At 48.9% G+C, this 71,324-nt stretch overlaps 1 protein-coding gene across 1 annotated transcript; it reads right to left on the reverse strand.

The window, feature by feature from the left end:
• Nucleotides 1-13,416: 13,416 nt before the first annotated feature.
• On the reverse strand, nt 13,417-47,156 carry FAIM2 (Fas apoptotic inhibitory molecule 2). Its single transcript, XM_077753342.1, has 12 exons — nt 47,018-47,156; nt 43,308-43,503; nt 40,499-40,599; nt 39,978-40,042; nt 39,501-39,554; nt 33,540-33,590; nt 33,168-33,207; nt 32,596-32,633; nt 32,037-32,124; nt 31,663-31,758; nt 29,949-30,002; nt 13,417-17,014 (listed from the first exon to the last, which is right to left on the reverse strand). Exons 1-12 carry the CDS (start codon nt 47,030-47,032, stop codon nt 16,865-16,867), a joined length of 948 nt encoding a protein of 315 aa, XP_077609468.1. The 5' UTR covers nt 47,033-47,156; the 3' UTR covers nt 13,417-16,864.
• Nucleotides 47,157-71,324: the final 24,168 nt, after the last annotated feature.

Here is a 71,324-nt window from a genome sequence, read left to right on the forward strand (position 1 = left end):
TCTTTATACCCAACATGGGGCTTGAACTCATAACCCTGAGATCAAGAATCACATGCTTCACCGACTGAGCCAGCCGGGCACCACATTATTTCATTTAATCTGGTCTAGATTGCAGATTCTTCTTTTTCCTAAATGGAAGGTAAATTGAAAACAAGAATATTTCTTGTTTTTCAAGTTTATTTCTTTTGAGAAAGAAAAAGAGCGGGTGATGGAAGAGCAGAGACAGAGGGAGAGAGAGAATCCCCAGCAGGCTCTGAACTGTCAGCTCAGAGCCCGGTTCTGGACTCAGTCTCACAAACCGTGAGATCATGACCTGAGCCTAAATCAGGAGTCAGATGCTCAACCAACTGAGCCGCCCAGGTGCCCCAGGAATATTTCTCATCCTCCATCTGCGACACATCTTAAACCCCAAAGGGCTTATAAGCCAAAAATCTGTTGCCACTAATTACTAAGAAGATAGAGAATGTATATGAAGGTCTTTTGGACAGAGTTTCTCTAGTTTACCCTCCACAATCTAAACCATTTTCTGGTTGCTTTGAAATTCTATGGGCCCTGAAGGTGATTAACAGCTAATCTCTTCATCTATCTTCAGAATCCTTCCTTTTTTCCACCCTGAAATAAGTCATTTTCATTGTATTAATCAAGATTCTTGGTTAGAAGCTACAGAAACTGGTCCTGGTTGACAAACAGGAAAGGAAGTTATTGTAAGAATATATATAACAATTCATATTACTCTTAGATTATAAATCTTTCATATATTGTAAAAGGAAAACAGAAGAACTAGGCTTTAAAAATACTTAAGAGACTTCCAGTTAAGGGTGGTGGATTGGACATACACACATGCACACAGTAACTCCATTAAAATTTTTTTGATGTTTATTTATTTTTGTGAGAGAGAGAGTGTGTGTGTGTGTGTAAGTGGGGGAGGGACAGAGAGAGAGAGAGAGACACACACACAGAATCTGAAGCAGGCTCCAGGCTCTGAGCTGTTAGCACAGAGCCTGACACAGGGCTTGAAACCATGAACCACCTGAGGTGAAGTTGGATGTTTAACCGCTGGACCACCCAGGTGCCCCTAAAATTTCATTAAAATGATAGTAAAAGCCACAAACCTTCAAGGACAAATAAAATGGGAGAAAGCACAATAACAACAAATTGGGGGACACTGGAAAGTGAATGGCAAATGGTAACCAATTGAACTAACCAGGAGAGCTCACTTCTAAGGCATTAGGAAAAGAAAGTCAAGAAGAAACACAATAAATGCTATGGAATCCCCTAAAATTTCAGGAATTGATGGCAACAAACACTTCTGATACATGACGAGTAGATGTGTTTTGAAGGAGCACATACACCCCAGTGTTTATAGCACCACTATCAACAATAGCCAAAGTATGGAAAGAGCCCAAATGTCTATCGACGGATGAATGGATAAAGAAGATGTGGTGTATATGTACCATGGAGTATTACTCGGTTCGAGCTCCCTCATCGGGCTCTGTGCTGAGAGTGTGAGGAGCCTTCTTCAGATCCTGTGTTCTTATCTTTCTACCCCTCCTGTGTGCCTGTGATCTCTCTCTCTCAAAAAGAATGAAATCATGCCATTTGCAACTTTGTGGATGGAACTGGAGGGTATTATGCTAAGCGAAATTAGTCAGAGAAAAACAAATATCATATGACTTCACTCATATGAGGACTTTAAGACACAGAACAGATGAACATAAGGGAAGGGAAGCAAAAATAATATAAAATCAGGGAGGGGGACAAAACATAAGAGACTCTTAAATTTGGAGAACAAACAGAGGGTTACTGGAGGGGTTGTGGGAGGGGGGAGGGGGTAAATGGGTAAGGGGCATTAAGGAATCTACTCCTGAAATCATTGTTGCACTATATGCTAACTAACTTGGATGTAAATTAAAAAATAAAGTTAGACATAGAGTTATGATATGACCCAGAAATTCCACTCCTAGTATATATCCAAAGTAAATGAAAACACACAATTACACAAAAGCTTATACACAAAAGTTCAGCTGCATTAGTCATAGTAGCCAAAAAGTAGAAACAACCCAACGTCCTTCAACTGATGAATTGCTAAATTAAATATGTTATAATGTGGTAGACTTATATTATTTGGCACTAAAGCTATGAAGCACTAATAAACTATGGATGACCTTTGAAAATATGCTAAGTGAAAGAAGCCAGGTGCAAAAGACCACATTTTATATGATACCATATACAAAATGACCAGAATAGACAAAATTGTAGAATCAGAAAATAGTTAACGGTTACTTAGGAATGGGGCAGTGATGTGTGGAAAGGAGGAGTAAGGACTGACTGTTGATGGATACAGGGTTTCTTTTAAGGGGACAAAAGTTTTCTAAAATTAGACTATGGTTGGGGTGCCTGGGTGGCTCAGTTGGTGAAGTGTCTGACCCTTGATTTCAGCTCCTCTCGGTTCATGGGATTGAGCCCAGATTTGGGCTCCACGCTCAGCACAGAGCCTGCTTGAGATTCTCTCTCCCCTTCTCTCTTTGCCCCTCCCCTCATTCTCTTTCTCTCTCAAAAAATAAACAAACGTTAAAAAAATTCGATTGTGGTGATGATATATTCACATCCTTTAAATATACTAAAAATAGTCTACAGCCATACCACCCTGAATGCGCCCGATCTCATCTAAATATACTAAAAATATTAAATTATATACTTTAAATGGGTGAACTCTGCGTTGTGTAAATTATATCTTAATAAATCTGTTTAGAAAAGAAAAAAATTGAACATGCACTTACCATATGACCCAAGCAATCATACTCCTGGGCATTTATACTAGAGAAGAGAAAACTTATATTCACACCTTTACATGAATGTTCATAGGGCTTTATTTGTAATAGTCAACAACGATTGGAAACAACCAAAATGTCCTTTGTTAGGTGAATGGTTAAATGATAAAATGTCACAGAACTAGATCCACACATACTAATGTTAATTTCCCAGTCTGGGTAGTGCACTATAATATAAGATGTAATCATTGAGGGAAACGGGGTGAAAGGCTTATGGGACCTCACTGAACTATCTTGGGACTTTCTGTGCACATATAATTATTTCAAAATAAACAGTTTTTAAAAATAAGAGGAATTACTAGAGAATCAATATAAGAAATTATACCCCTACCCTCATAACCTCCCGGTGCAGGCATCTGACTGCTCCTCACCCATCCCAGCAGAAAGTGGAAAAGGTAAAATAAAAGATCTTCAGTCTGAGAAACACCACCCTCCTGGGAGCAAGGGTAACCCTTTGGCAAGCTTAAGTAAAATTTCATACATTGAATGTTGAAAACCTCAGATTTCTTGACCTACCACTTTCTAGATAACCGACAGCCAGGATTATACCCTTCGAGTAGGAGGTTTGGAGAGGCTTCTTGGAGTGGTTCTCTAGGGAAAGGGCACAGCCAGAACACCAGCCAGTGACACCCACAGAGACAAGCCCCACCTCCAGCTCAGAGCTTCTGATCAGCTTCTTAGTGCCCCACTCATTTTTTTTTAATGGAAAATTTCAAAATATATGAAAGTAGAGAAAATGGTATGATAATCTCCATGTACCTGCTACCCAGCTCCAACAATTATTAACAGAGAGCCAATCTTCTTTCTTTCATACCTCTACTCACTGTGCTTCCACCCTAAGTCTTGAAGCAAATCCTAGACATCATATTTTACCTGTAAATACTTTCACAGATCTTTCTAAAGGTAAGGACTCTTTTTAGTAGCCATATATTACCTACAACACTTTAATAATAATTTCTTGGGGCTCCTGGGTGGCTCAGTTGGTTAAGTGTTGACTTCAGCTCAGGTCATGATCTCACGGTTCATGGGTTCAAGCCCCACATCAGACTCTGTGCTGATAGCTCAGAGCCTAGAGCCTACTTTTGATTCTGTGTCTCCATCTCTCTCTCCCTCTCCCCTGCTCAACTCTCTCTCTCTCTCAAAACTAAGTAAATGTAAAAAAATTTTTTTAAAGAAAAAAATAATTTTTTAATATCAGGTGCATTCAGTAAGTGATAAAATTTTCCTGGTTGTTTCATAAATATATATATTTTTTACAGCTGGTCCACACACGGCATTTGATTGATATGTCTTTCAATCTATGGTGACTCCCTCTTTTTTTGTGTGTGTTTTTGTTTTTGTAGCCTAACAGCTTATTTGTTGAAGAAATTAGATATATTGTCCTATAGAGTTTCCCATATTCTGAATTGTGGAAATCATTTAGTAAGTTTCTTGAACCTTGTATTCCATGTAAACTGTTGGTTAGCTCTAGAGTCTTAATCAGACTCAGATTTGGTTTTTGGCAGGAAAACTACCTAGATGAGGATGTACTCTTCCCACCATATCCCATNGAAGGGGGCTATTCTTTTTTTTTTTTAATTTTTTAATGTTTTATTTATTTCTAGGAGAGAGAGAGAGAGAGACAGCGTGAGCAGGGGAGGGTCAGAGAGAGAGGGAGTCACAGACTGAAACATGCTCCACGCTCTGAGCTAGCTGTCAGCACAGAGCCCGACACGGGGCTCGAACCCATGAACCGCGAGATCATGACCTAAGCGAAAGTCGGATGCTTAACCCACTAAGCCACCCAGGTGCCCCAGGGGGGGCCTATTCTTAAAATAGGACGGGATCATCAGACATTTGAAGCAAGTCCCTAATATGAAAGAATCCAAACAGCCTAGAAACAGAGGAGCAAAGACTATGAAGGGAGAAGAAAGCATAAAAAATCATGAAATATTCACATTCATATTAAATATTAATATTTTCTAAGAAATAAGAGAGATCGTGCATCCACGAAACAAGCTATAAAAAGAATCTAGGTGATGGTTAAATGGGTATTTACCATAAAATTCAACTTTTCTATATGTTTGGAAACTTTCGTATAAAATATTGGGCGAAAAGAACATTTAAAGAACAAAAAGAAGTCTTGGGAATTAAAAATATAAGAGCAGAAATGAAACACTCTATAGAAGAGTTAGAAGATGATGTTGAGACAGTCTTCCACAAAGTAGAGCGAAAAAGGGAGGGGAAGAAAATAGAAGACAAAAAAGAGAGTCCAGCCCCAAAGGTCTGATACCCAAATAATAAAAGTTCCAGAAAGACAAAGCAGAGGGAATGGAACCATCAATCTATCAAAAGACTATCAAAGAACTAATTCAAGAAAATTTCCTAGAGCTGAAGGGCTGATCTAGTGTGAAGTATAATGGGTAAAGACAGTTCCACATCATGATACAACATGGTAATTTGAGAACATTGAGGAAAAAGAGGAAATCCTACATATTTTTAGGAAGATTTCATGGAAAGGACCAAGAATCATAATAGCAATAATTTCTCAACAGCAGCACTGGCAGCTAGAAGGCAGTGAAGCAATATTTTGAAAATTCTGAAGGAAATTTATTTCCAATCTTTCATTTGATACACAGCCAAATGATTAATTAAGTGTGAACACAAAATGAAGACACTTACAGACATGCAAGAAGACAAAAATATTATTTCCCATCAACTCTTTCTCAGGAAGCTGTTGGGAAAGGTTTTCCACCAAAACCTAAGAAATCCATGGATGCTATAATGCATTTTTCCAATAGAAAAGAGTGGTGAAGGGGATGCCCCAGGATGGAGAGCATTGAGGATTCCCGGATAACAGGTGAACAACAGATACTCAGAGCAATCAAGATTTGGAAGGAGAATATGGCGTCAACAAGATGAAATTGATAGAACATCTAATATATTTGAACATATTGAGAGGATATTTATCAAAAGTTATTAATAAGAACATAGAAAATTAAGCAAATGGACAATTAACCACAATAACCAATTAACCTCCAGAAAAGCAAAACATTGTGCAAGAAAGGAAAAAAAATCACCATATACTACATAGTTTAGTGTCAACAGGGTTTTAGTCTTAATATTCTTAATATTAACTATTAAGTATTATTAATTAATATTAATATTAGTTAAGTTTTAAATATTCATTAATTCACAATTATCGATATAACCAAATCAGAAGGATCCAGAGAGTGGGTGGAAGAGAAGTGTTTGTGTGTGGTGTTTCTGTGTGTGTGCATGTGCATGCGTACATGCCCTTGATTTCCATCCCTCTTCCAGTTTGTTTTTCCCTCTGACTGCCGTTTTATTTTTTTCTTCAAACTAATGTATTCCTCATGTTTTCAATAATGCACATATGTTAGCTTTGTAGTCAGAAGGGGGAAAAAAAAAACCACCCAGCACAGCTTATTATGAAGAAAAGGTTAGGAATGATGTCTCCAAGCATCCTCAGTTCCCCTTCTTAATTCACCATGGACTTAGCATCTGTAAATTTTTCTAAATGTTATTTGAACCTACTTATGTTTTCAGCATATACCACTGCTTGGGCATAATGAGTTTCATAAAGTCACCCTGCTATGCAAAGTATCCTTTCATAGAATCATAGAATCCTACCTTTCCATTTATCATCTTTTAAACCCAAGGGATTCCCTGCATTCAAGAATTTTTGTAAGTTGTGTTCAGGATAATGTGGCTGAGACAGTATCTGTGAAGGGAACAGTGGGGTGGAGGCCTGGAATGTTCTGGGATTAGCGTGGGCAAAGGAGTTGGTGAAGAAACCTGGAAGAGAAGATGAAGAACCCTACCCTTTCCCTTACTAAGGGCACAAAGGGAAGACAGATCTGTCAGGCTTCCTGGTACCTACAGAATGAAGTCCAAAGGTTTTCCGAAACAGGAATATGCAAATGATTCACCTGAACCTCTTGTTAAAATGCAGATCCCGATTCAGGAGGTCTGGGGTCTGGATTTCTGACAGGCCCCATAGAGCTGCTGGCCCATAGAGCATGTTTTAAGCGGCTAAGATGATACACAAGGTCTTCTAAAAATTGACCTCCTGTTTCTTCAGCTTCATCTCTTCCCCCCATTCCTCTCCCCATTCTAACATGTCTATTCCAGCCATGTTGAACCGCTAATAGTCCCTAAATATGTGGGTGGGAGCTCCATGTCATTGCACATGCTGTTCCCTATGCCTGGAATCTACTCCCCGTACCCCAGCAAGTCCTACTTTTCTGAGACCCAGCTCATGTGTGTCCTCTTTTGTAGGACATCACCACACACTCTTCTTCAGAAAGAGTATTTCCCTCCCTCTACCTAGATGTGTGTCTATTACTGCCTTTATCATACAATATTGCAATTTTTTATTTACTCTGAACTTACTGAAGGAAGTGACCATGTCCTGTGTTTTGTGTCCTTAGCATCTAGCACAATGCTGGCAGCTAAATAAATGCCACCTAACTGAATGAATGTTTGTTTGATAAAGAAGGAATAGGTTCTCAACAATGTACAGTAATAGGAAGAGGGCAAAGAAAATAAGATTCAGGAAAGGATACTTTATGCACCAAGTACGTGATACTTGGTAACTCACACTGTCAGTTTCCTTTGCATCTGCCTTCCCTTCCTCCTTTCCTTATCTCCTATCATCCTTCCCTCTTTCTTTCTCCCTTTTTCTCTATTTATTCTTCGAATTTTTCTTTATAGTATAAGTTTGTATTGTTTTGTTTTTTTTTAGAGAGAGAGAGGTGCAAGTGAGTGAGGGGCAGAGAGAGAATCCCAGGAGGGGCAAACAGGGAGAGATGGAGGGAAAGAGACAGAAATGGGGCTCGTGTTTGCCTGAAGCAGGGCTCGAACTCACAGACGTGAGGTCATGCCCTGAGCTGAAGTCCAATACTTCCCAGGCACCCCTATAGTACATTTTATTGTATGAGTTATGTAATTTTTCAGTACAGAAAAATTAGTAAATCCAGATAAGCCCCAAGAAAAGATCTGAGGTCTTATTTACCACCTAGAGATAAAACGCAATGAACATTTTAATGTATATCCATCTAGGTTTTTTCTTATTCATAAGTAAACATAAAATGTATGTGTGTATCTATATATTTAATCAACATTAAACAAATTAATGACATTAAGCAAATTTAAATATTACTCAGTGAGCTACAGTGGTGCTATATAGTCTCTTTTGGAGATAACACTAAAAGCCTCTATTTCAGAACATTTAAAAAAATTTTAGATCTTTTTTTATTAAATTTTAAATTTTAATTCAAGTATAGTTAACATACAGTATCATACTAGTTTCAGGTGTATAGTATAGTGATTCAGGAATTCTATATATTACTCAGGGCTCATCATGATAAGTATGCTCTTTAATCTCCATCACCTGTTCATTGTAGACCTTTTTAAGGAATACAAGCTAGTTTGTGGAATATCCCTCAGTTTGGTTTTGTCTAGTGTTTCCTCATGTATCAGACTCAGAATTTGAGTTTTTTGGTAAAAATTATGTAAGTAGAAGGTGTCCTTGTTAATATATCAAGCTAGAAGAGGCACACAATGTCAATTATGTGGCTCTCCCCAAACACACACACACACACACACACACACACACACACCATGTTTTTGTTCAAGCTGTTTCCTTTGTCTGAAAGGCTTCTTTTCTCTTGCCTGCTTGAATACAATTGGCTCATCCTTTAAGATCCAGTTCAAAGTTCTCCGAGAAGACTTTTTTAACTCTTCATCTAACTACGCTAGGCTGGTGTGGGGCACCGACCATGTTACAGTCACTTCCCTGTCATCTCCATACCACTATGCTGAGTTCCCTGAGGACAGGCTCTCTGTCTTAAGGTGGTAGACATGTGATATTTTTGCCTGATTGGCATTCAACATTCTCCTGGGAGCCACACTCTGATTATCCTTTGGGGAAATATCCCTCATGTTCCTTATCTCCATCAATGAGTGCAGCTCAGGGATGAATATATGACTTGGGTCCAGTCACTCAGTGCATTTCATTCCCGTGCCATAGGCACTGGTCCAGTGAAGAGCTTCTGAACCAAGGAGGTCCCATCAGGATCAACCAGGACTTCCTCCACAATTGCTGGGCCAGGGAACTCACGGAGCTCACACAATAACACTTTCATCACATTTCATTGGTCAAAGAACTGTGGCCATTGTTTTAAACTGCTCCATTCCACCCTCTAGTTTCAGCCCCTCTCCCCAGACCCCCAAAAGTTTCTTCCCACTACAACAGCAGGCTTAGGGTTGAGGTCCAGAATCACATCTAAATCAAGTCTATGTGCATGTGAGGCTCCTCGCGTTTAGTTCCTTAGGTAAAGCTGTTCTTTTTTTTTTTTTTTTNCCCCATAGGTAAAGCTGTTCTTAATCTGAACTAAAGACAAGTTATTAACCACCACCCACCTATACACACACAGCGTATAAGAGCTGGACAGGCATAGGACAACTGCAGTAGATGCTGTGGCTCAAAAGGGAGGAAGGGTGAGGTCCACAGTAGACGCTGGTGATGGCAATTCTGAACTCCAGCGGGATACATGTTACCGGTTCCTTGACTAGGGCCCGGTATTGCCCCCTGGCAATGATCATCTGTGGCTCTTAACTCTACCCTCTGGTCTCCTGGTTTTGCCTTTGTAGTCACTTTCTTTTCCATAGGAAATAGCCCCTAATACAGCAGAGTAGTTTTCTCAGCCTGCTTCCTGCCCTTTGAAGTCCAAGGGTCCAAAGGCCACTTTTCATTTTGTATTCTCTCTGCAGGTTGAGCTGGTGGTGCTTCAACTAATACAAGTCTTAAACATTCTGTCTTTTTCCTATGAACCTTACTGGAGTTCACTTCCTCAGACAACTTGCACTCTTAAGTCTAAGACAAAGCCTCCCCTGTCTTGGGCCCCCAGTGAGGCTGCTGAAGGATAGAATCTTCAAGATCTTTAGAAGTAGAGCGGCTGTGCAACAAATACCTCGAAGGCTCTTAGGAGTATTTCTGTCTGTTTGAAAGATTCCATGAGGCACCATTTTAGATCTTTCTGATGCCTTTTTTAAAAAATTGATTATTTATTTACTTTAAGAGAGAGAGTGTGTATATGTGAGCAGGCAAGGGACAGAGAGATAGGGAGAGAGAATCTCAAGCAGGTTCCATGCCCAGTGCAGAGCCCGATGTGGGGCTCCATCCCTTGACTGTGAGTTTGTGACCTGAGCTAAAATCAAGACTCAGATACTTAACCAACTGAGCCACTGAGGCGCCCTTCTGAGGTCTTAAAAAGGCTTTCCAATTACACTTCCGGCCTCATCTTTACCAGGAGACCATATTTTCCTGACAGTGTCCTGGATTTGATCTTGATCTTCACCATGGGGCCCTTTATTATGTTGAGAATTCTTGGCTGGCTCGAAAGACTGTTGTGGGCTTTTTATATCTCCTCCAAATTCTGCTTAAAAACAGAATAATTTCTTCTTTAGCTTTCCTCTCACTATCTCTTATGATACAAAGCCAAAATAAGCCAATTGACCCTTTCAGCATTCTGCCTGGAAATCTTTTTAGCCAGATCCATCAGATCATTAGGTATTTTTCTATTTTTCACATTCGTGCAGATAAAAGCTTTGTGGAACTTTCTACCATGACACAACCAGGATCTTTGTTCCTCCGGGTTCCAAGTACATTTTTCTTAACTATCCCTTGAACTTTCACCTGCAGTCTCCTTGGAGCCCATCTAGCCTTCCCTAACAGATGCACTGAGGCCTGTCAGGTGTCTCCTATTGCCTGGAATGCCCAAGCAACGGCAGATGTTTTAAGTTTTGTTATGGCAGTGTCTCCCTTCCAGCTACCAAATTCTGTTCAGTTACCTGTTGCTGCAGAGCAAACTACTTCGAACTTAGTGGCATTAAACAACAACTATTTGATTATCCTTGTGGTTTATGTGGATTAGGAATTGGGATGAGGCATATAGGGGATGGTTTGTTTATGCTCCATAATGTCTTGGACCTCAGCTGGGCTCAGATGACTGGGGGCTGAAATAGCTAACGTTAGAGAATCTACTTCCAAAATGGCTTCTTCCCTCACATGGCTGCCATGGGATGGACACGGCTGGAAGACTGCACTCAGCTGGGTCTCTTGGCTAGAGCATCCAGCCTCCTTAGTGTGAGAAAAAGGAGCTACTAAAGGGGCAGAAAGCTATCAAACGACTGGATAAGGCTCACTTCTTTTGGCAAAGTTTTCCCAGAAAAAAATCACAGATCTTGGAAAAGGTTTGGGGTTAATAGACTGGGCAGAAAGGATCTTATCTCTGTGTGTATGACTCTGTGTGTGTGTGTGTGTGTGTGTGTGTGTGTGTGTGTGTGTGTGTGTGTGAGAGAGAGAGAGAGAGAGAGAGAGAGATCAGCAAGAGAGCAAACACAAATTTGCTGGGAGTAGCCAGGCTTGAATGAAAGCAAATGACATATGTGGGCTGGGTCAGGTCAGCTCACTCCATCATTTCTCCAGCCTAGGAGCCTGGGAATGTGATTGAAGAGCCTTGTGTGAGGACCATCCCCTGGGGTGGGAGGTGGGGTGGCGATGGGTGCTGATGAGGGATGTGCTTAGAGGCCACCACTTGAGACAATAGCTGCCAGAAGGGAGTGGATGGTATAGCGGATTGTATAGTGATATCCAAAGAGGGACGTCGAAGTTCTAACACCTGGTACCTGTGAATGTGACCTTTTTTTGGAAATAGGGTCTTTGTAGCTATAATTCAAGACCTTGAGAAGAGATCATCATCCTGGATTTAGGGTGGGCCCTAAATCCATGACAGGTAGCTTTATAAGAGAAAGGAGAGGGAGGAGGCACCTGGGTGGCTCAGTTGGTTAAGCGTTCGGCTTCGGCTCAGGTCATTATCTCGCAGTTCATGGGTTCGAGGCCTGCATCGGGCTCTGTATTGACAGCTCAGAGCCTGGAGCCTGCTTCAGATTCTGTATCTCTCTCTCTCTCTCTCTCTCTCTCTCTCTCAGAAATAAATAAAACATTAAAAAAGAGAGAGAGAAAGGAGAGGGAGATTCAAGACACAGAGACACAGGGGCAAAAGTCATGTGAAGACAAAGGTGGAGATGGGAGGGCAGCCTTAAGCCAGGGAAATGATTGCTAGCAGTCACCTGAAGCTAGAAGAGAAGCATGGAACGTGTCCTCCCCCCAAAGCCTCCAAAAGGAACCAGCCCTACTGATCCCTTGATTTCAGGCTTCTAGCCTCCACAACTGAGTGAGAATAACTCATTTCTGTTGTCTTAAGCTACCAATTTGTGGCAATTTGTCACCGCAGCCCTAGGAAATGAAGGAAGGATGAATGGGCTGAAGACAGATCCAGTGGGGCTGAAGGGCTGGCTGGAAGCTGGAAGAGCTGAGGAAGCCTGGCATTGCTGACCCTGCCTGTGTAGATGGCTGTCCCTCCCTTTCCACCAGTCCGCCAGGCTCAGCCTTTCATATGCTCCAGACTCTGACTCAGAACCCCACTCCCTCACTGTTCCACATCTCAGTACCTGCTCCCTTGCCAGGGATGCTGTAAAGACCGTTCACTTGGGATGCTCAGCTGAGTAGTCCGGAGCTGTTGTCTGTTTTCTGTCCTGCAACACTGTTTTCTCCCTCTCCTGTCTTTGTTGTCTACGGAAGTGCTTTGTACACAGCAGGTGCTTAATACATGTTGTTTATTCTCTCTTCAGGGGCCCCTCAATATCACCCTGCTCCTTTCCCTGCTATAGCTGAATTTATACCAAAACCTTGTCACAGACGAGGAGAATGTCTCCCACTGCTTCACTGTGGTATGTCCCCCACCCACACAGCACCCTCGGCCCCAAGTTCCCTGAAGCAACTCAGCAATGTAAATCTCCACCCCACGTGCCTTCTGGTTCCACTCTCAGTCACTAACTCATGTATAAACTTGGACAAGTCACTGCACCTTCTGCTCCTTAGTTTCCTCCTCAGGAAAACCAAAGGGTTGGAGCAGAGTCATTCATTCCTCCATTCATCCAAAAGTTATTATTGAGACTCATTACTGAGTCCTGTGGATCCAAGGGTGAACAAGGCACACTTCATGCCTTCAAGGATCTCAAGCGCCATAGAAGGAGAGGTTAAAACGTAATCAGGGTGGTACAGGGCAGGGGTCTCCTAGGAGGGGTGGGTCAGGGTACCTGGGGGGAGGACTGAGAAAAGCTCAGAAAAGAGGAGGGGTGACTCTTAAAACTGCTGCTCTTGGGGATCCTTCCAGCTACAACACAGGCCCTCCTTCTAGAGAAACAGATTTTGGGTCAAAATAAGGAAGAATCTTTTAACAGAAGCACAAAGGACAAAGGATTCCCTGGAAGGTTTCCTATTGGGAGGCTGTGACAGGTGCAAGGATCCAAAGAACCTCTGCAAGGGGTATATATTGACAGGAGGACCCGTGTTTCTTTTTCCACATCAAGATAAATGTGGAGATTTAATTCACACTTAGCTATGCTGGGAGAAACAGCTCTGGTGTGAACCTTTCACATCAAATCTGAGTTAAACCTCACACACAGACTCCCCGGCCATCTGAGGCGACAAGCAAAAGGCAGGCCAAGGAAACCATTCAGGTGTCATAATTTTATTCTTATCTCCTGTCAGTCACAGACCGGGAAGGTGAGGCCAGGGAAGGGAACAGGAACGGACCCTGGGAAACTTGGAGTAGTTGAGGCCAGAAGGACTGTGTCTGGCCATATGTCTCTGCCCTCACTTGGGAGAAAGCTCTGGCTGCCGGGGGGTGCAGGGTGGTTTCCAGCAGACAGGTAAACAGTGTCCCAGAGATGTGACGATGATTGGGCTAAAGGGATCAATCGGAGGCTGATGAGGAGAGAGGTCTGGGGAGGTCTGAGAAGAGCCAGGAATGAAAGCCAAATCCTGCCTGAAACCTCAGGCCGTACAGCCCTTTCTGCTTCTCCCCTGCAGAATCAGACCCTGCTTTTCCTCAGACGGCCACCGCGGGGCAGCAAAGGGCTTGTGTGAAATCCCGTCCACCGGGAGACCTGATAGCTCCTGGACTTGTCCCAGGAGGCTGAGAGAGGGAGAGGCAGAGCCTTTTAAAATAAGGGTATCTGTTGGATCCTGACTCCCCTGAGAGGAAAAAATCAAGATTCCTGGGGCTTCCTCGGGCAACACAGGAGTCACACATGCCCCTGGGAATTGGGGCAGGAGTCTGGGGAATTCCATGTACCTCCCGGGCGCCCAGCTACAATTTCAGGAGAGGATCTCTTGATCTGTCTTCCTTCGACCTCATCACAGATGGTCAGATTCCTGGCTGCCTCCAGCTCTGTAAAATCCAACCTACCCCTTCCTGGGCCTGGCCCCACCCTTGCCAAAAATGTATGGGGCCAGCGGCCTCTCCTCCTCTCTGCAGCTTGGGGCACCTGCTCACTACTCAGCTCAGGTTTCCCCTAATCCCGCATTCCTGTTCCCCCGCCCTTCCTCCTTCCAAGGCCCATCCAGGTGTTCATGGGGCTCCTCCTGGCCTCATGCAGGTGGGACGCAGGGCACAGAGCCCTGGCTTTGCTGTCAGCTCATTGTGTCCCAGATCCCTCCCAGGACCCAGAGCAGGAGACGGGGCAGCACACGCTGCTTGGAGAATACCAAGTTGCCCAGTCATGTTGTTTGTTGCCGAGGGCTTACCTCCTCCCCCAAGCTTTTGGAGCTCAGCCTTGGATAAGCTGCTCAATCCTATTTCTGCATAAACTGTCCCAGGAAGAGTAGGACTTGGACAGAAGGATTCTGGGAAACATGACCAAGGCCCAGCTGAGAATAGCAGCTAAGGAGTGGGGGGAGTGACCCCTCTGGAGCGAGGACCAGAGACCAGGAGAGGAAGTGAGGGGACCTTGGAGGAAATGTAGCAATTACATAAGGAAGTTAGTGCAAATAAGTGTTCTGGTGCCTCTCTGGCTGTGGTCTTCCATCTTGCCGATAAGAAATTAATCACAACTTAATATCATGAACCCATCGGCACTGAGGCTGGGAATCAGACACCAGAATCCTGCTTCCCAGCTTGTATCCAGAAGGTGGAAACTACAGAGTACAAAATTTGGTGGTAGTAGTGGGGTAGGGGGTAAGGAGGAGGCCAGGGGTGGCACTGAGGACAACAGATCTCCAGAGCCGTCAGGGCCTGACCTCCCCATCTCATTTCAGCCCTAACCTAGTCTGTTAGCTGTATGACCTTGGACTTGTTACCAATCCCCTCAGCGGCCTCAGCTTTTCGCTCTGCAGTCAGCATGTGCAGACTACTCCCTTTATAGGATTGCTTTCATGGACTGACTGAGACCAGCACACAGTAGGCATCCCAGCCATGCTCCCAGTTGCCTTTGTCTCACCCACAAACACCACCATCTGTTCTTAGTTCCCTCTGTCCTCAAATACCCAAGGTGGAACAAAATTTCAAATGCTTCTGCAATATTTCTTGAAAGCTGGCAACAGGAAGGGTGGAGAGGGAAGAGTCAAAACAGATAGGCAACATACCTAGTCATTCCCTCCAAGGGCAAACAGAGCCTCCAGCATAAGGGAGAGAGGTGAGCCCTGGAGGGAGAGGCCAAGGGAAGGTGCAGGTATCTGAGCCTCCCCGACTCCACCCAGTAACTTTCCACTGGCCCAGAGTTGGCTGCTAGGTGCCATTTACACACTTCCCCCAGGTGTGGCCCCCCTGGTCCCCTCCCCAGCAGGGCCTGCAGGGGGCTGGGTGGCTGACGCACACCCTGCCAGAGATCTCAGCCGCCTGGAGGCTGATAAGGAGACCCGACTTCATCACATGGGACCAGCTGGAGGGACTGGCCTTGGCTGTTAGCATCAGCTCAGCAGCTTCCAGATTGGAGAGATAAGGAGATACGGAACGGAGGGGGCTTAGGACTCTGGGCTGAGTGGCCCGAGAAGCCAGGGGGAGGGACATGGGCACTGCCTCAGGAGGCCTGGCTTGGTGATAAGCCAGCAAATGGCAGCAGAGGGGGAGAGTTTAGGAAATAAGAAGTGCACAAAGGCCGCGGGGCAGGGCAGGATTCCCTCCCACTGGGGCTAGTTTAGCAACTAGAATAACCCTCCCTCTCTAGGAATAGCCAATCCTCTAGGGCCCAAGCACTCCACTCAGCCTCAGACCTGGGGTCGAGGGCAGCCTAGGGGATCAAGAGAAGAGGGTGAGGGAATATGGGTCTCAGTCCTGCCAGCCTCAAACGCCCCCAGGGAGATGCAGGTCTGGGTGAATGGGTGCTACTACAGAGCTCATGCCTCCCAGCAGGCTGCCTGCTCCCACCTCCCTTACAGCCCCAGGACAGGACCCCACCTAGGAGCAGAGCCCTCTGACCCCACCTCCTGCCCTAACAGTGCTCCATCATGACCCAGGAAGCTAAACCAAGGAAGGTGCAGATGGCACTGGCTTCCTGTCTTTCTCCAATTGCCCTTGGCCCTGGGGCTCAAGTGCCTAGAACAGGCTGCTAGTCCCAAAGCTCAGCGAGGACCAGCAGCCTGGGACAACCATTCGGTCCACTACTCCCCCTCCCCTGGCAGAGCAGTATCACCTCATTGCCTAGCTGTCCCCCCACCCCTTCCTTACAAGGGTCAATGCCTGATCTGGGAGGAAAGAAGGGAGAGGTGGATTGGACACAGGACAGTGTGCCCCAGGGTCACAGAGCTGTGGCAGTCTGAGGAGGAACCTTGGTGGGGCGCGGGCCTCAGCCAGGCTTCCTGGGGTCCCTTCCTACATTTGGAATCCTGCCGGGCTCCTCCCACTCATTCTGTGGGTCCTCAAACCCAGGGGAGCCTCCAGCCTCGACTGTCCACTTTGGGAGATGTAACTGGGGGAAAGGGGCAGCACAGGGGATGGTGTGACCTCAGGTCCGCAGGGCCCCTGATGGTTGGGTACAAGCTGCAGAGGGTGAGGGCGAGCGTCGGGCTGAGGGGAGGCCACAGGATGGACTGGCAGCTAGTTTATATCTGGGCTTGAAGGAGCACAGGGAGGGTCAGAGGACCGGCAAGGGGACATTCTTTGAAGGAAGGAAGGAGGGGCTCCTCATTCCCGGTTGGTGCCAAAAAGCTGCAGGAAGAAGGTGAAGATGTAGATGATGTCTAGGTAAATGTTGAGGGCTCCAAAAATATACTCCTCAGGGCTCAGTGAGTGGCGTCGGTTACCCATCAGCAACTGGGTGTCAAATGCCAGGAACTGAGGGAAAGGGGAAGAGAGAGAAGTCAGAAGGTCCATCACTGTGACATCGACCAAGGGGGCCCAGTGTCCCCACCCAGATCCTTTCTGATTTTGTTACCATCATGTGCTGCCTGGCCACTCAGTGACCCTCCTGGAACAGCTTGAATCTGGAACTTTCCCAACACCTTCCATCTCTAATTAACACCTATTTCCCAAGCACCTACTATGTGCCTAGCACAGGGAAATAGTAAAGAACAAGACAGACAAGATCCCCGACCTCGTAGAGCTTAGAGTCTAGAGGGGAACAAATTATTAGTATGAGTATAACCAAACAGAAATGCGAAGTGTCACAGGGGGTGGCTAATAATAAGGAACCTGACCTATGTGAGTTGACAGTGAGCTTGGAAAGGCTTCCTGGAGGAGGGGACCTTCAAGCTGAGGCCTAGTCTTCTCACCATTTGTTTCAGAGTCCTGCTCTTAGAAGACGAATGAACACTTCATGTACCAGTGAGCAGAGAACGGGTACCTGTTCTGTGTTTTGCAGACATTAGCCCACTTAATCCTAACAACGTTCGTCGAGTAGGGCTTATTCCTAGGGGAAATCAAGGCCCAGAGATACTAAGTTCTTGCCTGAGGTTACACAGCTGGGAAGTGGCAAAGGGAGGATTTGAACCTGAGCAGGCCAGCTCCATTGCCTCCACACTTTGCCATTGTGTTTCACTGTTCATGGGCAGCACCAGGGGTTAATGTGTCTCCTGCCAGGAAACACTTTCTCCCCAGGGCACCTGCTTGGCCTCATGGACTATGAACGGTCATCCCCTTAGAGACAGCTCCTCTCTGTCACCCTGCTGTCCCCAACCAGAACTTCCTACTGTTGACACTGACTCCCATTCCTCCCACTCAGCTATACTCTGGGGTCCAAGAATAGGAAGCAGAGCACCCACTAGAAATAGCATACGACACTGCACAGGCATGCTGTCATTTTCTGGGAGAAAGAAGCCAAAAAATTCCACCAGCATCCCAAAGGTCATGAGCCACTGGTCAACAGGGGATTGGGATTCTTTAAATCCATTCACATTCTTGTTAACTGGGCTGTGCCCAGCTCTTCCGTCACTTGTGTGTGGAAGACTTGGGTCCTCTGGAACATTCATTGGGCAATAAATATGCATGGGGCAAGAGTTGGTGCCAGCAACTTGCTGGCAGAGACGACACTGTGCCTGCCTTCCGGGCTCACCGCTTAGTGGGGACACTTTCAGACGACTGCAGTAAAGCTCGGAGGGCACCTGGAGTGGCAGTCAGTTGAGTGTCCAACTCTTGATTTCAGCACAGGTCATAATCTCACAGTTTGTGGGATCGAGCCCCATGTGCATCTCTGTGCTGCCAGTACAAAGAGTCTCTCTTCCTCTCTCTTTCTGTCCCCACTGTCTCTCTCTCAAAATAAATACATAAACATTAAAAAAAAAAAAAACTTAGTAAACGCCATAATTAGGGTTGCTTGAGCAGGAGGAAGGTAGTCCAGGAGAGGTGACATTTTACCTGGGCCTTGAAGGATGAGTAGGAGTTTACTAGACAGAGAAGGCATGGGGAGGTGCAAGCCATGGTGTGAAAAGTGAGGAATTGAGTGTGGCAGAAACACTGGGGCAATGGGACAGAGGGAAAGGACTAGAACGCAGGGGCCAGAGGCTCCAATGGGGAACACTCCAGCATGGGGGACATCGAGGCATGGCCCCCTCGAAGGTGGGGAGGTGGGGATGATTATGAGCACGGGCTTGAAAGTCCACCCGACCTGCATTGCAGCCTCCACTCCGCTCCTCACTAGCTCTGGGGCCTGGGGCAAGGTAGTCGCCCTGGGCCGGAGTCTGTAAAAGGGAGATGAGTGTGCTTTGCCTCCTGAGGTTGTGAGAATAAGATAATGCACACCAAGTGGCTGGCATGGTGCCTGACACGCGGTATGAAGTTAATGAACATGAGCTATTAATGTGGTTTTATAGTTGTTACATGCAGAAGGAGAGGTGCCCCCTTGAGAACATGTATGCTGCTGCTGAGACCCAGGAGTGTCTGATAGCTCATCCAGGAGGCGGAAATGTTACTTGGGGACGCTTTGCAGCCTTAACAGAAGGAACATGGGGAGCCATAGCCAGGGCTGAGGGGGGCCGGTGCCGGGCACGTCAGGCTCCCTGAGCTCAGCAGCGTTGAGGAAACGGTGCATGAGAACACAGGACTCGAGTCAGAACACTTGCGCTTGAGTGCTGATTCCATCCCTCAGTAGCCGTCACCTCAGTGTCCTCATCTACAGAATAGGACAGTAATGATGACCACACCACGTTGTGGTTTTGAGGGTAAGTAGATGTATGCGGCCTCAACTCTTATTGTTCTTTAGTCTCATGTCACTTCATTCCATTCTGCTCCTTCTGAATAGGATTTGGATTCTCAAAAATTTATTCACATACATTTGCCCTCTACAGAGAGAACGGGCAAGGAGAGGGACCGACCTAAATGCTACAGGCTGCTTGGCAGTCATGCTGCCAGCATAAGTTAATAAATTGCTGATCTGGCTTATCAATCAGTGGCTTGCTTGGTTGATTTCTCAGAGCCTGGTCACCCCTGGGTGAGCTAATGAAATTGACTCTCTCAACCTAGAAGGCTTGGACCCGACCATGTCCGGGGGTGGCTCCTCCAAGGAGCACCCACCTAGGAGGCCTCCTACAACAGCCAGCAGGCTTTGCTCTTGGAAGAAAGAGGAATGAAGCGATTTCTGCCCCTGCCCTTTGCCTCTGGCCATGGATGCTTATCTATGTGGTGCTCTCTGGGATAGCCCGCCCCAGATCTCAATTCCACTGCCGGGTACCACCTATCGCTGCAACCTCATGCCTGCGAGTCAGCTGCAGACTTTTGCCTCATTTAGTCCCACCAGTATTTATTGAGCACCTACTATGTTCCAAGGAGCTTGCCTTCAGAGAACTGACAGTCCAATGAAAGCAAATTATCAGAGATTACATTATGAGCATGCACTCATTACAGGGGGAAGTAACCTGATAATCTTGGGTATTGGGAAGCATCATTAAGTAACATTTTGGTTGAGAGCGGATATCTTGGTTATAGTTAACATCTGGCAGCTATGATCTCAGCTGGTTTGACTGCTGACATCTGAAAGGACACAGGTACTTTGAGTTGGTGGTGGGCTGAACACAAGAGGAGCATGTGGGAGGAGGAGCACCGGGGAGCACGTGGGAAGAAGAGCATGGGTTAGGGGCCAGAGGCAGGAATGGGACTAGGAGGCTATTAATTTACATCTGAGTTGCCCTTTCATACTCTAATCCTTTGTCTCATCTCATTCGTGCAAAATGCCCTAGGAGATGGGTGTTACTAACACTATTTTACATACAAGGAAAGGACTCAGAGCCAGTGAGTGGCTTGCTGACTGTCATTTTTCTTTAGTGCTGGAACCAGACCATCTGTCTCCTATTCTGGTAGAGAATCAGGCAGAGCGAGCTTGCGGGGGTGGGGGTGGGGGTGGGGCAGAGGAGCCAAAGGCAAAGTTTCCTGGCTCACCCCATTGGCCAGGCCAGTTATGCCCCCCCCCAACACACACGGCGCTTGACCCTGCCCATGTGTGCAGAACCTGGGCTTATGTCTCTTGTCCTCCCAGAAGTGAGGCTGAGAGGCTCTGGGGAGCCACGCCATGGAGAGTCCAGTGCAGAGCCAGCAACAAACAGGCACCGGCTACAAAACGCTGGCATTACAATGTGTTGAGTCAGCATAAAAAAATAACTCGTGGACCATGTCCATCCTACAGAGATGCCAGCAGGAGTGCGCAAAACAGCACAACCAAGGCCATTTACAGCAGTGCTGGTTCTACAGTGAAATCCTGCAAACCCTAAACTCTCAACTAGGGAATGGTTAAATAAACTGCGGGCAGCAGCACCAAGGCAGAAACATCTCTGATAGATGCTATTGTCAGAAAAGAACAAGCTGCAGGAAAATCTGCATCACACGATCCCCTTTCTGTAACAACAACCAAAAAAACACCCAAAACTATATATCATAGAAGCTTATATGGCAAATATCTATAAAATGCATATAGATAGGTCCAGAAGGAGACAATTGATCACAGCACTTAACACTGGGCAAGGCAGCGAAGGACTGCAAATTTGCTTTATCTGTATTCTGTGAGGTTTTAAAAACTGAAATATGTGAACAAATGTATTCATATTTAATTAAAATTTTATTTTATTTTATTTTATTTTTTTAGAGAAAGAGAAAGCAGGAGAGGGGGAGAGGGAGAGAATTTCAAGCAGGCTCTCTGCTCAGCACAAAGCCCGACCGACACAGGGCTCGATCCCACAATCCTGGAATCATGACCTGAGCTGACATCAAGAGTCAGACGCTCAACCTACTGAGCCACCCAGGTGCCTCTAATTAGAAATTTTTAAGGGTGCCTGGGTGGCTTAGTTGGTTAAGCGTCTGACTTCGGCCCAGGTCATGATCTCATGGTTTGTGAGTTTGAGCCCCGCATCGGGCTCTGTGCTGACAGGTCAGAGCCTGGAGCCTGCTTCGGATTCTGTGTCTCCCTCTCTCTCTGCCTCTCCCTAGCGCTCTCTCTCTCTTTCTCTCTCTCTCTGTCAAAAATAAATTTAAAAAACTTAAAAAAAAAAAGGAAAATGTTAAAAGGATTAAAGTAACACAAAAAAAGTTGGTGAAATTTTTCCTTTAATCCTTACATAAGCCTCTAGTACAGGTCTTCTGTTATCATCTCCATCGTGAAGCTGAGGAGTCTGGGGCACAGAGAGTATGAGGGACTCGCCACCTCACATACTTTCTCTCTCTCTCAAAAATAAACGTTAAAAAAAAGAACATGGATCAGGGAGTCACACAGACCTGGATTCAAATCTTTCAACTGACTTCTACTAACAGGTATTATCATTGATTACTAATGACGCACCAGACACTTGTTAAGCGTTTTGATTTGAACCCAAGTACTCTGCTCCAAAATTTGGTGCTCTGAGTTACAAGGTTAACATTTACCATCGAGGTAAAAGCTACCATGGTAGTTGAGAAACCACCAATTTCAAGTGCTAGGCTGTTTCCTTTTTTCCTTTCATATATTATCTTATTTAATTATGACCACAGCTTTGTGGAACAGTTCATATTAGCCCATTTTAAAGATAAAGCAGGTGAGGCACAGAGAAGTCAAGTAACCTGCCCAAGGTCACAGTGGTAAGAGGGTGAGCTAGATCTTGAAAGTCATTTGGGTGGAGTGCCTGTAGCCACTTAGAGGGCTCCCCCCCTCTTCTGATAGCGCCTCTTCCTGGCTCTGCTTTGCATCTGAGAACAGTGACTCCTGCCTTCCCTGCCCCAGCATGCCAGTTAGATACTCCCCTGCCCGCTCCCTACAGGGACTCTGAACCACCCCTCTGTCAGTCCCCACCCCCCGCGGGGGGGATGCTGGGAGGGGGGGCTTCTTTCACCGTCTCCAGGTCAAGGTATTGGTTTGAAGGGCTTGGTTTGGGCAGGGCATTGGCTCCTGAGGTACTGCCTCAGGAAGTGAAACTGAGGCGGGTCCTGGGAGGGGGACACCCAGTGCACTTTCCCTCTGAAGGAGCAATTACCCGTCAATCCTCTCTCCCTGCTGTTGCCCTCAGAGGAGAGTGCTCAACTTCAGCAGGTTCAGATGAGGCCACAGGTGAGGTGTTGGGGCTGTTTTAGTGGCAGAGGGTGGGCAGCAGAATAGGGAAGGTTCTCATAGACCTTTCAGGCTCACGTAGAAAACTGAGGCAAAAGAGCCTCTAAGCTCTGAATGAAATAAAGATAAGTCTGAAATAAAATTATACTTCTGGCTTGTGTTTGTGTAGCCATTTTTGCTTTTCAAGTGTTTCTCTAATCGTGAAGAAGGTAGGGCATATATCACAGCCCTGAATAAAAAAGCAGGGAGAGGGGTGGGATGGGGGCAAACAGAAATCTCTTTCCAGAATCCTCCAGATGCTGTGGGGCTGGCTTAGGCTGGTCATGGGAACATCAGGGACACAGGTTCTCTGCTGGGGTTGGATGGAAGTAACTGCCGAAAGCCTGATCTCAAACGTTGAGAAAGCCTCCCTGGGTTCTGCTGTTGTGGTGGAAGACAATCAGTGGGAACTCTCTGGCCTCTGTTTTCTCACCCGTGAAATGGGCAGGGTGATAGAGTCGAAAGAATAACTGAACTGAGAGTCAGGAAAATGGGGCTTTCATCCAGCTTGGCAGCTAACACTGTGTGTGTGTGTGTGTGTGTGTGTGTGTGTACATACATGGTGTGTGGTATGTATGTGATGTGTGTGTGGTACATGTGGTACGTGTGTGGTGTGTGTGGTTTATGAGGGGGCATGTGGGGTGGGGAGCATGCTGTCTCAGGCCTCGGTGCAAATAGGTCCCTGCCAGCACTAGGGACTCACCATCTCAACCCTCCTTTCTTCCAGGGACTGAGGACAGAGGACTGTATGCATCTTCCCCACGGCCAGGGGCCAACACCCACAAAGCATCTTCCTACCTAAGCTTCACTCATCCAAACACCATCAGGCCCGAAGCATCCAGTCCTGACCAAACACCTGTTCTTCCTGCCACCTTGTCCCTCATTCTGGGACTCTGCCTGCAGTGGCCTTTTAACTGGTCTCCCAGGCTCTGGCCTATCCACACAGCTTCTCACTAATCTTCCTTAAGACACAGAGACTGTGGGGGCACCTGGGTGGCTCAGTCAGTTAAGCATCTGACTTCGGCTCAGGTCATGATCTCATGGTTTATGGGTTCGAGCCCCGCATCAGGCTCTGTGCTGACAGCTCAGAGCCTGGAGCCTCCTTCAGCTCATTTGTCTCCNCTGAGGACTGATGGATGTGGGGGGAGGGGGGGATGTGCATGGAGGAGGGCACTTGTGGGGATGAGCACTGAGTGTTATGTGGAAACTAATTTGACAATAAACTATTTGTAAAAAAAAAAGTCATAGCTGTTAAAAAAATAAAAATAAAAAAGTTTTTAATAAATCAAAAAAAAAGAAATTAACAAAACATTAAAAAAATTAAAAAAAGAAAAAGACACAAAGACTATGAGGGGTGCCTGGGTGGCTCAGTAGGTTAAGCGTCTGACTTCAGTTCAGGTCATGATCTCTCAGCTTGTGAGTTCGAACCCTGCGTCAGGCTCTGTGCTGACAGGTCAGAGCCTGGAGCCTGCTTTGGATTCTGTGTCTCCCTCTCTCACTGCCCCTCCCCTGGTTGCACTCTGTCTCTGTTTCTCAAAAACAAATAAACATTAAAACATACACACAGACTGTGATGTTTTCTCAGGCCTCCAATCCGTCCAGGCCAGGCAGGGGAAAGTTCTGTTCGTATTGGGCTCGGCGCCTAATGTCCAAAGTCCCATACTTAGTTTCTTTCCTAAGTCCCCTGGCCTGGCTTCCTGGTTTAGGTGGCTGGGAGACCCTAGCTTCCCCAAAGAAGGGGAAACTCTGAGGTAGAGCCACATAAGCACAGAGGCTCAGCCACAGCGGGAAACCTGCCCGCCAAGCCCTCGGCCCAACCCAACTTTCCATGAGCCACTGTGAAAAAGCACCCAAGGAGAGGGCACTAGAGGGGTCATAAGGATAAGCCCTGAGGTACCTGCGGGATGACTCACCCACTTCTACTGGCATTTGGGTCTGGTGCCCAGTGAGGGGTATGAGATAGGGTGAGGCAGAAAACCCAAAGCCTCTTGAGAATGTACCAAGGCTAGATGGGTGAGGCCTAGGAAGGGCCTCTTCCTCAAGGCTGGACCTCGGCCCTAAGAAGCCGGGGCTCCCCACCCCTGATCTCAGCCTAGTCCAGCTCAGGGGCCCTGCCCTCCCAGATGGCAGAGACTGTCAGAGAGGAGCTAAGGACTCTAGGAGAGAAAAACCATTTGATTCTAACAGCCCTTCCAAGGCGTAGGCTGGGGGCGTTGGGTGGGTCCTCCCTGGGGGTCTGGGGCCTCCTCTGACGCTTCTCTCCTTTCTTGTACACCCTCCTCGTGGCAGCTGGGCAGGGATGCTCTGAGTGCGGTGCTGGGAGGGCCCCTCATGGTGCTGAGACTTCTCCACAGTCTAGGGTGGGAGATGCCAGGATGGGCAGCTGAAGACACGGGGTGTGCTGGGTGCTGGGAATGGGTTCGAGCTAGACGGCCACAGCGTCCAGAGGACAGAACTGTGCAGGGAGCAGGGTCAGAGTGAGGTCAACGGGCTTCTGAGTTGGGGCTCATGGAAAGGCCCAGAGACCGTTCTTGTGGGGCTGGGCCTCTGATGGCCTCTGTCCACCTAAAACTCAGAGGAGGGAGGGAAATGAATCCAGGGCCCCTCCTGAGCTCTCCCCTACCCCAGGGGCCCCCGGGGACCAGTGCATGGCTTCCCTCCTTTGACTCAGGTGAACAAGGTCAGGGATGGAGCTGGGGGATCCGTACCAGGTGCCGCTGGCCGTTGTTTACATAATCTGGATGAGGAGCCTTAATGAGACATTAACGAGTAATTAGGCCCTGGGGTTCCTCCTCCCCTGTGACTCTTGCCCTGCTCTGACCCGCATCTCAGCCAGTCCTGGCCCCCCGGACATGCATCTCAGGCATCCACTCATTCCATAAACATCAAGGGGGGGGGGGGTTGCCTACTGGGTGCCAGGCACTGGGGATGCAGTGAAGAACAAACTAGACAAAACTCCCTGCCCTCAAGGAACTTAAGTTCTGCTGGAGGGAGACAGTCAACACACAAATCAGAAAAAGGATGAACAGTGCTGTGGTGAGAAATAAAGCAGGGAGGAGGAGTAGGGAGTGAGTGTGTGTGTGTGTGCGTGCGTGTGCGTGCGCACACTTAGTCACAAAGGGATTGTAAATAAAGTAGACACTTGAAGAGGGGACAAAGGGAGCCGTGAGTGGATCCGAGGGGACAGATGGAGGCATCTTCAGGTGCAGAGGCCCTGGGCTGGGAGTGAGCCTGCTGTGCTCAGGGGCGGGAAGGAGCCCCACATGGCTGCACAGCGTGGGCAGTGAGGGGCATGCGAGGAGGTGAGGTCAGGGGGCCCTGCGGGGCCAGGAAGCCAAGCAGAGGACCAATCTGACCTCATTCACACCTCACAGGATCACCCTCGCTGCTGCACGGAGCACACACTGCAGGGGCTGCGCCAGTGGGAGGCCACGGCAGCAACTCAGCACGGGGACCAGGGAGTAGCCATGAAGCTGGAGACGAGTGGTCAGATTCTGCCTACAAGGTGGAGCCGATAGAATTTGCCTACAAGGTGGAGCCGATAGAATTTGCCACGGGGCCAGATGGGTGGCGTGAGGAGAGCGGAGGAATGGAGGTCAGCAGGGCGTTCGACTTGAATGACTAGAAGGACCGAGTCGCCATTTACAGAGATGGGGAAAGGGCTGTGGGAGAAGCAGGGGCTCAGGGACAGCAGGTGCTCAGTTTCAGACCTAATAGGTTTGGGAGGCCTATTAGATTTCCAAATGGGGATACTGAGTGGACAAGTGGAAATTCTATGGAATTCTGGGTTGAAGATCAACTGTAGGGTCATCAGAGTAAAACATGGTATTCAAAATCATGAGAGGGTCTGAGATCCTGCAGGGAGTGGGCGTAGAGAGAGAGGAGTTGATGGCCCTACGGCCCTCAGTGTGAGCAGGGGGACAGGAGAAATCAAGAGAGCTGGTGGCCAAGATGCCCAGGGAGGAAGGTGCTTCTGGGTGGAGGAATGAGCAACTGTATCAAACAGGCTGAGGAGCTGGCAAGGTGAGGGCTGAGAAACGACCACTGCTGACCCTGCTGAGAGCATTAACAGGGTTGAGAGAATTCCAGAAGGACTGGGAAGAGAGAAAGGAGGAGACAAATGGGAAATATAGGTACCCCCTGCTTTCTGAAAGTTTGAGTTACATTGTTTCATTTTTACAAAAGACCTGTAGTACCTGATTTCACTAGCCAAAAGAAATCCAAAGAGGATTTTCACTTTTACAAAAAATGTTGGGGAGCAGGGAATAGCATTCAGCATTTGCTTTGCAGGAGGGCAGCACACCCCGTGATAGAGGCAGCATGCACCCCAGGCAACGAGTGGCACCCCCAGCTCCTTCCGTGGGAACTCCTTCCGTGGGAACCCAGCATCTGGGCATCAAGTCACAGAGCGGCGTGTGTGAGCATCTGTATTTTATCCCTATTTATTTTGTGCATAATGTCAGCAAGATGCATCCTAAGGTAGAAGAAAAGCCTAAGAGAGGTTATTTTTTGGGGTCTGGGACACTCAAAACATTTTCCATATACACTAACGGTAATTGCTTCTTCACTTTATGCCATTCCAGCTTACAAAAAAATTCATAGGAATGCATTACTTTTGGGGGAAGGCTGTCAGCAGTGTAGATTCCCTTATAAGGAGTTTTTCTCTAAATGGGGATGCTGCAAAGGGATGTGGGTCAAGAGTGGGGTGTGTGTGTGTGTGTGTTTCCAGATGGGAGAAATTGTAGTCTGTTTCCCTGCTAATGGAAAGTAGAAAGGCCAATACTGATGGGGGCTGGGGAGGAACAGGGGGTTTGCTGGAAAGAACTCCCAGCTGCTTCCCAAATCCAAGCTAATAGGAGTTGTCTTCCTTGAAGGGGACCATCAGGGTGCTGGAAATGGCACCTGGCGAGGCACAGGACACCTGGGTCCTATCCTAAATCCACCAGCCCTTAACACCCAGGGCTTCAGATGTGGAAAGCGAGTCTTCTAACATCAGTGCTGCCTCCCTCCCTGGGTTGTGGTGGAGATCCAATGAGGTAATAGGTGTGAAAGTGTTTTGTAAAATGTAAAGGGTGGAACAGATTATTGGGATTATTTTTACTATTCTAATAACACAAGAGATTAGTAAACAAATTTAAGGGATGACTATTCATCCAGCCCTACTTGTATATACAGCCTTCCTGCTTATCTGACATACTGGCTGTGATCTGATCCACAGGGAGCCAAGTAAACTCCCCAACCTGCCACTGATGCTCACCATGCTCCCACTCTGCCCTACATATTGTACATATTGACCCCTCTTCTTCTACTTGCCCCTGGCAAACACTGGGACAAGTGAGCCTCCCAGGCTCACTCCCCGCCACCCCCAGCATGACCCTGCACTTTTCTTTCCTCTTGGCCCTATTCCCCACTCCATCCTTTTCATTGAAAAAACCTTTTAATGTTTATTTATTTATTTTGAGAGAGAAAGAGAGATAGATAGCGAGCAGGGGTGGGGGGGAGGGGCAGAGAGAGAGGGAGAAAGAATACCAAGCAGACTGCACTGTCAGCATGGAGCCTGACGTGGGGTTCAAACCCACAAACTGCGAGATCGTGACCTAAGAGTCCGTCGCTCAATCGACTAAGCCACCCAGGTGCCCCTCACTGAAACTTACTTCAGGTAGGTACTGCCTGGAGGAAAGCGTGTTGGTGTGGGGGCCAAGAGAAGGTAGTGCTGCGTGGTGACTTTTCTAGTTTGCCCACGATTTAGGGGTTCCCTCAAGAAGTGAGACTTTTAGTGCTCAACCTGGCAAAGTTCTGGGATAAACTGGTCAGCCTAGTCTTGACCAAGGCCACACTTAGTTGATATGCCATTATCTTGCCAGGAAATGGGACAAACCATTTAACTTCTTTGTGGTCCAGTTTTCTCATCTATGAAGGAAGGGCTTGGAGTTTTCCTAGATACCTTTTTAGTCCCTTCAGCCTCAAGCTCTAAACCTGAAGGTCATTTACTCATTCCACAAATATGTCCTGAGTGCCACTATATGCCACATACTGTGTTCCTCCTGTTGACTGCGCTTCCTGGGAACTCAGCACAGCACCTCACACGTAATAGCTGCTCAATAAAGACCTGTGGAAATGAATGAACCTACCACACCCCATTCCTTATCCACATCCCCCAAAACATCTGATCATAGTTCTGATCCTCCATTTTTCCCCCCTGGTCTATCACTTACAAGCCTGTGGAAACTGTGAATAAAGCCTAGAACTCCGACTGGACTGAGTTGAGCTGAACATTCCAACGAGGGACAGGAAGGTCTGGGCACTGCTCCTGCTGGCTTTGGTGTTTACCTTGTATGCCCTCTGGGAAGAGGTCACCAAGATGAGCTTGCCCACCTGGGCAGGTTCCGGAGCATCATCCCATTCAGGTGCCCACCTGAGCAAAGGGCCTGTGTTGGGCTCTTCCAGGCAGATGTCTGTCCCTGGCTACGTTCTGTCTCCTGGGCATCTGCTGACAGCCATCCCATGCTCCTCCCCACGTAGCCTCATACCCAGAACGGGGCTCTGGAGCCAGACCGTCCAGGTTGCCACTCTGGTCCCCTGCTTCCTAGGATGCTGTGTGAACTTGGGCAAGTTGTTTAGTCTCTGCGTTCCTTATCTTAGTCTCAGGTTCCTTATCTTAATCTGATCACAATAGAAGCTATTTTATAGAGACCTAGTGAGGGTTAAATGCACACAGAGAGGTTATTGGTGGGGGGAAGCGTTCAATAAATATTAGCTATTCCTGCTACCATCATCATCATCACCACCAACACTCTCAGTTTGGTGAGAACAACCAAGACTAAGCTTTAACTAAGCACATGTCTCACACTGGGAATCCCCCTTGCTCCAAGAAGCCTTCCCAGATTACCCCTAGGAGAGCAATGACTAGCTTAGTCCCCGTGGCCAGGACACCCTCATTCTCTCACCCCTGCAAACAGCACTGGCCCCCCCCTAGGAGCTAGGGGTGCCTCTTCCCAGCTCTGTCTAAAGCTCCAATCCTGTTACCACCTTCTTCCTCACCTGCCCAGATAAGCTGGTGTGTCTTGGAAATCAGAGAGCATTCCCTGAATGCAGCACTGAGCCTTGACCCGCCCACAGGAACTTCACAAGGTGTCAGAGAGGAGGATTATGAGGAAGACTGGATAGTGGAGGGGCCTGGGGAGGTGATCAGAGGCTGAGAGGGCGGGGTCCCCAGGGAGCCACACTCACCAGCGTAAACACGCCTGCTCCCAGAGCGGCATACACTGCGTGGAGCCAGGGCACCTGTGGAGCAGACACAAGATCGGTTTAGAGTGACAGGCGGCAAAGGGGCAGGGAGGAGGGCTCAGCCGAGAGACCTGAGGGTGTAGCACAGACCTCCCTGGTGGCTTCCCTCTCTCACAGCACCCCCCAACCCTCCCCAGCAGCCCTGAAGAAGCCCCAGGGCAGACAGGAGTCCTTGATTCTCTGTGTGGTCAGGGTGGGTGTGGGGAGCCCCAGGATACCAGTGACCGTGCAGGGACTGGCAGGGGAGTTCCCAGTCGACACATACTTGTTCCAGACTCAGGCTAGACTAGGGAGACTCAATCTGTTGAACCCATGTCATTCTCCCCGCCTGAGCCTGGCCTCCGGCTGCTACCTCCCCTGCAGGGGCACTCATCCCTGTCCTGTGTGGGGTCTGTCTGTTCCTCTGTAGGGGAAGTCGCTAGCTTTGCCTAAAGGGATAAGGGGCTCAGGGGTAAGGAGGGCAGTGGGAATCCTCTGGCATGTCTGCCAGCTGTGCATAATGTGATTGCTTGCAGAGACTGGAGCAGCACCCCTCCCCATCCCTGGCTACCCCTAGGTCTCAGGGGCGCCCCGCTGGGTGTGGAGACCCTACAGGTTTCAGCCATGCCCTCCTCCCCAGGGCTTTCCCCAGAAGTTTCTTGGAAACAAAGGCATCCCAGTAGCCAGACCTGGATCAATAAACAGTTCTTTGAAGTTTTGAGGCCACTTCCTATAACTGCCTCCCCCCCCCATCCTAGATACACAGAAGGCCCCCAGACCAGCTCCGGTCCCTCCCTTCGTCAACAGGATCCTGGGACATGCCAAGGAAATGTCAGAACCAATCCTGACGTTCTGGACTTGGAGCCAATACCCTGCGGACTGGGGCTGGGCAGGATGGTGGGGGGGCGGGGAAGGGGGAGTGAGGAATGCTGCTCCTAGCCTGGCAGAAAGGGGGCAGTGGGGGGATCATGCACCAAAGGTGGCTAAGAGGAGCCCCAGGTGGGGGGTATAAGCATGGAGCCCTTAGCAGGAGTCTAACAGCTTCATCCCTTGGGTTCCCAAGATGAAACCTCAAGCCCCTCCTGTGATGCCCTCGATCTGCCCCCTCTCCACCTGCAGCAGCCTGACCATGTCAGTCACCACTGGGCCCTGTGCAGTCTGAGCTGCACTTCCCAGAGCAGGCTGGACAGCTGAGATTTGGCTGGCCCCACGGACACTCTAATGGGTGTATGCTTGGAGCCTCACTACCCCACCTCCTGCCTGCCTGGCCAGCCAGATTCTGGTGCTCTGGACTGGGCTGATTCCTCAGGGGCCCCAGGAGGTCCTTCTTCAGGGCCCTTCTGGGCCTGGTGGTGTGCTCCCATCCCTGCCCAGGGTTTAAATGTGCCGTGGCTTCTCCCTTGGCCTCACCTCCGTCCTAGAGGGGGAGGACGAGAAAGGTGAAGCCGGATGTGGCTCATGGTGCGGGCAGGTGCCCACGCCTGCTAAGAAAAGCCTCCTTGTTTGTTTGCTTACACTGCCAACCAGCTCAGGTGCCAAGAGGGCCGGACAGGATGACAGGCTGTGGGCCTTTGGCTCTGGGCCTTCTTTGGAAGGTGTGGGAGGAAACAGCACCCTTGGGCGAGGTAGGGCTCTCCCTCCCTCCCCAGGGGCCCTACTGGGAGACCTGGGGACTCACATATTGGAAGGGCAGGAGGATGGCCAGGATGAGTCCACTGAAGAAAAGAGTCATGAGCAGCACGAAGATCACACCCTGGCAGGAGGTGAAGTCAAACTGCAGGGATGGGACTGGTGTGAGGAGTTGGGCCTGCACAGAGTGGCTTGGCATTCCCGGGGACGCCTGCCGGGCGGTGTGCTGGCCACAAGGCAGAGGCCTATAGTGCAGGCTGCTGTCTTACACTCCTTACCTAGAACCTGGCACCCCCCACCTCCCCTCCTCCAGGCGGCCTCCCCAGACCCTACACACCTCTTTCCCCTCTCCCTAGCCAGGGACCCAAGCTTGGAGCCCCCCATCCCATAAGCCTTGTCCTGCCCCCAAACCCCAGAGCTGACCTTGGTCTGGAAGCTAAAGACGGTGACTGAGAGGCAGACGAGAGCCGTGATGCCCAGACACAACAGCACAGATGTCGTGTTGTAGTAGCTGTGGGGCACAGAGGGGGGACTCGGCTTCGGCCAGGGCTCCTGGTTTCCCCGGCCCTCCTCCCAGGCCCACCCCCTTCCACCAGGACCCAGTCCCTCCACCTGCGGCCCCCAGCTTCTCTCCTGGGCCCTGCCTCCCCAGCGTGCCTGGACTCAAACTCTTATTTGAAGAGGATGGAGAGGGGTTTGTGCTGGTGCCGGGGAGGTTTACAGGCGCGGTTTCTCAGGCTGGGGTCGCTCAAGCTGCAGTTTGAGAGAGGTCACCTTGCTCTCCTCCATTCCCCACCTCCACCCCGCCGGCCTGGCCAGGTCCTGCCATCACTGTTCAATAGAGTGTGCGAGAAGAGGGCTCCAGGCCAATGTGTCCTGCCTGCCCGAACCCCCACCCCCTCTGAATGCTCTCTGAAGGGATGTGTTCAGGGCCGGCTCCCCTCAGAGGGTGGCCCCGTCCCCTTCCTCCCGTCCCCTTTACCTGGACAACATCCCAGTGAGGTAGGCCATGGACAGGGTCTGGAAGAAAAAGCAGGATAAGGGAATGCTCCAGAATCCAGCCTTTGGGGGCCCAGACATCTTCAGGGCCCAGCCTGGGCCTCCACTCCTTGTGCACACCCCTCAACTCAGCATCGGCTTCACCCCCACACATTCACTTCCACAACTCAGGCCTGGTGAGGAGCGTCGCGACAGGCCTGCACTAGCTGTGTCCCCTTCTTTCTTTTGCAGCCTTGCTCTTCCCCCCTTTCTACGACCTACCCTTCGTTATCCATAGCTCTAGGATGCCACATTCAAACCTCTTAAAAACAACATCACAAAGAAAAGAGACAGTGGCTGGAGTCAAGGGTGGGGGAGACTAAGCCCATTTGGAAAGAGAGGGTGGGACGTCTTTGTGGTAGAAGTGGGGTGAAAATACCGCTGCCTCCACCAGTGACCTCCCAGTAGACACCCGTGGCCCAGACTTCCTGGCCCTGGAAGCCCCCCTCCTTCCCTCTTCCCACTACGTGCACTCAGCATCTGTCCCTGGCCCCCCCCCTCTACCAGATCACTTACGAAGATGGTCAGAAGAATCAGGTTCCAGGGGAAATGCCTCCTGTAAGGCAAACCACTGAGTTCAGGGGAGACTGGGGGGTGCTGGCAGCCACAGGCTGGGTCACTGCAGCAGGGAGGGGGCCTCTGCCTAACCCCATCCCCACTCCTCGGAGCTTCCTCCCTCAGCCACACCCCCAGGTGCCCCCATCTGTCGGTCTACACTCCCCTGTTGCCACCTGAGAGGCACCAAGGAAAGGAGGGAGGGCTTGATGGAGCCCAGAGGGTAGAGCCTTCTCGGAAGTTCACGGCACACAGGCGGTAGGCAGGACTGGGGCCAGAACTTTCAAGATCCTTCTCATGTTCCTACAAGTTGTTCCTCAAGTCCTCACATACCTGGGTCCAGAACAGCAGGCCAGGGTCAGATAGGTGGCGAAGAATACAGCGCTGTGAGGAACAGATGGGCAGTCAGCCCGTGCCCCCTGAGGTCCCTCCACCCAGACCCTTGCTCATTCCACTCTCTGTCCCCCTGCCCTGCCCACAGGCACCAGACAGTATGATTGGGTTGGGGGAATGGTGTTTAAGACCACGGTCATCCTAGAACCTGGCAATGGGCAGCATGATGGTCCAACTCCAAAAGACAAGAATGGAAAGTGGGTGAGCCTGCTTCTGGAAACACGGGGTCTTGGGGGCCACGGGACAGCTGACTACCCAATCCCAAGTGGCCTTGGGACACTCCCAGTATGGCACACAGAAAGCTTGTATACCATGTTTTCTAGGTGCCAGGCGGAGTGCTAGGTGCCTTATGAATACTAATTAATGTAATCCTCGTACCTTCTTGCTCGAGTCCTGGCTTATCACCACTGCCCCATGCTGCCTCCTTTAGTCCCCTCCCACTCTTCTTGCTGCTTGTAATGATCTTGTTACTTTATTGTTGGTCTATCCCTCTAGACTGCAAGCAAATCAGGGAAGGGCCCTCATCTGTCCTGCAAGCACCTGGCACAGGCAGGAAGTGCTTGGATCAGGTGGCCATGTCCAGCAGAAGACAGGCTGGGAGCTCAGGGCAACCTCAGAGACAGGGATTGAGGATTGAGGATTTTCTAGAGAGCAGTAGAGGTGAAGGTCAGTCCAGGAGGTAGAAGATGAGGGGATGAGGACCCAAGGGGCATGCTCATGCCTACCTACATTGATGCCACGACCAGTGTACAGTCTCCAGCACCCACTAGACCCTGAACATGGCACCTGCCATCCTCGCCCTTCTCTCCTCTCTGTTTGTCACCTATCCCCCAGAGCAGCAATTCCAACCATCCTTCCTCATTTGCAAACCTCCCAGGCTGCCTCATCCTGCAAGGGTCTGGCCTGATGTGTCCCAGAAAGATTTGAGATGACGTGGGGCTTCCTTGGCTCTCTGCTTGCCACCGGCAAACATTGTATCGTGCATGTGCCCTTTCCTCTGTCCTTCCATCCCCGGCCCCCCCCCCCCCCAGCCTGGGCTCTGGGCCCCACACCCTCAGCTCCTCTGCCATCTCTATCTCTATTACATCACCTTTTCTACTCGCACCTCTCCTCCTACACAAACGTCCTTAACTGCTCTCCATCTTCAACCAACGTCTTCCCAGTTCTAGCTATTTCCACTTTATCCACCCTCACAGACAAGCTTCTTGAAAAAGTTGTCCTCAGTCACTGTCTCCTTCCTCATCTCCTCATTGCTCCCCAACTCCACAAACCCAGCCCCAGCCCCACTTAATGAGAGCTGGCTTTGCCACATCCCTGTGGCCTGTTGAGCCCAAGTGACACTTGTCAGTCCTTGTCTTACCTGACTTTTCAACATCTGATCACTCCCATTATTCCCCTGGTTCCAAGATGACACACTCTTGGGTCCCCTCCTACCTCCCTGGCCACTCCTTCTCAATCTCCTTCAGGGGAGCTAAATATGCCCGGTCCCTTCGACACAGACTCCCATCAGGCTGTCTCCCTTCATGCTCTCCCTAGGGGCTCGATCATCCACAGGGCTGCCATTAGCAGGCAAATGCTCATGGCTTCCACACCCTTGTTTCTGATCTAGATGGTTCCTTCTCAACCCCAGGCCTGTATATGCAACTGCCTATGGAACAGACATGGCCATTCAGAAACATTCCAAACCCAACAGGTTAGGAACCTGCCCTTGCCCCTGCATCTCCTACTGCAGAGGACGTCATGCACGTCCAAGTCACCCAACCAGAGAGCTCAGCATCCTTGACTCTCACCCGGCCTCGCCCGATTAATCACCTGGCCCTGCCGATCCTCCTACCCAGGTAGCTCGCAGATCTGTCACCTTCTCTCCATGCCCAATACCACCCTTTTAGGTGGGGCCACCTCTCTCTATCTGGTCCTGCTGCCAGCCCTGCCTTCCACCCTCTAAGCTACAGGCAGATCCAACCCTAAGACTCCCTTGTTTAAAAATTCCCAAAGGCCTGGCAAGGCCCTGCTTGATGTGCCTCCCTGAACCTACCTCCCTGGCCCGCCCTTCCCTGCACTCTGCTCCCTCTCCCCTCTGCACCCTCACAACGTGCCTCCCACACTCTGCTCCTGCTGGAGAAGACTGACTGGCAGGGAAGCCTGAGGCCTGGGTTAGAGGGGCCCCCTCCAGGCACCAAGGGCGTTCCTCAGCCGAGGCCTGCACCCTCACACCCTCCAAGCCTGTTCATCTGAACCCCCACTCAGATGTAGCATCTGGAGTGGCCTACGCATTTTGCCTTCCTACCACTCAGCCAGGGCCTGACAATGGTTAGGTGACCTTTAAATACTTCTGGATGAAATGCAAAAGAATAGGGGATGGAGAGGCGGAGACCAGCCTATTAGATGTGGCAAATAGGACACCTCCATTTTCACCTTCTCCTAGTCTTCCGAGGCTCTCAAGTGATGTGGAACAGTTGTCACAGTGATTGAGGAGTTCTTAGGATCAGGGGCCAGCAAAGGACAGTGGAATCATCCTGCCCCAGTTGAGAAACACTCCAGCATCTGCTCTCTTTTGGTCTCACTTGAGTCATTGGTCAGTCACTTGAGCAATAATAATAATAATAGCCTTGTCTATGTGTGTCCTGGGTGTGGGTCCTGTCTCCCAGCCAGGCTGGGAGCTTCCAAAGGGCAAGGGCCCCATCTCCTTTCCTCTCTGGCCCACAGCTCTTCAATCCTCAAGACCAGAGGTGGCTCAGTCGGTTGAGCATCCGACTTTGGCTCAGGTCATGATTTCACAGTTCATGGGTTCAAAGCCTGTGTTGGGATCTGTGCTGATGGCTAGCTCAGAGCCTGGAGACTGCTTTGGATTCTGTGTCTCCCTCTCTCTCTGACCTCCCCTGCGCGTGCGCTCTCTCTCTCTCTCAGAAATAAATAAAACATTAAAAAACAAAACAAAACCAGAGATCACAGGAAGGGCAGAGGGCCATGACTTGGGGCTTAGAGTGCAGCCGCAGAGCCTGACCCCCGCATTCATAGCCCAGCTCTGCACTCCTATTGTGTGACTTTAAACAAGTTACTTAATTGCAGAGCTCCGTTTTCCTCCTTTGTGAAACACCAGTGCTGGGACCCGCTCACTGGGGCCATAACAGGATTGACCTAGAGCACACATGTCAAGTGTGTCGCACAGGGCCTGGCACAAGGTAAGGATTCAAGAATGGAAGTTGTTAGTATAATTGGACTGGCAGCCTCGTGGAGAGGCTCCGACCCACCTCTCCCAGCTCTGGGCCTCACAGCTTCCTCCCCCACTGCTTCCCCACCCGCTCCACAGCCCTGACTCCTTCCCCACCACCAGGGCTCCCAGGGAGCAATCAGACAATAAGGTAAGAGCCCACCGAGGGAGACGACTGGGGCCTTGAGACAGCGGTGAGTGGAAGGCGTGCCGGCGGGCTGCCATCCCAGGGGACAGAGGATGAGTCACGGACGTGAAAGAGAGACTCACTCGCATGTCAGAGCCTGGGCCCCAGGGCCTGGGCTGGAGCCCTGGTCTGTTTACAGAGTGTCAGAACAGGGGAGTGAGGCTCAGGTGGAGGCCGGGCCAAACCCAGGGACCTCCTCCAGCGTGCCCCATTCTAGGGCCAATCCTGGGGCCAGCCGGGAGGCAGCAGAGCACCCAGGGGAAGTGCACAAGACTATGCTGCTTAGGAAGTGACAGCTTCTCTCGGAGCCTCATTTTCTCATCCATAAAATGCAGATAATCATAGTGTCAGCCTGGTAGGGTTGTTTATAAGAATCAAATGATAAATACCTGTAAAGCAGGTAGCAGAGTGCCTCACACATTAAAAAAAAAAAAATGGCTATGAAGGGCTTGGTATGTTGAAGGAGGTGAGACCCGCTAGGTCTCAGACCCAGAAGCAAATTCAGGGGCAGGGTAGATAGAGTTGACGGGTGGGGAGGGGACAGGGCAGGGCAGAGCCACAGGGTGGCTTTCTGGACAAAATGGCAGCATCTTGTGGGTGCAATTCTCAAGCACCTCCAAGGCTTTGTGTTGCCCCATAAAAGCACAGGGTCTAGGCCCACTCCGGGTTTCTCTCCACCCCCATCCCCTCCCCTCACTCCCTTCCTCTCGAGCCAGGGAGAGCACCTCTGCTTTCTGTCTGGAGATGTTGAGGAGGAGCGTTGTTAAACCTCACCACTCACAGAGCAGAGTCTCATGCCTGCCCTCAGTGGGGTAGACGCTGCCCCACTTCTGAGCCTGCTCATTCCCAGGCTGTCCCCTGCCACCATCTGCTCAGGACAGGAAGTCCTGCAGACCCTCCACAGAAGTCCCAGTGAGGGGCCCAGGGACTCCATATCAGAGTCCTCAGGGTATCTGGGTCTACCAGGCGGTGCTGACGTGCCGGGAGCCATGCCAACCTGCCATGCGGGCTGGCCGGGGTGGCCGTCCCTGGGGCCTCATTAGCTCTATCATACAGTGCCTCCAGTTCCCCAAGATGCATGCCTCCCTGCCTGGTCTGCAGACAGGTCCTCTGTTCTATGCCCTGGGAAAGGCTCCAGGTGTGGATGCCTCCTCCCCTGGGACTCCCAACTTGACTGAGCCTCTCCTCCCCTCCCTCACTCCTCTAAGGATCCACAGAGGCCAGGACAGGCCTCCTACCTGTCAGCCTATGGTTGGCTGGTATTAACTCAAGGCCCATTCTGGGGCTGTTCTGGGCTCAGGATGGTTCTGGAGGCTGTGGGCTGAGCCCACATCTCCACCATAGCTCTACCCAGGAGCAGGTCTGGGAAGCTGTGGTGTGCAAGCTCCTTGCCGGGCACTCAGAGCTGCCACTGCATAAGGCCCCCCTGCTCTCTGAGATGTCTCAGATTCCCTTACATGGAGTCTTCCAGCCGCGTGCTGGCCTCATTCCGTATTTACATGTGCCACATGCAGCCCTGCTCCCATGCTTTTGCTTGAGCCACTTCAAACCTCTGAAGCAGACGGAGGACCTGGATGTCTCAGGCTCATGCCTTCCTGCCTCCCCTCCTCTGAGTGCTGCTCATTCCCATGGCGCTTTGTGCCACTCACTGACTACCTTTCCCTATAGAAGTCTCTTCCTCAGTAGCCCCAGTGCCCAGGACAGTGCTGGCCTCACAGTAGGTGCTGAAAGAGACTTAGGTGAGAGCGGTATTGCTTTGAGCCCAGGGTAGTTCTGGCCTAGAATTACACACAATGACCCTAATTACTCAGATAGGAGGGTCAAGGATCACCTATACCATCAAACTTCTCTGAAGTTACCTGCCACATTCCTTAAGGTGTATAGGGCAAGCAGGAGCCAAGTGCCTTGAGAAAAGGGAGTCTGCCAAACAGAGTGATTAAGAGCACAAGCCTCAACCTGAGTCCTGGATTTGAATCCCAGCTCTGCCACAGAATAGCTGTGTGACCTTGGGCAAATTACTCAACCTCTCTGAGCCTTAGTTTTCTGAGATAATCATACCCAGTAGACTCAAGGATCGAATGCAATACTGTATATCCAGCACACAGAGCAAGGCCCAACCCTTATTAGGCACTCTATAAGTGGTAGTTATTATGATTAATAATTCATAGGCATTAATAACAACGTTAATAAGAGTAGCAACATTATCATTAGTGTGGGCCAAGGTGTTCCAACCCCCTTCCCCTCAGGGCCATGGTCTGGGCCTCTCCAGCCAGAGCCCCAGCCCACCTCCGCTCCTTGTGCAAGCACCAGAACCTATGCCTGTCTCCCCCCCACCCCCAGACCCAAACACCCCAGAAGGGCCCTGCTGGCTCTGCTCTTGTGAGGACAGTCTTCCTTTGGGGTAGAGAGAGGCCATGGGCTTGGATTCTGTCAATGGAGATTCCCCACCCTGTGCCACTGAGGGTTCTCTGGGAGGGGCCCTGGAGGCCTGGGGTATACTCACTAGGATGCCCAGTACCATCCTGGATTGGCCTGGACATAGTCCTTAACGGGGTCACTGCAGAGAAAGGAGGGGGAGAGAATCAGAATCTACCCTATGTCTCCATTTCCACATCTGCACCTGCCCCACCACGGTTCCCAGGACTTGCGAGGAAGAAAGGAGGAAGGGACCCTGGTGGCATAGCGTGTCCCGGCCACTGTCCCTGGCTGGGACATGGAGGTACCCGGCTGTGGGGCTAGAAGATCTGGGAGGAATGACTGCCTCACAGCCACAGCGGGCCCAGAAGGCACCAGGCCTACCCCCACTGGATGGAGGACTCCTCCGTGGGCCACTCCCTACGGTTCCTCCTTACTGAGGGCCTCCACTGCCCCACACAAATCTCTTTAGGCAAATATTCCAAGAACAGTCTCATTCGGGGACCCCCGCCCCCGGCCTTGCCACGCTGCCCCTGGAAGGTGCCCGTTCACACTACCAACTCACCAGAAGGTAAAAAGAGCCACAACACTCAAGGTCACCAACAGCTGGATCAGCAGGATTGTATAGACCTAGGTTTCAGAAGGAGTTCTGGTCAACTTAGGGGAGCCCCACTGGAGGCTAGGGAGGCTCAGGCCCCCAGTGAGGCTCAGGGAGTCCCCCAGCTTCCCAGTGACTCAATCTACTCTCCAGACCTACATCCTGTACCCTCCCCTTTCTTTCCTAGCGGTCACTAGAATGGACCCAGGACAAGGTGAAAGAAAAGCAACTTTGCTCCAGAGCCCATCCCCCCAGGACAAGGGGCCCCTATGTCTGGGGAGAGGATGAGACAATGAGTTTAGGCATAGCAAGGGGCAGTGGGGTGAAACCTAAGGAAGCACTTCCCAGCAGGTGTTTCCGCTAGGGTCATTGGAGAAGGGGACACAAGGATGGTCTCTGTAGACAAAGGGCTGGGTCGGGGCCTTCTCAAGGGACACCCCGCCCTTCCCCAAGGGCCCCAGTCCTGGAGAGTTGGGGGAGGCAGTTACCTTTCTGATGAAGACTCGGCGAACTTTCTGGTCATCCCAACTGAAGGTGGTGAAGAGCTCATGGTCTCCGGCTGGGAAACCGTTCTCATAGCTGGAGCTGCCTGTATGGACATGGGGAGGGGGCCATGAGGGCTCCCATGTGTATAAGTGCTGCCCCCCATGGCCACCAGTTCAGAGCTCACTTTTGTCAAACTGACTCTCTGGACCGGGGAGGCCCTTTTCTCTAGTTCTGTTCTCAAGCCTCCCACCCCACCCCATCCCACCCTCAGATCTCTTTCCCCACCTGCTTCTCCTGTCTGAGTCCTGAGAACAAACTGTCATCTCCCCTCCCCTTCCCTGCATGCTGGCTGGGGCTCCCTGGGGACCAGGCCTTGCCATACAAATGTGACCCTTTCCTCTTGTGTCCCTCACTCTCCTCGCTGAACAAGGGCTCCCTTGTGGCTAAGAATCAGAGAGGGACAGCCACTCTCCCAAGGCCACCTAGTACACCTCAAGGTCTAAGGTCCTATGCCCGCCTGCTCTGAGGCCCTTGGGGTGAGAATCAGGGATTAGTTGGGTGGGAGAACCTGCTGGTGCCCCAGCTGGGAACCAGGGCAGGGGGGAGACTGGAGGGGGAAGCAAAGCCAGGACAAAGGCAAGGAGCGGGGTATGGATGCGGATGAAGCTTGAGGGCCTGGTCCCAGAACTCAGAACCCAGATATCAGGCCTGTGAAAGAGCATAGGATCCACAGTCAAACAGACCCACATGTGGCTCCCTCCTCTAAGGCTGACTAGCTGTGTGACGTTGAGCAAGTCACCAGCCATCTCGGACTCTCTTCTGTGATATGGGTCCGTGATACTCACCTCATGGGGACATGAAAGTCATGAAAGCCTGTGGCTCTGTGCCTGGTGGGGACTATGCTGCTCTCTCTTTTGCACCCCTCATCTGGGCCATTCCTGAGGCCTCTGCTCTGTTCTCTTCCACTGTCCTTTTAATTCTTGCCATTTCTCCACGATCTTACCCTCCCTCCGCAGCAAAAGCATCAGTCTTGGTCTCTCAAAGCTGACCCTGCATTAAGCTCTTTGATGGCTCCCCACTGCCTTTTACTCAAGTTCAAGTTCCTTAACAAAGCTTCCAGAGCCTCCCCCGAGCTCTCAGCCCCAATGCACACTGCTCCCTCCTACTTTTCTCCAGCCTGGCTATATTTTTTCAGCCATGTGCTTTCTTGCTTCTGGGCCTCTGCACCTTATATTCTTTCAGTCTGAACACTCATTTCCCCACCTCTTCACCAGGCTAACTCATGCCATCCTTCAGGACTCAATGTGGATACCTCTTTGTCCAGGAAGTCTTCCCTGACTGCTACACGGGTTGGGTAAGCTGTCTAACGCCTCTATCACTGCATGTCTTTCATTTTGTGGTAGTTGTCTGTTTACTTGTCTATATAGTCAGGCCTGTGGGGGCAGCAGGTCTTGCAAATCAATGCATCGCCAGAAATTTAGCATCCCAGGTCACAGTGCTTAGCATACACTTGGAAATGTTTGTCACATGTTGACTAAAATGAGCTTCCTTCCTACCCTGACAGTTCCCTGGAAAACACTACTTAAGGCAGCCTGGACATGGAAAATGAAGAAGGGAGAGAGAGGGGAACCCGCTGTAAACCTGTAGCCTGGAGGCCCTCATCCTTTTATCCTCCACTTCTCTTTCATGTGCGGTCTACATCTCCTGCCACAGCCCAAATGGCAGGCCACTGAGCAGGACATGAAGACAGAGAAAGTCCTGTGGGTGTCCGGGGCAGTGAGAAGGGCTCACACAAACACCAGACCTTCACTGGCTCTCCAGTAGGTCACGGTGTGGTAGGTCTGCTTGGCTCCGGGCCGAGGGGGGATGAGGGGTGCGAACCATGGTGGCCACTCCTGGTGAGTAGCGGCTCTGTCTGAGGCATTGTTCCTGGGATTCCTTCTAGAATTCTGCTGGGGAGGGTGGGAGTTGATAAGATGGGGGAGGGATGTTGAGAGGCTGCTGAGAGAGACTGCAGGGGCTGAGGAAGATTGGAGAGGGGGCTCTTTCTTACAGCACGTGGGGTGGGGAGCCGTATGTTCCCAGCCCTGAGGCAAAGCTTCCATAAGCCGCTCAACCTAACAGAAGGGCTCCTACGGGCTGTGACTTTGGTCTACAGGGAACTGGCGTTCGCCTGGGTAAGTGTGCCTATGAACTATGCCTGACCATGAGGGGCACTAAGGCTGGTATCCACACCCCTTCCCCCACGTCATGTCTTCCTGCCCCCAATAAGGGCTTGGAGAAGAGAAGAGAGGCAAGGAAAGCGAAGGTGAAGTGGTCCTCAGACCCCTGGCCCCCAACGTCCCTGGGGCCTTCATGGGGAAGTTTTAGATCAGCCCACATGTAAACACGGCATCTCCACTCACAGGGAGCCAGCCATAGCTTAATGCTGCCCTTTCTTGTGTCTATTCTGACCTCTCTCCCCACCTTTTAATGTACCCCTTTCTTTGAGGAAAGCCTTTCTAGAATAGCACCCAATCCACCACCCCCCAGTCTGTCCCCTCTATTCGCCCTAGCCTGGTGACTTGAAATGAATCTCCTCTTCCCCATCCAAGAGTACTGTAACTGCAAATATTGTGTCTCTCCCTTTCCATGGAGTCCTCCTTAACCTACCCTTGGAATGGCCCTCCAAATCCCAAGCCTTTGACAACAGAGCCTCATATAACAAGCACACAATGCATCTATTTATGGGCAACTTCCTCCTACCCAGGTTTTTCTTCTGGGCCCACAACTCCCCATGATGTTCCAGGCTCCAGGAGCTGAGAGACTTACTAGGGTCCACATAGGCCCAGCTGGGATGGAGAGGCACAGCTGACGGGGCTGGGGGGAAGGCCCCTGCCTTGAGCCCCTCTCCAGAGGTGGCTTCCTCATAGGAGGGCGGGGCCGAGGGCACTGCTGGAGTCTCCTTCTTCTCACCATGGGCCTGCTGCTGCCCCTCTGTCCCGGGGGCCTTGTTAGCCACAGAGATCTGTGGAATAGAGGAGGAGACCGTCACCTGGGAAAGGGTGCCTTCCAAGTCCTTCCCACCAGCCCCCAATATCTGGAACTTCCATGTGTACTTTCTCGAACCTGCGCTAGGAAGGGTGGGGGTGCAGACAATAATCTCCCTATTTTATGCAGGATATGGAATATTATCGGCCTTAACAAAGAAGGAGATCCTTCCATTTGCAACAACATAGATGAATCTGGAGGATATTGTGCTCAGGGAAATAAGCCAGACACAGAAAGAGAAAACCTGCATGATCTCAGTTATATTGGGAATAGAAAATAGCCAAACTCATGGAAGCACAGAGTAGAATGGTGGTTGCCAGGGTTTGGAGGGGGTGGGGGAAATGGGAAGGTGTTGGTCAAAGGGCACAAAGTTTCCATTGTGCTAGATGAATAAGTTCTGGAGATCTAATGTACAGCATGGTGATTATAGTTAACAATACTGTATTGTATACTCGAAATTTGCTGAGAGAGTGGATCTTAAGGGTTCTCATCACACACAAAGAAAGGTAACTATGTGAAGTGATGTTAACTGTGGCTTGATTGTGGTGATCATTTCACAATGTATATGTATATCAAAACATCAGGTTGTATACCCTAAATATGTACAATTACCATTTGTCAATTATACCCCAATAAAGATGGTGGCGGGGGGAAGACTCTCCTCCCCCCCCCTTTTTTTTTATAGAGGGAGAACTGAGATTCGGGAGGGTCAGGGCTGGCCAGAGGCACACACTGAGGCTTAATAAAAACTGAGGAAGGAGGGGGTGCCTGAGTGGCTCATCTGGTTAAGCGTCCGACTTGTGATTTCGTCATCTCACATCATGACCTCACGATTCGTGAGATCAAACTCCGTGTCAGGCTCTGTGCTGACGGTGCCGAGCCTGCTTGGGATTCTCTCTCTCCCTCTCTCTCACTCTGCCCTCCTGCATGCACATGCATGCCCTCTCTATCTCTCAAAATAAACAAACTTTTAAAAAAGTTTAAAAAATAACTGAGGAAAGAGAAATTCTTAGGAGAGGCCACCATTGGGCTATCCCTGGGGCAGAGAATGGGTCTGTATGCTTCCACTGTCTCCGTGGGGTCCAGGGAAGGGCCTGGCACAGAGTAGGCCCCCAAGAATATTATTGAATGAAAGATACTTTCATTTAATCTCCCTGTTACCTTGATGGTTATATTTTGAGCCCTGATTTTTTTTAATGTTTATTTATTTTTGAGAGAGAGAGAGAAAAAAAGCAAGCAAGCAGGGGAGGAGCAGAGAGAGGGGAGGAGAGAGGATCTGAGGTGGGCTCTGTGCTGACAGCAGAGAACCCAGTGAGGGGCTTAAACTCACAAACTGTGAGATCATGACTTGAGTTGAAGTCGGATGCTTGACAGACTGGGCTATCCAAGCACCCCTGATCCCTGTTTTAAAATGAGGGAACTGAGGCTCAGGGAGGAAGAATGACTTGCCCAAGGTCACAGAGCCACGCATAGTCCATTGGGCTGCAGAGCCCAGGCTCCATCCACTGGGACTGGCCTCCTTCTGTTGGGCTAGAGATGATGCTAGGAAGGGGGGATGGACCAGCAGGGAAACAGAGAGGGGTGAGGGGAGATATGAGGAAGCATGGGGACCGTAGAGTGGGGGAAGGGCAAGAGGTCCCGGGTGGAGGTTCCTGTTTCGGCCTCGTCCTATTGTGAACCTCAGCTTCTCCCCCAAACCAGAACAGAATCACAGACCTTCACTGTTGGACGGGATCTCAGAAGGTGTCTAGTTCAGCCCTTTCCTTCATTTGACAGATGAGGAAACTGAGGTCCAGAGAGAATTGTGCCAAGGCAGGTTGAAAACTCAAGTCCGTTTACACTCAGCTCTGCTCCAGGCCCCACAGTGTCCACTTAAGCTTTGGCGACAGGATGTGAGCTAGGAGGGCCTGAGTGCTGCCGCCAGGGAAGGAAGACTGTGGGGGAGGGGGTGTATTGAAAACTGAACCAGCAACAAAAAGATTGAGCCTCAGAAAATGAATGGGATTTAGTTCTGGCTTCAAAAAGAATGTGTTAACCCTGAAGGGCTGACAAGGAGAGCCCCTGAGTTCCTTCTTTGCAGGGTAGCAAGCACCAGAACATCTCTGTCGCCACCCAGCCCTGAGGACCACTGAACTGGAGAGTTCTTTTCCATCCTCAGAAAGCCTGTGAGCAAGCTGGGGGGTGAGAGGCAGGGGAGGCAGGGGCGATGTGCTGCATTCATTGAGGACAGGAAGCGATGTCAGCAAAGTGACTGGGGATGGGGNTCCTTAGAGAAGGGCCTTGAGGAGCCTAGGCCTGTGAGAAAGGGGCTCTGGCTCACCTGCTGCCCTCCCACTCCCCAACCTCCTTTCTCACTCAGACCAGAAGGCTCACATCCAGGAAAATCCATTTCAGCCCACCAGAACCAAGGTCCTTTGAGCCCAGACCCATGAAAACAATGATTACGTCTGACTTCAGCCCTGTCACAAATGGGCCCTCCTCCCAACCCCCACCCTGCTGATCATCCCCAGAGCCTCCTGGGCCCTTCTCCTCCATACACACACACACACACACACACACACACACACACACACACACACACTCATACACACGTCTGTCATCAAGTGAGGTCTGCCCAATGGCGGGAGGTGGTATCACCAATGACATCATTTTGAGGTCTCAGGAGCTTAAAAACAGAGAGAGGAGGGTCTGAGAGCCCAGGGAAGGATGCCATTGGCTCTGAGGCTCAAGTTGGAGAAAGGAAGGGGGAGTGTAGGGGAGGTTCCTCTTCTGTCTTCTCTGCCCAATCCTTAGCACCCCCAAAACAGAGGGCCGGAGGGCCCTCCCCCTTTGCCCCAGCCCTGATTGTTGTATAATTCCACAGGCTGTTGATGTTATGTAACCACATCGGGCTAGCCAAGTCTCTGTCCCAGCCCTTCCCCTCCATTCCAGGCCTAAAACTAGAAAAAAAGAGAAGATGTTTTATCTGGTTCCATCTAGTCCCATGTCGATCCAAAACAAAAACAGAAATTAGAGCATCCTGATGCAGGGTTGCCATAGTAACCCTCCCCCCAAAGCATGTATCCAGATGTGGAATGAATTGGCTGGGGGGGAGGGGGGTTCTGTGGAGGTGGGAAAGATGAGCATAATGTTGTTGGGGCAGGATCGGCACCACTCTTTGGGGCTCACCCAGGTGCCCCCCTCTGCTTCCCCCACCACACCCCGGACACCCAAGCTGATTCCTTAAGGGAAACTGGGCACCTGTGAAGGGTCCTGAGATGCCAAAGCCCCCGGGGTGAAAGGGAGGAGAGGCCTGTTGGGCAGGAAGAGGCTCTGACCTCTCACTTGAAACGCGCCTTTTGGTCCTCTGACTTCAACAAGGACCACAGAGGACCTTCGCACAAGCGCCAGGGAAGGATGCTTATAGTGGTCCAGAGAGTTTGCTCGGGATGACAGGGAGCCGGGAGCTGAAGGATGGAGGATGATGGTGCAGGTGGGGGAGATGCCGGTACCTTTCCTTGTGTCATGGTGCTGTCTCTCCAGGAAGGGGTCCCTGAGGCAGGGGCGGCCGCTTGGGTCACCGCAGCCTGCCTGCGTCTCTTCCTTCCTCCGCGTGGGTTCTAGCAACATCCACTGCAGCCGGGCCAGGCGGACCGGAATGTACCATTCGGGAGCAGGAGGAGGAGGGGGCCGGGGGCGGGCTGGGAGGCTGCTGAGGAGGCCGCTGCGNAGGAGGCGGCGCGCCGCCCCCTCCTCCGTCCCCTCCACCCTAAACCCTCATCCTGGGACTAAGGAGCGTGCGCTGCAGAGCCACCCAAGTGGATGGGTCCGCTGGGCGGGAGGAGGCGCGGGGACTCGGTGACACCAGACCAGCTGATGCTGCCTGCCTGTAACTGGAGCTGGGTGTCAGGGCCTTATCTCTCCACCGTCTCTGCTGCTGACAGTTTCTGTTCAAGCCTCAGCCTCCCCCTTCCCTGTCTCTGGATGCTGCCCCAGATTTCTGTCTCCGTCTCTACCTCCCCTCTCATCTGTTTCATCATCCGCGGCAGAGTGGGAAGGTCTCCCACGGCTGGCTCGTCTACCCTCCCTGGCTTCTAATAGGGCCCCTGGGCCCTAAGTTCCTATGGGCTTTTGGGCAAGTCATGTAGGCACCTCTCCTTGCCTCCATTTTCCCACCTGTGAAATGGGAGTGATGGGCCCCTCCCTACCTTGTGGCAGAAGCCTGATGTGGGAAGATGCAGGTGCTGTTTTTTTCAGCCCTGCCGGACCATTTAACCAGGCCTTTCTAGAGAGACCTCTAGCTCTGTCTCAAAGCATCTCCAACTCCCATCCTCACTCCCAAGCTGCTCCCTTTCTGCCTTCACTCTCACGTCCATCAGCCCTGCCTCCATCTCCCCTGCCCCCATCCAGAGCCTGTCCCTCCCCTCTCCCAGGCTTGTCCTTGGGAATCCGCCACCACCAGGCCCTGTTTTCAAAGCTGCCGCAGTGTTACTATGGAGTTTGCAATCTCAAGAGCTGGGCTGGATTCCCAATTTAATCACCCTCTGGCCTCGTGACTTCAGCAAGGCCTTGATCTCTGTGAGCTGCAGCATCTCTTATAGAAAGGACGAGCTTTGTCCATCCTAGATTGACTGTAAGGCACACAGTTATGACAGTGGAAGCGAACTGGAGACCTCAAAGTGCTGCCAGTCTATGAGTTATTATTAACTGAGATATCTCCTACCAGAGTGTCTTGGGCTGTCCCAGGGTGAGGACCCCGAGATCTGCCTAAAAGGATCTGAACCTCGTAGGATAAGATGAGAAACCAAGCCCCGATACAGGGATGGCCCCTTACCTTCTGCTTCTCTGTCATCTCCCAGCTAGACTCACCTAATGACAGTGAGAAAGCAGGGCCCTGGGTGGGCAGGTAGATGACTGAGTTTTAATTCCATCTCTATTCACCCTTTGTATCCCGCCCCATAGCTACCAACTGCCTGCATGCTTACTTAAGCCTGGGTATCCCTGTCTAGAGGCTCTCTCAGCCCTCTCTGTCCTCCCCAGCCCTTCTCCCGACACCTTCCTCCTGCAAACTGTTGGCATAGGTCCCTCCCACCCCCACTGTGGCACAGTCACCCAAGGTCTGCCTGGCCTGCATGCCACCCCCACCAGAATCTGTGTTCTGGAGTGTTTTTCTCCTCCTGTGAGACAGCTCTAATGCCACCTCCTCCAGGAAGCCTCCCTTGGCCCCTGGTCTAGGATTGATGCTTTCTTCTGTAGTTTCCTAGACCTGTCACACGACACTGTGGAGTTTCTTTGTCTCCTTGGTAGATTCTAAGAGAACCAATCTAGCAGTTTCTGTTGGCAGGACTGAGAACTGTGCCAGATACGTGGAATGCACTCAATAAATCCTAGCTGTGACTATTACCCAGACATACGGTGTTACACAGAGCCTGAATTTATGTAGGCCTCGGCATTTTCATGTATTTGTGAACTCAGTTGCTCCTTCTATCCCTGTTTATTCCACTCCTGCCACACAGGCCTCTTGGCTATTCCTTGATAGACTAAGTATACTGTTAGCTCAGGACCTTTGCACTTGCTACGTCCTCTGCCTGGAATATCTACAGATTGCTGTATGGGTCACTCCCTCACTCACTTCACAGCTCTGCTCACACATCATCTTATCAGGAAGATCTTCCTGATCCTTTATGAGTAGGAATGCCACCAATGTACTCCCACCCAGCTCATTGAACAGTCTCTTTTTCCTGCCCTAGCTTTTTTATTTCCTTGGCAATTGTCACCTCTGACATATATCTTCTATTTACATTTTTGGTCTCTCTTTCTCTTCGACTAGAATATCAGCTATAGGAAAGGAGGCATTTTGAGGGGTTTTGTCATTGCTCTATGCCCATGGGTTAAAATAGTACCTGGCCTGGATGTACCAGGTGTCTAGAAAATGTTTGGATGAGCAAAGTACAACAGTATACAAAATCCTTATATTCCTCAGGCATTTTGACATTATCAGTGCTCTGGTGTTTCTCAGATATTGGACTCTATTATCTTGACATCATTTTTATGTCTCCATTTCATGGTCTTTGGCCATTATTCAAATATTGGAATGTTTATGTAACACCCCTCTGGCCTTTGGAGGCAGTCAGTTGTGGCGGTCAAGAACATGGACTTCAGAGTCAGGCAGCCTGGGTTCCAATCCCAGCTTCTCTACTTAAAAGCTATATGACTCTGGGGCCCCTGGATGGCACAGTCAGTTGAGCATCTGACTTCAGCTCAGGTCATGATCTTACGGTTTGTGGGTTCGAGCTTCACATTGGGCTCACTGCTATCAGCATAGAGCCTGTTTGGGATCCTCTGTCCCCACCCCTCCCGCCCTCAGCGCTCTGTCCCTCCCCCACTCATACTTTCTCTCTCTCACTTTCTCAAAACTAAAAATAAAATCATTTAAAAATTAAAGAAAAAGAGCTATATGACTCTGGACAAGTTAGTGTTCCTCCCAGAGCCTCAGTTTCCTCATTTGTAAAATGGGAGATAGTGATACTACTGACTTCCTAGGGTTATAGAGAGGATTAAATCATAATATATCTAAAGGGCTTCACACAGTGCCCAACACATAATAAGCTCTCAGTGTCAGCTGTTAGTATTATCCTCAAGGATTCCATAAACGTTGTTTAATGCAATAATTAATTTTCACCCTTATAAGGCAGCTCAGATCCACTGTTATTCATTCATCACGTGTGTCGTGCCTAGTGTGGCACATTGTGGCAGAAGCTTTGGTGGTTCAAAGGGGACTCAGACATGCAGCCTTTCTTCGGGGAGAAAAGGTCCATTCGGAGCTCACCCCTGAGCACCATCAGGGCGGGAAGCAAGCGTGGGCAGGACTGCTAGAGAAAGGGGTCCCTGAGGGGAGCCAGGGACAGGGGAAGGTTCCCCAGGGGAGCTGGGAGCTTGTTGGGATCACATCTCTGAATCTCTAGCCCAGGGAATGGGCTTTATTCTGTTAGCATCAGAAGTGGGGGTGGGTGGAAGTTTCAAGGGTTTTTGAGCAGGAGAATAGGTTCAAAATCATGCTTTAGAAAGACCAAACTGCTGTAGTAATTTTTGTCATTAAAGCATTTTCTAGAACAAGAAGGGAAGAAGGGTCAGTCTGTGAGGAACTGTGGGGAGGGCCTGAAGGAGGGAGACACTGAGGTGCAGTGATGAGAATGCAGACTGTGTTCTTGTGACAGCCCGGAGCCCAGACTACAGAGCAGTCTGCCTGGGCTCAAACCCTGGCCCTGGGCAAGATGCTTTGCTTCTCTGTGCCTCTGTTTCCTCATTGAGTTAGTCTTTGTGAAGCACTCAGAGCAGAGCCGGGAAGAGACTGGATGTGGCATAAAGGGAGAAGGGGAGTCAGAAGAGAGGGGGGCTTGGAGGCCGAGACCCTGGGAGGATGGTGCTATTAGTAAGAGGGAGGAAGGAGCTGATGTGTTTGGGGGGGGGTCAGGTTGAGTTTGTGGTGCTCCTGGGATATCTAGGTAGAGATGTCTCCTAAGCAGTTAGCTAGAGGCTCATGGTGCCCAGGAGAGAGTCTGAGCAGCGCCTCACATAGCCCAGGGGGCACCTGGCATTGTATTCTAGGGGGAGGCCATGTCCTTTCCCACCCTGGAGCCCAGCTCCAGGGCCTCATCCAGTTGAGCAGTGCGGCAGCTGGAACAGGGCTGGATTTGGAGGTTTGGGACTCCTTGGTCATTAGCACATGGACAGTGGCTGAATCATGGAGTATATGATGACGTCCTACAGAGTGAGGCCAAGAAGGGAAGGAGGGGGCAGAGCAGGCCCTGAGCAGCACCTGGAGGTGCATAGTCAGAGGGAAGTTCTTCCCTGTCTCCAGAACCCCCTCACCCGCCGAGGCAAGAGGGACAGACTCAGAGACCACGGGTCTGTGTCGCCAGGGCCGCTCCTCAGGGCAGGGGAGCATGTGGGCCCCCATGTTTCCTCTCCCTTTCAGGCCAACGCAAGCAGGGCAGCCCATCCCCATCCTTGTTCTGCTCCGCTTCCCAGCCAGCTCCGTTTGTAGCAAGTGCCNTTTTTACAACAGTAGAAAGCAAGAGGCCAAAGAGAGTGAGTGACTAACCCAAAGTTACATGACATGTTGGAGGCCAAGCTGAGAGAAGAACGGACTGACCCCAGCTCCAGGACCATCAGGTCAAGAGTATTTCAGTGACAGCACTTAGGGTATGGTGAGGGGGGCTGGGTGCCCCCCGAGAGGACCTGCACGTTTGAGGCCAGTAAGGGAGAAGGGCCCAGGCAGTGGCTAGAGCCCTGGTCCTCACAGCAGGCAGGCATCTCAGGGTGGGCTGCGAGACGCGGAGGTCCAGATGAGCTCAGGCATACAGGTGCGCCCTCCTGGCCTTGCCTGGGCTTGAGCGGTGGCTGCCTCCCTACAAATGTCAAAGCCTCTCATTTGCCCTCCTGGTCCCTGGGCCCCTGCCCCTCTCACTGCTGTCCTTACAGGCCCTTCTCACCTCCCCTTTCAGCAGCCCTGCCACAAAGAACCTGACCTCCAGGACTGGCCAGCCATAGCCCGGTCACACAACTCCTCTATGCTGGGGTTTCCATTTCTACCTCCCCAGCCCCTCCTCTGTGACACACAGCCTCCCCGGATATGCACAGCACAGGGACATGAAGCCTTCTTCCCAGCTGCAAGGATTGCTTATAGGTGTGAAACCACAGTCCTGTCCCTCCCTCTCCTCCCCATCCCCCAACTCGGGGGGTTTTGCTGGGAGCAGGGGTGGGGGGCAGCCAAGTGCAGGAGCTGCCATTTCCAGGCTCCTCACACCCAGCCCCAGCCGCTCTGCTGCTCTTTGCAGTGTCCAGACCCTTGATAAGTCATTTCTGCCCCCTGGGTCTTGTTGGGGCTGGCCCTCCCTGGTTCCTGGCATGGCCACGGGCTCTGCTGTGACCACATGTTGCGCTATGTGATTTTCATATGTGCATTTCTGCTTCTCTACAACAATGGAAAGATCCTTAAAAGATGGACTCAACTGGGGCACCTGGGTGGCTCAGTTGGTTAAGCATCCAACTTTGGCTCAGGTAATGATCTCACTGTCTGTGAGTTTGAGCCCTGCAGCAGACTCTGTGCTGACAGCTCAGAGCCTGGAGCCTGCTTCAGATTCTGTGTCTCCCTCTCTCTCTGCCCCTCTCATGCTCAGGCTCCATCTCCCTCTCTCTCTCTCAAAAAATAAATAAACATTAAAAAAATTTTTTTAAAAAGGTAGGTAAGGCCTCTATCCTTCCAGCCCCCACTCCTTTTCCACCTGGTAGACGTCATTGATAAAGAAGAATACAGGTAGGTTTTGGAATTAGGTCTATCTGGGTGCAAATTTTGATCTTACTGCTTAAGCAAGTCATTAAACCTCTCCAAGCTTAGTTTCCTCATCTGTGAAGTGGATATTCATTCATTCATTCACTCATTCAACCAATATTCACTGAAGGCCTACTACATCTCAGGCAATCACGTAGATACAGCAACTAACACAAAAGACACAAATCCCCTCCCTGTGGGGCTTGCTTTTTAGTGGGGAACCTTAGTGCTTGTCTCAAAGAGTGATTGGGAGGGCTCGATGAGCTAATTAGGAACAAGCTTAGCACAGTGCCTAACGTGATAGCCTGACAGGTTAGAGCTGTTGTTGTGAACATCCATTGAGAGCCACTTATCGAGAACTTACTGTGTGCCAGCTCCATGCTGGGTGCTAGGGAGACAGAGATGTGGAACAGCCCTCCACACCCACCCTCAGGGAACTCAGTTTAATGCCCCTAGTATGTGTTGAATGGGCACTACCCTTATCATTGTTCAGAAGCTTATAACAAGCACCAGCCTGTAGCGCATGCTACAAAGAACCATAAAAATCTAGTGTAGGGTGTAACACGGGTGGGTATTTATCTTCTGGTACCCTACAGACCAAGTCACACATGATTGATGTGCTTTGGGGAGGTTCAAAAAGGGAGTGTATATTTGGTTGGGGGATCAGAAAGGATCTGGAGGAGGTGGCTTTGAACAGCATCTGAAAGAGTAGGATTCCACAGACAGAAAGTGATGGCACAGATAGGAAGGGAGGCCCTTCAGGGGACCAGGTTGGCACAAAAATAAGGGCTTGGAGGAAGGAAAACGGGAGGCGCCAGTTTTGTGCTTAATCCCAAGATGGCCTAGCCCAGGGTGAGGCTAAGCAAGGGGGCTGTATTCGCAAGCACAGGAGATAACTCTCCAAGAGGTGGGGTTTGAGAGACCCTCTTCCTAGCCCTCTATCCTTGAGCCTCTCCCCTCTAGACCAGGCTCAGAAATCCACCATTAGAAGTTCATTTCCTTGAGCAAGTGTCAGCTTCCAAGAGGTTCCTGACAGAAACAAACCATCCTCAGGGAAATAACACAAAAGGGCAGTTCCAGGCCAAGGAGCAAGTAGTGGGAAAAAGAGCTGGAAATGTGCAGAGCGGGGTGGTGTGACAGGGCGATGATAATAGCCGACACTTACGGAGCCCTTGATGCTAGACACTGAGCTAAGTGTGCTGCATGGACTGTGACATGGAGGGAGGTACCCTTATCATGCCCATCTTACAGAGGAGGAAACAGACTTACGCCGTTAAGTGACTCGCCCAAGGTCTCCCACAGCTGACAGCCAGCCACCGGACCCTGAAGCCTAGCTCTCATCCACCATGCAGTCTTACCTCGCTCAGTTTCCTAGCCAGTTAAATGGGGTAAATGGCATCTGCTTCACTGAGCCCGTGAGGCCTCCATGATGAAAGTGAAACTCCCTGAGTGGTGTGACATGTTGTTGACGCTTTGCACGCACCATGTCCCTTTCCTTTCTCCTACGCGGAAAGCTCCGTTTCATGAGCCAGGAACCTTGTGAATATTTCAGTGGCGTCTGTGTGGAGGAGGCTGTGAAGATTGTTCTCTGCAGCACTTGTGACAGTGAGGTCTGGGAGACGTCTCAGGCCTGTTACAAGTGTTTGATCAGCATCATGTTCAAAAAATATATATATATCCTCGGAACAGGTGACAGTCATTGGCATGAGACAGATCTGCACTTTTTCTGGAAAGAGGCCAGAACATGAACCGGCAGAGGGTTTCATCTCACAAAAGAGGCCATGGCCAAGACTTGACAACCTTGCACGGGCTCCTTGAGCCCCAACACACCCCCAACTCGTCAACTGTGCCAGGCAAGGGCTCTGTCATCCGAGGAAGGAAGCCCAGGAAAGAAAAACAAGAGAAATAGGCAGCGCCTCTACAGCCAGGGCTAGAGCTAGAATTGAGGACAAGTTGACCTGGGTGGGTGCCTTTGAATTCTTTTTTAAAAAATGAATGTTTTGTTGTGATAAGAACATTTAACATGAGATGTACCCTCTTACATTTTTAAGTATGCAATACAATATTGTTAACTATAAGCATGATGCCGTACAGCAGATCTCTAGAATTTATTCTTCCTGCATAGCTGAAACTTTATACTCATTAAATAGCAACTCTCCATTTCCTCCTCCTCCCCCTACCCCTGGAAACCACCATTCAACTCTCTGCTTCTGTGAGTTTGTCTACTTGAGATGCCTCATGAAAGTGGAATCATACAGCATTTCTCTCCTTTTGTGACTGATTTATTTTACTTATAACGTCCTCAAGTTTCATCCATGTTGTCCCAAAAGCAGGAGTTCCCTCTTTTTTAAGGCTGAATAATATTCCATTGTGTGTACACCAAACTTCTTTATCCATCCCTCCAGTTATGGACATGTCGGTTGCCTCCACATCTTGGCTACCGTGAACAATAATACTGCAGTGAATGCAAGAGTCCAAATATCTCTTTTGATACCCTTTTGCTTCCTTAAGTAACTTTATTCCAAAACATTTTATTCCTTTTGATGTTATTAAAAATGAGATTGTCTTCGTAATTTCCTTTTCAGATACTTTGTTTTTAGTGACTAGAAAAGCAACTAGTGTGTATGTTGATTTTGTATCCCATAACTTTACTGAATTCATTTATTCTGACAGGGTTTTCTGGAATCTTTTGGGGGGTTTCCACCTATGAGGTCATGTCATCTGCAAGCTGATATTTTTACTTTTTCCTTTCCAAGGTGGATGCCTTTTATTCTTTTATTCTTGCTAAGTGTTCTGGCTGGGACTTCCATGCTGTGTTGAATAGAAGTGACAAGAGTGGGCAACCCCTTGTTACTTATCTTAGAGGAAAATCTTTCTGTTTTTCAACATCAAATATGATATTAGTGATGAGATTTTCACATATTGCCTTTATTATGTTGAAATAATTTCCGTATATCCCTAGTTTGTTGAGTTTTTATCATGAAAAGATGCTGAATTTTGTCAATTGCATCTATTGAGATGATCATGTGACTTTTAAAAAATCGTTCATTCTGTTAATGTGGTGTAGCACATTAATTGATTTCTGTGCATTGAACTGTCTTTGCATCCAGGAATAATTCCCACTTGGTCATGGTGTGTGATCCTTTTTGAGTGTTGAATCAGTTTGCTAGTATTTTGTTAAGGACTTTGGCATCTATGTTCATCAGGGATATTGACCTCATAGTTTTCTTGTGATAGCTTCGTCTGTCTTTGATATCAGAATAATGCTGGTGTGATAAAATGAATTTGGAAGTGTTCACTTCTTTCAATTTTGGGGACGATTTTGACAAGGATTGGAGTGAATTCTTCTCTAAAAGCATGGTAGAATTCACCAGTGAAGCCATATAGTCCTGGACTTTTCTTTGATGGGAGGCTTTTGATTACTGATTCATTCTCCTTACTAGTTAAATAGACTGTTCAGATTTTCTATTTCTTCATGATTCAGTCTTGGAGTGTTGTTCGTTTCTAGGAATTTAGCCATTTCTTCCAGGCTACCCAATTTTTTTGGCACTAGGGGACTTTGAATTCTGACATGCTCACAACTTACCCAGGTTGGACTCAAGTGGATTAAGCACATAACCTGCCAAGAAATGGGGAGAGGAGAGGAAGGAAAGGTATGACCTGGGCTGGATAGTGTGAACTCTCAAAGTGTGTCCCCTGACACCTGTGGTCTTTGTGATTTTATACATTGGGAAGTGGAAGTCAGGGAGCAGAGGAGCCTGGCTGGAAGAAGAACGAATAGCAAGGCTTTGTTGAAGCTTACGGCATCCAGCCCAGTTGGAGCCTTTCAGGTACTAGCTTGCCTCAGTCATCCATTCCACAGCGTGTAGAAAGCCCTTACTGGCTGGAAGACACTGAGGCAGGCCCTATGGTGATGGCAAGGTGCAGAACCCACCCTCAAGATGCTGGAGAGGAGAGAAGACAGGCCCTCGGTTAAACTCAGGACCCGCAGGGCTGTAGAACCATAACAGAGGAAGGTGATGCAGAGGGAGGCCTGGGAATCCTTTAAGGGAGCTGGCATTTAAACTGGTCTTTGAAGACCAGGCAGGATTTTCAAAATCTATATATTAATACAGATTTCCTTTTCCAGTTATGTAAGTAATTACAACGTGTTCATAATTTTAAAAATTTTAAGAAAATGTGGTAAAATAGAAAAAAAAATAGTTACCTACTTTCATAACCCAGAGAAAATCATGGTTAAAATATTGGTGTGTTTTCTTCTGGTCTGCTTTCTTTTTTCCCTTGATTTTGTACCTTAGGCATCTTGAAGATAACATTTTGAGAGACACAGCTGGAGGAAGGAGTGGAAAGGCATGTGACAAGCAGGAGACCACAGAATGAGGGCACGGTGTCTCTGAGCTCTCTCTGTGCCCACATTGGGATTGTGGGAGCCCCGAGGAGGGGATGCTTGAGGTCCCTGGCCCCCCAGCCCCTTAACTCTCTAATTGGTTAATAGGCCACACCCATGGCCCAGCCTCAGCCAATCTTCCTGCCTGGCACCCGGGGCTGTGTTCTGTGCAGGAACACAAGGCTGGCAGTTACCCTTCTTCCTGGCACAGGAGACACAGCCTGTTTCTTGGGTGATAGAGTTGAGTTTCCAGCTCCAAAATTAAGCAGGGCCGACCAAATCCCAAGATTGATCATCTAGATCCGTGCTGTCCAGTGTAGTAGCCACTAGCCACGTGTGGCTGCCAACCACTTAGCGAATAATCAAAACTGAGAGTTACCGTAAGTGTAAAACACACACTGCATTTTCAAGTATGAAAAGCAAATGTAAAATATGTTATTCACATTTTTCTATATTGACTCCATGTTGAAGTGATAAGAGTTGGGGTATGTTGGGTTAAATAAGATACATTATTTAAATTAGTTCTACTTGTTCTTTTCGGCTTTTTTCATGTGGCTATGAAAACAAGTTAAATTACTTACATGACTCACACTTGTGTCTCACATATTTCTTTCTGTTGAACTTTGCTCATCTAGACTGAACCATTCTATCTTCCCCACTCTTCTTCTTTTTTTTTCAATGTTTATTTATTCTTAAGAGACAGAGAGAGATAGTGTGGGTGAGGAAGGGGTAGAGAGAGAGGGAGACCAGAATCCGAAGCAGGTTCCAGGCTCTAAGCTGTCAGCACAGAGCCCGACGTGGGGCCTAAACCTGACTGAGCCACCCAGGTTCCCCCTATCTTCCCCATTCTTCTAAGGGGAAGCCCACAGGGAGGTATTGGGAAGGGAGACCCTCAGAGGGATTGTGACCCACCCAGACTAGGCCAGAGATGAGGAGCTAAGCCCCACAGGGCTCCTGGGGGGAAGAGAGTGAGGAGCTGATATTTTCTTTCACCCTCATATTTCTCTGTTCCTGTGTCTGCGTCTTGAGCACACAGTGAGCTTCCAGAGACAAATAAAACCTTGTTTTATTCATCTTTATGTCCTCAGTGCCACGCACAGTGTCTACCATGGAGTAAGTGCTGAATTAATGAATGAGATGAGGGAGGGGCACCTGGGTGGCTCAGTCCGTTGAGCGTCCAACTTCAGCTCAGGTCATGATCTCGCAGTTCATGAGTTCAAGCCCCACATCGGGCTCTGTGCTGACAGCTCAGAGCCTGGAGCCTGCTGCAGATTCTGTGTCTCCCTCTCTCTCTCTCTGCCTCTCCCTGACTCACACTCTGTCTTTCTTTCTCCTTCTTTAAAAAAGAAACATTAACTCTGACCTTCCCTTGCTCACGCTGTCTCTCTCTCTCTCAAAAATAAATAAAACATTAAAAAATAAACAAAAATAAACATGAAAATTTTTTTAAAAAAATGAATGAGGTGAGGGAAAGGATGGGGAGGAGATTCAAATAGCAGAAAACTGTGCCGAGATGGTGCCGGCCTGCCAGGGTAGCTATAAGCACTCAGAATATTTAGAGATTTTAATCGTCAAATCTCCAGAGAGCCAGGAGGCCAAACCCTTATATACTTCTCAGCATCTGGAAGGCAAGTGGGAACAGGCTGTGAGGACACCACGATCATTGTGTCCAGCCTCCTGCCTCTTTCTCCCTCTCAGAGGAGAAGATTCTTCCCATTTCTGCAGTCAGCCTGCTGGCTCGGCCAGTCCTCCCCATGGGCACACACACCTGGGTGAGGGCTCATCAGGCCTCTCCAAGCTCAGTCCCAGATAGGAAAGGCTGCGAGTACAAGGAGGAAATGTTCAGCTGCTCCTGCCTGGCACAGCTCTGCCCCCACTGCAAGACAGGGCTCCGCCCTTGCCCCAAAATTCATGGGTCAGAGACTCTCAGGAGTGCTCTTCTCACGCACCTCAACTCTCGAGGTGGGGTCCCACTGGCAGGTTCCCACAGCCCCCGCCCTCTTCTGCCTGGCAGTGGGTGAGGTAGGGACACAATAGGGTCAGGGAGTGCCTGTGAATACAGAAAAGACCCCAGAAGGGCTCAGGTGGATGGATGATTAGTACTGCATGTTGGGGCTTATAGTAGAACTTAGTTAAGCACTAGGGCTCTGGAACTGAAATGTCTGAGCTCCGATCTCAGCTTCTCCACTTGCTGTGTGTGACCTGGAACAAGTTAACTAAACTCTTTAGACCTTAGCGTCCTTACCTCTAAAACGGGTACAGTACAGTTTCCCTGCCCTTATGGTGGCTCAGAGATTCAGTAACCGAGAACAAATCAAGGATTTAAAACTGTGCCTGGCACATGGCAGACACTGAGTGTTAGAAATAGTCTAAGGGCACCTGGGTGCCTCAGTCAGTTAAAAGTCCAACTTCTGGTTGTGGCTCAGGTCATGGTCTCACGGTTCATGAGATCGAGCCCCATATCAGGCTCTAAGCTGATAGTGAGGAGCCTGCGTGGGATTCTCTCTATCTCCCTCTTTCTCTGCCCCTCCCCTCCTTTGGTTTTTTTCTTGTAGTTTTTACTATGGAAAATTTCAAACATACAAAAATGGAAAGAAAAATATAGCAAACTCCTATGTACTCATTACCCCACTTCAATGATTATCACCTCACAGCCCACTGAGTTTCATCTGCAGCCCTGCCCTCCCCCTGGGTTCTTTTGTAACAAATCTCAGCTATTATAGCATTTCTTTTTTTTTTAATTTTTTAATGTTTATTTATTTTTGAGAGAGAGGGACAAAGCGTGGTTGGGGGAGGGGCAGAGAGAGGGAGACACAGAATCTGAAGCAGTCTCCAGGTCTTAGCTGTCAGCATAGAGCCCAACACCTCAAACTCAGGGACCATGAGATCATGGCCTGAGCTAAAGTCAGACACTTAGCCGACCGAGCCACCCAGGTGCCTTACATCAATTCATCTGTAAATATTTCAGCACATATCTCTAAGAGATAAGGACTTAAAAAAACAGTCCTACAGAATTAATAGCAATGTGTTAATATCATCAATTATCTAATGGTTCAAATTCTCCAATGGTCTCATTTCTAAAGTAATTTGTTTAAATTAGGATCCAAATACAGTCTGTATAATGCACATGATTGATGTTGCTTAATTCTTTTTTAAACGACCATTACACCCCTTTTCTCTTTTTCCCCGCCAGCAATTTACTTGTTGAAGAAACCAAGTCATTTGTCTTGTAGAGTTTCCCACAGTCTGGAGTTTGGTTGCGTCTCTGTATGTACAAGCTTGATGTGATTCAGGTTCAACATCTGGGAAAATTACTCCCCAGGTGGTGGTGTGTTCTTCTAGCAAGAGAGACACATTGTGTAGCTGTTGATAATCAATGCTCGGATCTATTATTTCATTAGGGGTTGCAAAAGAGTGATATTCTGTAATTCTTCCTACATCTGACAGCTGAAACACCTTTACTAAGAAAAATCTTCCTCTCTCAGCTACTGGGTTAACCTGAGTGAACTTTTATAAACCATATAGGAAAAGCATATCAGTGCTTGATTCTTTTCCCTTTATTTACAGTTTTCACTTCCTTAGCATCTCCAAAAGTGATTAATTTTTTAAAATCATAAACTCATGGATTTAAATATATTTGGAGATTTTAACACCCATTGTTATTATACTTAGTATATATTTTTACATTGTTTTCTGGCTTAAGTGTATTGAATGAAGGTAATAAAAATATAAGGGAACATGGAAAAGCCAAGAGAACTCTGACTTTGGAGTCAAACAGCTCAGGGTGGAATCTTGGCTCCGCCATTTATAATCTTGGTGACCTCGGTCAGCTACTTTATTTCTCTTTCCTTCTGTTTCATCATGCCCCAAGTTGAGAAGTGGTTAACAATAACTAACATTTATAAAATGCTTCTCATCTTCCAAGCATTGTGCTAAATGCTTTAAAGACACGATGCCATTTCATCTTCATATGAGCTCAATTAGGTAGGAGGTATTCTTATCATCCCCATTTCAGAGATGAGGAGGAAGCTGAAGCAGAGTGGTTGAGCAGTGTGTCAAGGTTACACACCTAGAAAGTGGTGGAGCAGGGACTGACCCCAGAGCAGTCTCCTCCAAAGCTCACTGTCATCTACTGAATGAAGTGAGTTATTGGTTATTGTGAAGATGTGAGATGATGATGGTGATTATTCATCATATACTTACTATATGTCAGATTTGGCCCACCTCCAAAGCCCACGCTCTTAGCTGGTACCCTATTTTCACAGTGTTAGCCTGTATTTGCATAATTAGCAAGAATTATCAGTGGTTGTAGAAGTAACCATCGTGAGAGTGAGGGATGGGGCAAGGAGCTAACCAGGAAAAAAGCAGGCCCTGGCAAGTGGAAGAGCAGGGCAGGGCTCAGAGTTCAAGCAGAGCTGTCCTGGCCCTTGCCCTTCCCCTCCGAAATGGAGGGCTGTCACATGGCGGAGGGGATAAATCTCCTATTGCAGCTGTGGTCTCTCCTTCCCTGGGCTCCCCACACCTGCAGAGAGGCAGCTCTTGTCTCTAAGAATGCAGTTCTTCTTGGTGAGCTCTATTCCTACTGTCAATTGGATCCCATCCTAATTACCTTATTAATCAGTAAGGCCAGGAAAGTTCCCTCGCTCTCCCAAAGACTTCCCTTGGGTAGTCTTTGAGGACAGGCCAGGACCTCCCCGGGTGGTGGGGAGCGCAGAGATCCTGGGTGCAGCTGGGACCAGGGAGCTATTGATAATCACACTAAAAGTAGCCATATTGGCTATCATTTCCCGAGCACCTGCCGTGTGCCAGGCAGGGGTCAGGTGCTATGTTATCTCAGTGCATCCTCACAGTGCCCCAAAGAGGTGGGTCTTGTTATTATCTCTATTTTGCAGATGAGGAAACCGACACCAAGAGGTTAAGGAACTTTGCCGGAGGTCACTCAGCCGGTAGGTGGCAGAGCCAGGAGTCTAACCCAGACCGCCTGACTCCATACCTGGCATAGGGAGACAAGGAAGAAGGCGAGGCTAGAATTCTCCTAGTAGCAAAGGGAGGGAGGCATTCCCGGCAGGAAGAACGGTTTGTGCAAATGTGTGTAGGCGTGGAAAGGTATGGCCTATTCAGGGTGGTGACTAACTCTGGCCAGGGTGAAGGGTGTGTAAGGAGGAGTGGCAGCACATGGAGTTGGGGGTTTGGGAGGTGCTGGGTAGAAGAACCTCAGCTTTCTGGACAAGGCCCTGGAACTTAGCTCTTGGAGGGTTGGGGGGGCCATGCGAGGCATGGAGCAAGAGGGCTGAGGCATAATAAATTGGGTTCATGTGATGATCTGTGGTTTACAAGGAGTTTCCAGAGGTACATTATCAGATGAAAGCTTCATGTCCATCCTGGAAGTTAGCCCATTTCACAGATTAGCAAACAGACTCAGAATGGTTATGGTATGTACTCAGGCCACAAAGCAATTAGCAGCTGGCCCCAAGCCCAGTGCTTTAGCCACCCTAGAATGTTGCTCCTAAACTCGGTGCATAATGAAAGAAAGAGGCAGAGGCATCCCTCAGGTCCAGATTCCTCCATCCCTGCTCCTGCTCAGCCTCGCTGGGGAGTGTAAGATGAAGATCACCTGGGTTGATGCCTAGGTCCCAGGCATTGCTGCTTACTAAGACTATGGCAGTAAGTAATAAGAACCAATTCACTGAGTTCCAACTATGTGCTAGGTTAGCTGGGTTTGGAGAAAGCTAAACAGAGGTCAGTCCCCAGGGACTCTGATAACTAATATGCTGACCTGAGGATCCCCACAAAGGGGTAGGATGTGCCCCAGATCTGCCTGAAGAACTAGAAAGGGCCCCAGTGGGAGAGAATTGCCAGAGTGCTGGCTGAGGCCCTAACTATGCTATCACCTTGACCAAGGCAGGCCCTCTGGGACCCTGCCTTGCTGAGTGAGGGGACTGCACCAGAGAAGGATTCTTTACATCAGAAGTCTTGGGGAGCATCTCAAGCTAACTAAGAAGGTCCAGGGAAGGAACTCTCGTTGGGGTATTTTAATGAGCTCCATGGGAAACTCTGAAATAGAAACTAGATTATCAAGGTCCCTTCCAAATCAGTTCAATAAGTTCAACACAAAACCACATTTATTGAGGACCTATGATGCCAGGCACTATTCTGCAGGTTTGGGATACATTAGTGAACAAACAACAGGATAAATAAGTACAATTTCTGGGAAAGAGAAAAGTAGCACTGGGTAAAGGGTGATGAGGGGTACCAGTCTGGGGAGAAGTTATAGCATTTAGTAGCACAGGCAAGGGCCAGCTTCACTGAGAAGGTGACTTGAAGGAGGCAAGGTTTGGCTGAGTGGACATCTAGGGGAAGGGCATTCTGCAGACTTAACAGCTAGAGCGAAGGCCTTGACATAGAAGCATGCATTGGAAGGTAGCCGGCATGCCTGGACCTGAGAGCAACAGTTGGGGCTGAGTCGGGGAAGGGGACTGCCATGGTTTCCTGCTCCAACATGCTAAGACATATTCAGCACTGCCTGAGTATATTAATCCTGATCTTGACCCTGAACCTATCTCTACCCTGACCTCTTCCCCACTAAACTTTAATTTTAGGGACCCATCCATCCCATAAATGCCACAGCTGCTAAATCGAAAACAATGTTATATGCCTACGTATGCATTTGGTATTTTACCTCCTTAGAATCCTGAGTGTCTTCAACCTCGCCTAGTCTTCTGTCCCACCCAGGTATCTACCCTTCCTTTCCTGACTCCTTCTAGGGGCCCCAGGTCTGTGTCCTGGCGGTAGGGGAGCAGAGTAGCTGGAGAGTTGTGGCCAGTGTCATCCTCATTGCCCCAGGGAAGCAGTGGCTTAGGATATAGCATCCAGGAAAGAAAGGACCCCTTTAAGTAACTTTCCCTGGGTATACACATTTACTGAGCACCAACTCCTAGCTCCAGACTGAGAATCTCAAGGTGAATAAGACTGTCCCTGCCCTGTAGGGGCCCAGCCTGGGGTGGGTGGAGGGGTGGAGCTGGGTAGGAGAGATAAACACACAGAAAACTCCAGTTCATGTACCATGGAGTCCAGCGGGAGAAGAGGCGGGTGACCCCCAGGGTTGCAGAGTTCACTTGCCCATTATCTACCAATGGGGGAACCCTGTGCAAATCTGTTAACCTCTACCCCCAGGGCCTAAAAAGCACTGAGTTCTATCCAAAATTTTATTTCATTTATTTAGTTTTTAAACATTTATTCATTTTTGAGAGAGAGTGTGAGCAGAGGAGGGGCAAAGAGAGAGAGAGACGGAGGATCTGAAGTGGACTCTGCACTGATGGGCTGACAGCAGAGAGCCCAATGCGGGGCTTGAACTCACAGACCCTAACATGACATGAGCCAAAGTCAGATGCTGAACTGACTGAGCCACCCAAGCGCCCTAACTCTGTCCATATTTTTAAATGCATGCACTTCAGTTTCCTTGCGTGTAAATGGAAGTAATAATAATAATGTTGAATGAGGACACCCCAGAGTCAGCCTCCACCCACTTCCAAGTTCACTCTCCTGTTCTTAGCCTCTGACTCTCCTCTCAGCAGCACCTGCACGTTCCCCCCACTGTGGTGTCTAGTGTGCCCCCAGGTGATATCTGATGAAAGGAGGATCATACCAGCTATTGGATTTGACCTTGACTGCAAAGGGCAGCACACAGCTGATGCAATGGTCATTAAAGTGTTCTACAAATATTAAGTTGTGATGGCCATGATGCACATCATTGTGACAGCCGATCAATGGCTAGGGTAGCTAACTTGAGCAAATAAAAATCCAGGTCACCCAGTTAAATTTGAATATCAGATAAACAACTTTTTTTCTTCGGTTGAAGTATGTCCCACACAATATTTGGGACTGCAGGGGATGGAGAATTTTACCTCCTGCCTCGTAGGGAGGGTTGCTTGGCTGGGCCCAAGAATGAAACTGACATAAGACAGATGAGCAGGAGAAAAGCACACGCATTTATGCAAGTTTTGCAAGATGCAGGAACTCTCATAAGGAAGTGAAGACCTGAAGAAATGGTGAAACCACATGCTCTTGTATTGGGTTGAACAAAGAGAGGCAAATGTGGAAAAGTAACCAAACCAAAATATCAGAAGCCAAGGACTAACTAAGCTAAGTTGACTAACTTATTTTAGCGAGGTCTATTTGTACAGAAGTCTCTTGGCTTTGACTCACCTTTAAATAATGTTTCTTATTTTCCCTGGTACAGGGAGGGCATCTGTCACACAGAAGTTATTACCTCCTGTTTCCAGGATGAAAAGGCAGATGAGGCTGCTTTTCTTACATCATACTCTAGGACACCCTGAAAGCTAAGTATCTTGCCCAAGTTCACAGAGCTTAAGTGGTGGAGCAGGGATTTGAACCCAGGTCTGTCTCACTTCAAAACCTAAATAATTTTGCTCTCCTTGGTGTGTGCCTTGTGGAATGCCGTGTGCATGCACATGAATGGTCACTTCTAATCTTTGGAGTAGGGCTTTCCAGTCCTCTACAGGCCTTCCTCTCTTAGGATGGATTTACAACCTTAGAGATGGGCACACACCAGTGGTGCTCATCCACGGCTGGCCTTCCCAGGGGCTTGGGCCATCTGCCCACAGACCCTCAATCGGCAGCTTCTCTTGGGCCTTGGCTTCTGTACTAGCATCTCAATGGCCGACAGTGGCTCCCAGGCCTTTGGGCCTTGGGCAGAGGAGATGGGGGCATGAGTGGTGAGAGGGGGCAGGGTTGGCACTGAAGAGGCTGATGCACACCACGAATGCCCCATCTCCAGCTCTCACTCTGTCTCTGTCTCTCTCTCTCATGCACACATTCCCCCTGTAATCCCTGGAACCAAAGAGTATTATAGCTGGGAGGGACTTTAGGAACCATCTAGTCTTACCTCCTCATCCTATAGAGAGAGGAATGGAAGCCCAGAAGGCAGAAATGAATTGTTAGGATTCCTTGTCAAGCTAACGGTATAGAGATGTAGAATCCAGGTTACCAGCCTCCTGGTCCAGTGCTCTCCACTGCTCACATCCATGTCTGCCTCTTCCAAGTGGCATCCATCCTGACATATTAGGACCAAAAGGAATTTTAGGTTAGAGAAAGAGCTGGTAATGCTACTGAAAGGTGTAAGCATCTCCACTTAAATCGATGGGGAAAAGAAAATATTTAAGAAGTAGTGTTGGGATACCTGGATTATTATTGGGGGATGGGGGTGTGTAATAAAGATGAAGCCTAAACAAGTTCTACTTGGACCAAAGATTTAAGTGCAATAAATAAAACCATAGATGGTCCACAAGGAAGTAAGGGTGAATTGAGGGACGCCAGGGTGGCTCAGTCAATTAAGCATCTGACTTCAGCTCAGGCCATGATCTTGCAGTTTGTGAGTTCAAGCCCCATGTCAGACTCTGTGCGGACAGTTCAGAGCCTGGAGCCTGCTTCAGATTCTGTGTCTCCCTCTCTCTGTGTCTCCTTCTCTCTCTTTCTCTCTCAAAAATAAACATTAAAAAAAAAGAAAGTATGGGTGAATTGATTTATAATTTGGGAGTGGGGAGGCTTTTCTAATCAAAATGGAATACTCAGGAGTCATAAAGGAAAATTTGATATATTTGACCACATAATAATTAAAAATTTTTTTCTGTATGGAGGGGCATCTGGGTGGCTCAGTCAGCTGAGCGTCCAACTCTTGATTTTAGCTCAGGTCATGATCAGGTCTTGGGATTGAGCCCCATGTCAGGCTCCGTACTGAGCGTGGACCCTGCTTAAGATTCTCTCTGCCTCTCTCTCTCTCTCTCTCTGCCCCTTCCCTGTTTGTGAGCACTCTCTCTCATAAATAAATAAATAAAACTTTTATATGGAAATCCACAGTAAAAAATGTTTTTCCAATAATTGGGAAAACATGACAAAGGGATATTTCCTTAATTCATAAGGAAACTCCAATGAATGAACAAAAAGAAGTCCAATCATCATCGTAGCTAATACCTAATCATTTGCTATCATCTAAGTACATGGATTATTTCATTTAAATCTCTCAGGGAGTAACCCTATTATTATCTCCACTTCATAGGTGAGATCCTGAAAGCAATTTAAAAAGATAATCAAAGCAAATTTCCCTACTATAGGTTCCTAGAAGCCAGCGAAAAATAAACACAGCCATTGCATAATGCACGAGAGCCATAATATTTTCTCAGATTACATACGGAGAGGGATGAGCCCAAGTATTTTCTTCTCTGTGGGGCTTTGGAAGCAATCTTTTATTTGCCATGAGTTTACTCATCATATGAGCAATGGTTTGGAAGAAAATTATACATGATCAGATATGTTTGTTGAATGAATTCACACGTATACATACTCACAGTAAGTTTCATCTTTTTACTAATTCTTTTGCTGCCTTTTCTTTAAAGTGAGACTAAACAGCTCATTTTTCCTAAAAATATAGACTCACTTTATATATATATTTGGTTCATTATTAAATTGTTTCTTCAGAAAAAAAAAAGGATAGTCAAAGAATACCGACAATTAGTTTACAGTAAATGGTGTATCAATAAATCAATAAGAGTATAGGTATATTTACTTGGGGTGCCTGGGTGGCTCAGTCAGCTAAGCATCCCACTTTGACCCAGGTCATGATCTCACAGCTTGTGGGTTCAAGCCCCGCATCGGGCTCTGTGCTGATAGCTCAGAGCCTGGATCCTCCTTCAGATTCTGTGTCTCCCTCTCTCTCTCTCCCTCCCCCCACCTTGCACTCTGTCTCTCTCTTAATAAATAAACATTTAAAAAAATTTTTTTAAAGAATATAGGCATATTTACTTAATATGAATAAAGCCAATAAACATTCCGAAGGATGCTTGATGTCACTCATAATTGAAGAAATACAAAATCAAACTAGAATTTAGGTGTCACTTTTGCCCTGCTTGGCAACATTTGTCATCAAGCTCCAATGGTGTGGGGAGATGTCTGAGTCCATAACTGTTCCTCTACATAGTCTGAGCTCTATTTTGGTGTCAGTTTATGGCAGCAGAAAACCGTACAATTGAACAAACTTAGCTTAGCTGAACATATGCAAAAATGCCCTCGGTCCAGTTCCAGTTTAATGTTACACTCTTGACATCCGTTGATGTTTGGCAGAAGAAAGGATGGTAGAAAAACCACTGCATTGTTTTTGTCCTGGAAAAACTACCCCTGAAGGCATTATCTACTCTGGTAATCTATATTACTGATGGAAGGAATGACCTACACAGCAACTTATGTTTATTATTTACTACCAGGGAAAAAATTCTCTCTCCTGGAAACCTAATATGTTTTATTTTACTTTATTTTTTTTTAACTATATGAACCTTCCTGTTTCTCTCTTTGCCTCAGCGCCATATTTTATGGTCCATTATAGCAACAGTGTGACTAGGGTGATTGACGTCTGACTTCTTAACCCAATCTGACCAAATTTTAGCTCTATTTTCCCCTCCCCCCTTCAGTTGGTTTCTCTCCTTCCACTTGCTTTTCAATTTTCTGATTCTGGCTTAACACAATTATTGTAAATATGTAACTAGTTGGAAGTTATCTCAAAATCTGTAGGAAGCAAGTGGGATGTAAGTAATAAATAGTCAAATCCCCTCATTTCATAAATGAGAAAACTCAAGTCCTCTGGAAATTAAATGATTTACTCCAATCCTCTGTTGCTTAGCACTTTACCCCTGTACCCAGGTGATTCTTTTTTAATGTTTATTTATTTTTGAGAGAGAGAGACAGCATAAGCAAGGTAGGGGTAGATGGGGATGGGGGTGATAGAGAATCTGAAGCAGGCTCCAGGCTCCTAGCTGTCAGCACAGAGCCGGAAGCAGAGCTCGAACTCACAAACTTCAAGATCATGACCTGAGCTGAAGTCAGACACTTAACTGACTGAGTCACCAAGGCATCCTGTGCCCAGGTGATTCTGACACTCTATTATAAGCTCTTCAGAAGTATATTTATCTTGGAGACCTTGATGGCCAATTCTAAGCCAGGTAGGTACATGGTAGGTACTCAATAAATGTATTTCTTAGTTGAAAGCAACATGAGGGCTGTGAGGAAAGAGACTACTTTCACACAGAACAAAGTCTGGCAGGTAGCAGATGCCCATAAGAACCGAATTAGCAATGGGCATGGCCTCAGCCTGTGACCTCTCCCTGCCACACCCTAGGGCCTCCTCCATCACTCAGGCTTCTCTGGGCTGGGACCCAGAACAGTCAATCTGCCTCATACCCCAACTCTGCCTTTATCTCCACCCTTCTGCCTCAGTCTTTTTGCCTGATCCAATCAGCTCCCAGATCTTTTTGAGTTTCACCCTGGGTGGAGACTGGCATGTCTGACCTCCTAGTCTCCTGGCCCTGACATGCCTCAGGGGTAGGAAATAGCATCAACTTTTGAACCTTGTGTAGCACCCAGTAGTGGTAACTGATGATGAGGAGGAGGAGGAGGAAGAGGAGGACCCAAGGTTATAGCTTTCTCTGTCCTTGTAACACTCAACTGATAATGTTGAACAGAAGGGACAGCAGAGGTTAACAGGGTCACTCTTCTGCCACTTCCTATCCTTCCTTCTGGGCTGGGAGGCAACAATGTGAGACCTAGCAAGGAGGTCGAGCTGCACCATACAGAAGAGGTGACAGGGACAGGGCTTCCTGTCAGTGCCAGACACTGAGCTGGTTTCCTATTGGGTGACCCCCGACCAACATCCTCTACCCCTAGCTCCCTGCCTGGCTCTTTCCCTGGGCAACCTCTGTGGAGATGTGTAAAAAGAAAAAAGCTAAGACCTGGGCAAGGCCTTCTGACCCAGATTTCCTGGACTGATGGGCAACCCATGTTGAGAAACCGTGTCCAGGCAAGTGTGGGTAGCCACACCTAACAAGCCACAGGGAACCTTGGGCCTGGGGCTCCCCTAGGCAGTCGCAGCCTGAGACCTAGCCCCACGCAAGGATGATCCCGCTCAAGGGAGATGCTTGCCCTTCATCCTCTCTCTGGACTTCATCCTTGCAGCCCATGTAACAGAGCTGGGGGACAGGAGGAGGGGCCCAGGGGCTCTCCCTGTCTTGTTCTCTGCATATACAACGTGTTTGCCTTACACTGCATGCTCCAAGAGGCTCCCTGTGTACAGATGGTGACTTTTCACACTGCTCAGGCAATTCTAGGGCCATGGAAGATGTAGTGAGCACCATGAACCCAGATGAGGTGTGGATCCCACACCTTCTTCTCTTTTTCGGTAGAACTACCAGCTTTAGTGAAAAGTGGCTGATGTGGGGGATCTGAACATTCTGGAAACTCTTGCCAACTTCTATAAGAAATGATGACCTAGTGTGTAGTACCAGGCCCACTCTTAACTTTTGCAGGACCCAGGCAATGTCCCCAGACCATGTGTGTAAATATTGAAAAGTTACCAGCCGGGGCGCCTGGGTGGCTTAGTCGGTTAAGCGTCCGACTTTTGCTTAGGTCATGATCTCACGGTTCGTGGGTTCGAGCCCCGCGTCGGGCTCTGTGCTGACTGCCAGCTCAGAGCCTGGAGCCTGTTTCAGTCTGTGACTCCCTCTCTCTCTGACCCTCCCCTGCTCACGCTGTGTCTCTCTCTCTCTCTCCTAGAAATAAATAAAAATAAAACATTTAAAAAAAAAAAAGTTACCAGCCAAGCATTAAAGTGTTAAATAAGACATTTCAATCAGCCTACCTTGATGATATACTTTCATAATGACAACATTTGTAAATGTATAAAGCTGTGGTTATTATACAGCTGAAAACTGACAAAACATTGGAAGACTAAATTTAATTATTATTGTGCTCGTCTGGGAGTGCTGCTGATGGACCAGCAGTGTTTGGGTGAGTAATAAATGTATACATAACTATGTGGAATTCACAAGTGGTGACACGTTCGTTCAATAAAATTTATTTTTCTTGCTTTTGTCCTAGGAAAATCACCAATTGTGTGGTTATAATCAAGATTTTTACATAATTTGTGTTCTATTGGCAGTCATGCCAAATTAGACAGCCTTCCCTGAGTCATTATAGCTCTTAGTATTTTATTGACTTCAATTTGGAGACACTTCACTCTGCTGAGGCTGGAAATTAT

This window comes from Crocuta crocuta, unplaced genomic scaffold (genome assembly GCF_008692635.1).
Source record: "Crocuta crocuta isolate KB4526 unplaced genomic scaffold, BGI_CrCroc_1.0 scaffold30, whole genome shotgun sequence".
NCBI lineage: Eukaryota > Metazoa > Chordata > Mammalia > Carnivora > Hyaenidae > Crocuta > Crocuta crocuta.

What these genes read in the sequence shown, in the direction of transcription:
- FAIM2 (XM_077753342.1), bottom strand. An exon ending in CTGGGCCTATGTGGACCCTA is followed by an intron (nt 40,600 to 43,307) that starts GTAAGTCTCTCA and finishes ATGTCCATACAG; the next exon opens with GCAGCTCCAGCTATGAGAAC. An exon ending in TGATTCTTCTGACCATCTTC is followed by an intron (nt 32,634 to 33,167) that starts GTAAGTGATCTG and finishes TTTTTCTTCCAG; the next exon opens with ACCCTGTCCATGGCCTACCT.